Genomic DNA, 71,370 nt, shown 5'->3' on the forward strand with positions numbered 1-71,370 from the left:
ATTTACGCCACCATGGAAAACAACTAAACAACAAGTTGTGAGGTAAAGATTGAAGAACCCGTCTTGTGGCAGAAAAAGGAAGGGTTTTTTTTTTCAAATTCTTTTTCAAGTTGAAAAACTTTTCACTTGACATGGAGTTGGAGAGGGTGGGGGGTTAAAGTGGTCCACGGCGGTAGACACCAGCGATGAAAAAGAATAGGTATCGCGTAGAAGAAGAGAGAAAGGGCGTGGGAGGAAGTGAGGAGAAAGAAAGGGGAAAATGATTTATTTTATTTCGCAAATAGGGACCGTTGGATTATATTGTAATCAGACGGTAATGAAAGAGTAGGCAAAAGTAGGTAAAATGGGAGTAGACAGAATAACCTATTCATATATATATATATATATATATATATATATATATATATATGGGTTAGGATCATTTTACACCAGTGTAAGTTACACTCTTAATCTTGTCCGTTAATCCCACTTATATCTAAGAGCCCAAATTTTTTAGTAATGTGAGCCATTGGATACAAGTGGATCAATGGTCAAGATTGAGCGTAAGACTTCTAACTCTTACACCGGTGTAAGAATATTCTGCCCCATATATATATATATATATATATATATATATATATAGGGTCAAGATCATTTTACACCAGTGTAAGTTACACTTTCAATCTTGTCCGTTGATCTCACTTATATCTAAGGGCTCTAATCTTTTACAAATGTAAGCCATCAGATACAAGTGGATCAATGATCAAGATTGAGTGTAAGACTTCTAACTCTTACACTGGTATAAGAATATCCTATCCCATATATATATATATGCCTGGTTTGAAGGAATTTATTTCGTTGCGCTTTGAATATATAGCAATCTATTTGAGTCTGTTATGATATGCTTTTTTCTTAAGAATTTTGAATATTTGATATCAGTAAAGTTGAAAATAAAGCTAAGATACTAGTACACCTCTGATTCGATTCGAGACCTAGGTTATACTGCTCCCGTACGAGAGCTGGAGTACAACAACAAAAAGAAGAAGAAGAAGAAGAAGAATACCTCAATTTTTTTATAATTTTTCTTTAAAGGTTAATTATTATTTTTTTAACTTCTTCAAAAAAGCACTAAAACAAAAACAAAAAAATTCAATTTTTTGAAAAGATTACCGAATCAACATAAAAATTTCTACATCATTTTTTCATTAAAAAAGCGATTTTTCTCTAAAAAAAAAAACTTAAACAAACATGCTCTAGTTTAACCAATTCCTTTGGAACTGATTTTTTAATAATTCTTTCAATTAAAATTTATAACATTAAATTATCAATATTAAAGCAAACCAGGAGATCTTAGTAATACTTGAATATGAAATAATATGTTGTGTATTAATATGATACAAAGAGTTACAATATATAGAGACTCTAATGAGCTTAAGTGAGAAGCCCAGAACTAATCCAAAAGAATATTTACAGATAGGAAGTAATCTATTCAAATCTAATCATATATAATAATATTTATTCTAACACTCCCCCTCAAGCTGGTGCGTATATATTGTGAGCACCAAGCTTGCTACAAATGTATTCAACCCGAGGACATCTAAGAGCTTTAGTGAAGACATCTGCTAGTTGATCATTAGAGTTGACAAAAGTTGTATTGATTTCTCCTGACTGAATTCTTTCTCGAATGAAGTGACAATCAATCTCTATATGTTTGATTCTCTCATGAAATACAGGATTAGAGGATATATGTAGCGCAGCTAGATTATCACAAATGAGTGTCATGTGTTGTTTCTGTTCACAAAGATGAAGCTCTTGAATCACCTGCTTTAACCAGATTAACTCACATGTAGTAATTGTCATTGCATGATACTCAGCTTCTACACTAGATCGAGCAACAACGGGTTGTTTCTTGCTCTTCCAAGAAATTAAGTTTCCTCCAAAGAAGATACAATAGCCAGAAGTAGAGCGCCTGCCTCAGGGTGATCCTGCTCAATCAGCATCTGAATAACCACAAATTTCTGTATTTCTGTGATCCAAATACAACAAACCTTTTCCTGGTGCTCCTTTGATGTATCGGAGGATCCTCACAGCAGCATCCCAATGAGAATCACAAGGGGAATCAAGGAACTGACTAGTCGTACTAACAGCGAAAGAAATGTCTGGCCTAGTCACAGTAAGATAATTGAGCTTCCTAATTAGCCTCCGATAACTACCAGGATCAGATAATGCCTCCCCCTGTCCGGGCAATAACTTGACATTGGGATCCATGGGTGTATCAATTGGTTTACACCCCAACATACCAGTCTCTTCTAGGATATCCAAGGCATACTTCCTTTGACAGATAGAAATGCCCTGTCTAGATTGTGCTACCTCAATTCCCAAGACGTAACGTAGCTTCCCGAGGTCCTTAGTTTGAAATTGACTGAATAAATACTGTTTTAACTGACAGATTCCAGCTTGATCACTCCCGGTGAGAATGATGTCATCAACATAGACTAACAAGTAGATGCACTTATCAGGAGATATGATCCTATAAAATACATAATGGTCAACTTTACTGCGAATTAAGTCAAACTCCTGAACAGCAGAACTGAAGCGACTAAACCATGCCCGAGGAGATTGCTTGAGACCATATAAGGATTTGTGAAGACGACACACCTTCACAGACTCCCCCTGAGCAATAAAACCAGGTGGTTGCTCCATATAAACTTCTTCTTGTAAATCACCATGAAGAAAGGCATTTTTGATGTCAAGTTGAAGGAATGGCCAGTGATGAACAGCAGCAAGAGCAAGAAATAAGCGAACTGATGACATCTTAGCGACCGAAGAGAATGTATCGCTATAATCAAAGCCAAAGATTTGAGTAAAACCCTTTGCAACTAGGCTGCCTTGAGTCGATCAACATGGTCATAAGGTCCAACTTTCACAGTAAAAACCCAGCGACAACCAACTATAGACTTCTCTAGAGGAGCATAAACAAGGTCCCAAGTGCCATTGGAATGAAGTGCAGTCATCTCATCAAGCATCGCTTGGCGCCACCCTGGATGGGAAAGTGCTTCACCTGTGGTTTTAGGAATAGAAACAGAAGAAAGACTAGAAACAAAGGTGAAATAAGGTGGAGAAAGACGATCATAACTCAAAAAGGTATAAAGAGGATAAGGGTTACTATAACACCTCGTAATTCTAAATATGTAATTATATATGCTAATGTGAATTGAAAGAGAAGGATTAGTGAAAATCCTGAAATTAGGGCCAAAATATGTATAAAGGGAAAAATGGTAATTTACCAAACACGTGCCCCTAGGCATGAAAAATTGAGTAGAAGGTCTCAAATGATAAAAATAAGGCTGGAAATGGATTCAGAACGAAAAATTGAGTGAATAGGCAAGTTTCGGAAATTTTGGTGAATGGTGATTTTCCGGTGTAAAATATTGCGGTATAATTGTACCTATAAGCGTAAAATCATGATCAGTATTTTTAGGAAACAAAAATATGACGTGAACGAGAAAAATACGTAGGTTATGAATTTATGGTTTAAATTAGGTGATTTATTAAAATTAATTCGCATATGAGACCCACCTATGGTCTTAAATGACTTAAGTGACTTAAATTTCGTAATTCCATCACATTCTCCCTCTCCCGTGAGTTCTTCATCATTGTTAGGGCTTTGGAGCTTTTGATTTCTAACTCCATTTTCTAGCCACTTTTAGCAAAAACTTCCGACTACAAAATCATTCCCCTCACTCTTGTGAGTAACTTACATGTAGAGTGCATCTTGTGGGGAGCATTGTGGAGAGAGAAAAAGCCTTGGAACAGCCATGAAATTTGGGGGGTTTTAGGAAATTTTGGTGGCTTTTAGGTTGATTCATTGCTTGGAGATCATCCCCTTAGACCCTAGGAAGCTATTGGTGGTAAGATTTCTCACTCACAATGAGTTTTTGTGTAGATCATAAAATGGATGAGTGTTTGATTATGTGTTGGTTGATTGATGTGGTTAGGGACTTTTAATGATGTTGCTCCTTTGGAATTAAATGCTTAGAATGATAAATGATGATGATTGATGCAATAAAAATTTATGGTGATTTGTAAAGTTGTAACTTAGTGAAATTTGGAGTTGAATTCCAATACTTGTGAAATGGCATGATGATATGATTGGGTAATTGAGTTGTGGAGTAATTGTATGAGTGAATTATAAGATTGTATGATGTGTAGAGGTGTCGGAATGGATTGAAAACCTTGAAGCATGATTTCATGTAGAATTTGACCTATAGGTTGGTTTAAGGAAAAATGAGGTGATGAATGTTGTGTAATAAATGGTTAATACCTTGGTGCATAAAGGGTGAGTTAGTTTGTTGATGTAAATGATTGAGGTAGTTGAAGAAATGAAAAATATCCTTTGGGACTTAGTGATTATGATTAGTTTTAACTATTGTGAAATTGATGGATTGTTTGCAATTGATTGATGGTCATGGTTGTTGATCATATAGGTTGCCTCTCACGGACGCACTAGTGGAGGATTGAACTTGGAGCTTACGTGTGGAGCATTGCTCTCGAATGAGAGGTAAACCTTTGGAACTTGGGTTTTAATCCCTTGTGTGCTCCACCACACCTAGTGGAAGGTTGTGGTTGGATTTTGTGCCTTTGGACATTGTGTGAATATGTATGTTCATGCATTATTGCTTGATTGTGTGACATGTTTGGAGCATATTGTGTGTGAATTGTTTGATCTCTGGCCAGTAGATGTGTGTTGGTTTGGACATCCGTTGGAGATATCCTTTGGGGATTCCGGTCGGGTTTTGCCGTGGGGCCGACTCTGGGAGCGGTACCAGGATGATCCAAACGGGGAACTTCCGCTGGATAGGGCTCATGAGGAGTTCCAGTTGGGTTTTGCCATGGGGTCGTCTCATCCATGGAAAAGGCACCAGGAAGATTTCCGAGAGTTATATGATGGGGTCCTTGAACGGAATCCTTATGTGAATTTTCTTGAATTTGTGCCCAGTTGTTTGTGATTTTGTATGTTATGCATTTTTACGTGATGTTAATTGTTGCATATTGAGTGAGCCATAGGGTGGTGTGATCCTCTATTACCCTTGGTTTACTGAGATATATTTGTATATCTCACCCCGCGTTTGGGGACATCATTTCAGGCTATAGCGAGCATGGAGGAGTTGGATCATGATGTGCATATGGAGAGCATAGCATTTGGAGGATTACATAGGATGCACACACTAGCATTTATTTGTATCTTGGACTTAGAGTATGAACATTGGATTGCATGAGATTATAGTTTCCATGCTTTGGTTGTTCCTATGTGGTTCTAAGTCATTTGATCATGGTGTTGTATTTTAGTATATGAAATTGTATATGTCTCATGTTGTTACATTTTGGAAATGGGTGAGCATAGGGGATATCCATGCCACTTGGATTATGCTTAACAATTTAGTTGTTGTAAAGAATATTGATGGAAGGACCAATGATATAATGAATGTGTTGAGTTGGTAATTAATTAGGTACATAGTTGGAGAATTGGTAATTGTTGAAAATATAAATAGAGTGTTACCCAATTTTCACCTCCTATATGATGAAATTGGACCCCTTGGCCGTCTTGGAAGTTATAGATTTTTCTTTTAGCTTTCCGATGAGACTAAGATTGTGTAAATCGGATTAGTATAACTCAAGTTATGGGTAAAATACAAAGGTAGGTCAAATTGTCCTGTTTTGGGGCTTGCTCCAGAATTGCGGCACTATTGGCGTCAAGTAGACGCTATTAGCGCCAACCATCAGAGGGAGACTGTAGCATTGGCTCTATGGGCGCCAATCTGGCGCTATGGGCGCCATCCTCTCTGCCTCCTGGGGCATTTTGACGCTGTCAGCGTGGGACTGGCGCTATCAGCGTGGGAATCCTGAGAATTTCAGCATCCATTTTCTTAGAAAATTCATAAATTGGGCTACAGTGCTCCAAATTAAACGCGGTTTGAACCCACGCGTAGCTGATGAAGAAACCTATAATATATTAATGATTGAGAAGTATTTGAGAGGCATAAAAATTGTTAGAGTAAATAAAAAGTCGAAGAAAGTTAGTGTTAAACATGAATAAGATAAGTTTTAAGCTTTGTTGGTTTATGGGAACCACTTAGCCACCTTCAAACGTAAACTGTATGGTATTAAGCTAATATATTCGTATTTCCACTATAAGTTTTGAGTTGTGATCACAGTTAGTATATTTTCTTATACGATTATTTAAAAGTGTAAACATTATTAAAAAGAAAAAGTTTTTTCGTAAATTCAAATAACTGTTGTGATTGTAATTGCGCTTAATATCATATTTGATGATAACACACCGGTCCGGTAATGGGGTGTTACAGTTACGAGTAGTACGTGTACCTTTTCTTTGAGCAATGGAAAGAGCCTCTGGTGAAGGAGCCGGAAGTGAAGAATCAATAGCAGTGGGCGATGAGTCAGCTAGAGTCGAGTCGACAGGAGGCGCAGTTTTGCGACGCTGATAGGTGAGAAGTGGACGGTCCTCAGGTATGGAAGCAATAAGTTGCTCATCTGGAATAGAAGAACCTGCAACTGGCAAAGACAAGTCAAGAAAAGGAACAGGAAGAACATGATCAATCTGTGACAATTGAGATGTGATAGAATTAAAGGGTTGTTGATCAAGAAAAGTGACATCAGCGAAAACAAAGTAACGTTTAAGATCGGGAGAATAACGACGATAACCCTTTTGAAGACGAGAATAACCAAGAAAAATACATTTAAAGGCTTTGGATGTTAACTTGTCCTTACCAGGAGTGAGATCATGAACAAAACAGGTACAACCAAAGACATGTGGAGATAGAGGATAGAGAGGAACATCTGGAAGCAATAAGTTATAAGGAATGTCATTATTAAGCACAGATGAAGGACTGCATCGGCCCAGAAGTGAAGAGGAACATGCATGTGAATAAGAAGAGTCCATGCAGTCTCAATGAGATGTCTATTTTTACGTTTAGCTACTCCATTTTGTTGTGGAGTGTGAGGACAAGTAGTTTGGTGTAAAGTACCCTGTGTGGCTAAGAAATTAGAAAAGTCAACAGAAACATATTCCTTAGCATTATCACTACGTAAAATACAAATAGAAGTACCAAATTGAGTATGAATTTCAGCAGAAAATTTTTGATAAATAGAAAATAACTCAAAACGGTTTTTCATTAAATAAATCCAAGTACAACATGAAAAATCATCAATAAAGGTAACAAAATACCGAAAACTTAAAACAGACACACTACGACTAGGACCCCAAATATCTGAATGAATAATTGAAAAAGGAGCATCAGCTCGTTTATTGACTCGATTAGAAAAGGAGGAGCGTATGTGCTTCCCTTGCTGACATGACTAACAATCTAAAGTCTGAAGACCGGCTAAAAGAGGAACCATCTTCTGCAATTTTGAAAGACTAGGATGCCCAAGGCAACTGTGGATGAGTTGTGGAGATTCTATGAGAGAACAAACAACTAAAGGACTTGGCACAACCAGGTAGAACAAACCCTGTGACTCACGGCCCACTCCAATCGTCTTCCCCGTACCCGGATCCTGCACAGAAACAGAATGGTTTGAGAAGATGACAATACAGTTAAGAAAGTTGATCAATTTACTAACAGATATTAAATTATAAGGGATGTCAGGAATGTAATAGACAGATGTCAAGGTCAATGAGGAGGTTGGACAGATTTGTCCAATCCCATGAACAGGGGCCTTAGTGCCATCAGCAAGAGTAAAAGAGGGTAAATTATCAGAATATGTAAGGGATGAAAAGAGTTCCTTATTACCACAGAGGTGATCAGTAGCACCTGAGTCAAATATCCAAGGACCAAGAGATGCAGAATGAGAAACACAAGCAACGAGATTACCAGTTTCTGAAGCAGAGACCTGAGACTGAGGAGATGCCTTCCTAAGAAGGGTCTGGAGTGCTGCATAGTCTTCAGAGCATAGAGAGACTGTACCATTTGAAGCAGTATCTGATTAAGCTATATTAGCAGCATGAGAAGGTCGCATGTGAGGATACTTTGTGTAGCAACGTTCCTCATAATGACCAAGTTGCTGACAATAATGACAACGAGGTCGCTGACCACGTCCTCCTGGGTCACGTCCTCCCTGGCCTCTACCACGACCACGTCCACCTCCAATATTCCCGCGAAAGTCAGTACGGGAAACTAAAGCAGTGGAATCAACAACAGCAAACGATGCAGGAGCATATTTCTTATTAAGATTCAGAAGACGCTGATACGTTATTGATAGATCAGGATCCCCACTAGTCAAGATAGTATCCCGGACATTATCATATTCTTCAAGGAGACCAGAAAGTGTGGCAACCATAAAGAGACGTTCCACCTGTTTTCGATATGCAGAAGCATCAGTAGGGTAGGGCAACATATCCAAATATGCCTGTATCAAAGATTGACTTTTGCCAACATATGTCTCCATCTGAGTGTCAGATGATTTGCGCAGATCCATAAACTGAGACATGATGGAATAGAGCTGTTGAACATCATTAGTGTAGAGGTGTTTTGCTTCCTCCCACACTTCAGTGCAAGTTTGAAAAGAATAGAAGATGTCCAAGACGACTGGATCAATAGACTGCCAAAGGATACTCGGAAGTTGGTTGTCAATCCTTTCCCAATCAGATTTTTCCTCCTTAGGAATATCAGTAGATTTAGTCGTGAGATAGTTCTCATGTCCCTGTCGAAAGAACCAAACTCGAACAGAGGTGGCCCAGTTCTTGTAATTCACAGAACCTTTCAACTTTGAAGAGGTAATGGGCCCAACATTGGTGGAGAAGATATTAGAAGAACTTTTGACAGGACGAGAGGGAGAATTGACCTCCAAATGAACAGGAGAAGTTGCTGTCATTATATTAAATCACAAGGGTATAAACCGAGTAAATAGGAAGGAACCTGATCACAAATCAAGAAGAGGCGCGCACAAAAAGTGAGACCCACAAAGATCCAATCACAGATCTGGAAAGGGGGGGAGAGGACGAGCTTTTCTGTCCAAGAACTGCAAGAAAATTCCACCGGAACAATGCACACACGCCGACAGAAGGTGGCGCGTGAGCACCACGCGCAGAGGAGACAGGCAACGCGTGACGGCTACGATGGTGGTCGGACTTCCACAGACTTGGTCGCCGGGAAGAGACGGTCCTGATCGCGTGTGGTCTGGGCTGAAAACTCGCCAGAAAACTTCTCTGGCGGCCTGAACAGTGACGAACGGTGGTTCCGGTGGCCGTCGGAGGTGCTGACACGTTCAAAAATTACTCAAAAGGGGCTTACAACCCTAGATGGCTTGCCAGAAGGACGCACGGCAAAGAAAAGAGGACTCCTAAGCAGTGGACTTAGGTTTTAAAGCGATAACAAGGTTTTAAGCGGAAGCGAGGGTCCCCAGAACAAAAGAGCTCTGGTACCAACTTGAATATGAAATAATATGTTGTGTATTAATCTGATACAAAGAGTTACAATATATAGAGACCCTAATGAACTTAAGTGGAAAGCCCAGAACTAATCCAGAAGAATATTTACAGATAGGAAGTAATCTATTCAAATCTAATCATATCTAATCATATCTATTCTAAGAGTTATTTCCGTAAGAGTTTCATCCTTACACTCAATACTTTAGAATACATTTCAATGTTATTTTAAGGTGCAAAGTTTAATTTGCACGAAAGCACTAAATCTGCCGAATAAATAATGGTATTGCACACTAATAAAATCATCGCCAACCATACTATCGTCAGTCTGTAATATTCCCATAAATATCTACATATGTATGATACATTTGGGAAAATAGTAATAAAAATAAAATGTCAATAATCCTGTAAAAGATAGGAATATTGTTCATGTAATGGAAAGAATAGGATGGAAGGCCCCGTTTGATTACCAGCACCAAGAAAATAAATAAATAAAACATTGTACATCAACTCAGTTTCCTTTGCATCTTGTCTGTCCAGCTCCAAGAACTGTGCCTTGTCCAAACGATGAATCTGATGTAAAAATTCCAAAATTAAAAAAAAAAAAAAAAATTAAAAAATACGGAAGACCAGTTATCTTTTAATACTGATTCTAAACTAACTCTTCTGCGTGATTATACCTACTCAAAGCATGAGGCAGCTACTTTCTTGGATGGTGTCATGAGAGCAGCTTCAATCTCCGAAAGCCAATTGTCCATATTAGGGCTTCAAATGATCATTGTTACATTTTCTGAACCTCTTCATAAATGGAATGGAAGAGGGCAGTGGAAATATACCTCTCACCAAAACTAGGAAAAATAACCTTCAATCACCAAAACTAGGAATAATCAACATTAGGAAGCATTATTAACATGAGAATAGTTTCTCATGGAATTTAGTAAAATAGAAAATCTAAATGCATGCATTCTGCATTCTGTATACATTTCTGTTCTCCAAATGTCCACCCTTGTTAATTCGGGGACAACATCACTACCAAGTTTTCCTAGGCCCTTGTTTGTCACTCTTTTACTTCGCCATTAATTGCCACTTCTGTTAAGGGAAGCACAGAAATCCAACTTAATCTAAAACTACAAGATATTTAATTTGCTTCTAGCCACTTATCTTGTAGTTTCATAAATCAAATGAAAATAGAAGCATCATGACCCTAGAGAGATCTTGCTTAGAAGAGGTTAATTTTGCAAGGAGTCATAATGATTTAATTACAAAGGAGATAAGAATACCAAAAGTAAGCATGTTTAATTAACAACATAACCTGGACCCAAAGATGATGTAGAGAGCAAAATGAACTAATGAGTTCAACATTCTATAACTCACGCTAAATATAAGCACTTAAGTACATAGAGAAATATATCTCTAGGCACAACACCAATAGTTGTAAGAAAAATTCAAAAAGCTTCTTTTTATTATATCAATATCAATGTTAAAATAATGAAGTGCTTTTATATATATATATATATATATATATATATATATATATATATATATATATAAATTTAATGCGTAGGGTGCATCCAATGAAAACAGAATAAAAGAACGTCACAGTATTTTAAAAAGAAATAAACTCACTACAATAAGTTTTCCAGAATTCTCAGGCCGTCTTGCTAAACTTATGGCAGCAGCTGCTGCAGCTCCTGAAGAAATCCCAACCTAGATAGAAATTTGAATAATTATGATAAAAACATATTCTAAAAATTAAAAACCAAACTGCTTTTTAACTGACATTGACAATGCAATGTCTAGCAACATACGAAGAAGGACAAACTGATAACTAGACAGAATTTTGCATCTAGAATACACGCACGAACTAAAAATACCTAAAGAAAGTTCAATGCAGATCGCCTAATTAAGTTTATATGCAAAACAGTGCTAGTACCTGTTTTGGCAGAAACTTAACAGGACTAAACTCATAATGCCAAAACATTAGGCTAAACTTGTTTGGCAACAGCCAAGGGAAGCCCAATTAGGGAAGACTATCATCCACACATCAAATGGGCCTATGCAACAAACCTATAACAAAGGGTTCCAACACTAAGTCTCAACCCAAAACCTTAAAGCATTGGATTTACGGGTCCTTTCATTTTTATATGTTGTGCTTAGCCCATTCCTTTCCAATGTGGGACTTTCATCACTCACGCTTGAATTCCCAACAATCTCTCCCTCGAGTGTGAGTCCTACAACTACAATTGTCAACTCCCCTTCAAGCAGCAGCTTCTTCGAGTATTAATGAGATTACCAACCGAGAGTAGGTCAATCTCTTGGTCCACAACATGGATTTGAGCAGCCTACAAACCCGAACACCAACCACCATCTCCAAATACTCGATACACCCAGGCCAATCAACCATTGGCTCTGATACCACTGTTAAGAAGCGGCTAGAGGGAGCCCAATTAAGGGAGACTACCATTCACACATCAAATGGGCCTAAGCGACAAACCCACAACAGGGGTTCTGACACTATATCTCAACCCAAAACCTTAAGTTTATGGGTCATTTCACTTATATGTGTTATGCTTAACCCATTCCTTTCTAATGTGGGACTTTTATCACTCACTTGAATTCCCAACAAAACTTTGCTGATAAATGACATTAAAATAAGAAACACAGAAACAAATTATATATTTAAATATACTTTAAATATAACTTACCAGCAAACCTTCTTCCAATGCTAATCTCCTTGCCATTTCAACAGCTTCAACATTGGTAACCTGTACACTCGTGTCCAGTTAATTTGTTATTCAAAATAATCTATACAAGCAAATTATGAAGATAAAAGCACTGCATAATTAAAAATAAAATGCCACCAAAGAAACAACTAAAAGTGTTCAGTGGATGACACTCCAGGTAAAACAATTAAATCACTTAGATATCCTACTCCAGAATTGAACTCTCTATCACCTAAAATCATGATAAGCATACAGCTTGTTTTTAGTATAGAAATTGCAAAGCCAAAGTGAATAACCCAAGCAGGTTACTGTGACCAGAATTAAAAACGCAAGTATACAACAGAGGAGGAATAAATTTTTTACTTACCTTGACAACCTCATCAAGCAGTTTGATATCCAAAATGCTTGGCATGAAACCTGCAAAATACTCTCTGATACATTAAAAGCTGACAAGAAAATCCACTTTAAGTGGATATTGAGCTTGAAACTAACGACAAGAAGAAAAACAAGAAAAAAAAAATAAAGATGATTCATAAACTTTCAAAAAGTTTACCTGGATTGTCTCCCGAAATTACACTTCTGTCTGCAGGTTCCACCCCAACCACCTATGCAGGACATAATATGGTATGGCAAACTTCAATGCAAGATGAGACAATAGAACAGATAAAGCATGACTTGCATTTTAAATATAAGAAGCACATATCAATAATTGTCTATCAGATGCCCAATACACTCATGTATGTTGCACAATTTAAGTCTTGCTAGAAAACGCGATGGCCTCAGTTTATGGTTTAATCAAATGTATGCTAGAATACTCATACTAATGTTATATTCCTTCCTTCTAGATCCTTTTTCCTTCCTTTATTTTCTCTTTCACCCCCCTCCCAACACAGAAACACTAAAACAAAAATGCTAATCAAAGGAATAATCAAACCTTAATTTTTTTGTTCATCATTTTCAGATAACCTCCAGTGCCTGTAACAGTACCACCAGTTCCAATCCCAGCAACCAATACATCAACATTACCCAAGGTATCCTCCCATATCTCTGGCCCTGTAGTTTCGAAGTGGATCTGTAATTTGTGAATATAAATCTTAATAAAATGTAACAATTTATGCTGTAATATCTATTTTCACTGATGCACCATGTAATTCAAAACACAGCAATTAATAAGGTGAAGGTCTTATAGGCTTAACCTTTGTATTAGTCATGTTATCAAACTGGCGAAACATGTAAGCATTGGGTGTGCACCCAACAATTTCTTCAGCTTTGTCAACTGCCCCTTTCAACCCCTTCTCTGCATCAGTCAAAACAACCTCTGCACCAAATGCACATAAAAGGATTCTCCTCTCAATATTAACAGAAGCAGGCATTGTGACTATAAGTTTATACCCCTTTGTTGCTGCAACAAAAGCAATGCCAAGCCCAGTATTTCCGGTCGTTGGTTCAACTAAAATAGTCTGCACAAATAGAGAATCAGGGATTTATAGAAAACTCAAGATTCTAATCCTCAGCTTTGAACAAACCATTATTACATCATAGTGCAAAAAGTTCAAAGATAGCTGGAGTGGAAAAGATCACATTGATCTATACACCAAAAAACTTCACAACTTACCTTCCCTGGAGAAATCGTTCCAACCTCTTCTGCATCAGATAACATACTATAGCCAATTCTGACATTTTGAACAATAACAAATGTCAACACATGATGCATAACCTCAAAAGGTACATTGCAAAGTGAAAATCATGAAATGTTGTAAAGTATGTAAAGAATCAATTCAACTCAAAAGCTTAAGCTGGTGGGTGAGGGCTTTTTAATGGTTTATACTATTCTCTAATACGTCCCTGCAAAGAAACCCCAGTGGGCTTGAAGGGTGGACAATGTACAAGCCCACCTACCTGTGCTAATAAAATTCCACAATAGAAAGTGGGGGCGGTGAAGCTACGTTAATGGTTTTGTATATCTCTACCAGAGTAAATAGCACCCTTCAATTTGATGAAAAAGAAAACAAATTGATTAATTAATAGTCCTACTCAAATGTGCAATTATCTAACACATAACAGTACCAATCCAAAACAGAACTAAAGCATATCATAAAAAAATATTAAAAAAAAAAAAAAAAAAACCTTTTTGAAACATAACTATTTACCTGTCCTTGACACTTCGGCAAGGCTCCATAGACTCAAGTTTTGCAGCAATGTTTGCCACACAGCCTTCTGTAACTTTATTGAGGTATACCATTGGTGTATTTCCAATCAACTACATTAATTAGCAACAGCAATCATTCAAAATAAAATAAAAAATGAATTATTTATTATTATTATTATTATTATTATTATTATTATAAAAAGTAGCACAGACATAATTCAACTATAACTTACTGAGATTTATCATAGGAATTTAATCTAACGGTAGTACCTGGGTGACATCTTCGGCAATGTTGACAGCGTCAAGCCCTTCTCTGCTTGAGTGCACTAACGGAGTAGAAGCTCTAACGGAGACAGCGGTGTCAAGACTGTGTTTAGAGCAAGTATAGGGTTTGAGACTAACAATACGGTGCCGTTGGAGCTGAGAAATTAAGGGACGAGGAAGAGGAAGTGGTGTCAGAGAAAAACATGAAGGTTGGGATAACGCCATTCTCATTCTTGAAGGAATTAACATGTTTTGAGATTTAACATGGGTTTTACAATTTGTTCTATAGTGGTCTGTGTTGTAGTGAGACGGGCTTTGGGCCACAACGTTGGGCTCGCTTTTGAACCTGCTCATTGCTAAACAATAATATTTACATAAAAAGTTTATAAAATGGACATTATTTTGAGTAAATATATAATGAATTCGTTTTTTCTGCAGTTACTGCAGATAAGTTACCTGCAGTAAGCCCAATACGACGTGTGAAAATTATGGTATTTTTTTAATTTTAATTTATTTCAGGGTTATAATAGTCTTTATATTTATAATTTTTTAAAATTTTAATACCAAAACAACATCGTTTTGGAAATAAATGCAAATAACCTGCAGAAATATTTTTTCCATATATAATTGAGTCCTTACAGAATATTATTTGTGCTGTTTTAGTTTTTAAAAATTCCTTTTATACAGTTTTTTTTCAAAGGAATAAATTTAATTAGTTGAAATTTCATTGATCAATTTGTATAGACAGAAAATTTTGAAAATCAAAGCAACATCCTAGTTAGTGTCATGGAATTAGGGGTGTGCACTGAAAAACTAACCTAAAAAGTGATTAAGTTAAGCTACTCGAGTTGGTCTAATAGTAAGGAGTTTGGATAGTTTGTATTAGATTATGTGTTCAATTCTCATTTGTATCCAAAAGAAGTGATTAGTTATGACAAATCAAATCGATTTTAAGAGATAGTTTGGTTCTTCAATCAGTTCGGAAAAAATAATTCTGTTTTTAAAACTAATTTAAAAATATATGGTGCAGTTTAATTTGATTTGCAGTTCAATTTATTTGATTGTTTCACAGTTCAGTTCATTTCATTTTTTAGTCCAAATTAAACCAAATTGGTAATGTAACTCGATTCAAAAACCGAAACAATTTTTGAAAAAATATTTGGTTGTTGAACTATTTCAAAGAAAATGATTGAATTTTTAAACTGGTTAAAAAAAATGATTCTTTTAATGTGATTAGGATAATTCAAAGTCAATTCGTTGATTTAAATTTTGAAAAAATTATTTGATTATTGAACTATTTCGAAGAAAATAATTGAATTCTTAAACCGGTTAAAAAAAAGTAATTCTTTTAATGTGATTTGGATTATTCACAGTTAATCGGTTGATTTTAAAAAAAATTCACATTCAACATGGAATATCACTAATTGAAACGGGTTGATCGAATGAAGAACAAAAAAATTTTCATTATATACCCGCAAGTCCAACCACAAGTTGAACTAGATTGCCTAAATCCTCTTTCTTATCATAGTCTTAAGGTATGAACGTTACATTATCAGCATCAAAATCATAACTGATATGTATATAGTATTCTTACATTGGGCAAAAGCTATGATGTATGAGATGCATATAGCTCCAAAGAAATTTTTTTTTTTTTTTTTTCTTTCTTTCTCACCAAAAGTTAGCTGGTGCAGGTATTGATTTGAGTCCCTTCTCTTTACCATGAAGAGACCTGAAAAACCTCCTAGACCTGTTTGTTTTCAATTTCATCAAAGGAACTTTACGTGCAATAGCCTGCCAAATCATTTGGACAGCATCACCCTCCTTAGATGGGAACTGAAACTCATAGAAACTTTGAACCTCTTTCAACTTGTTCCGCATTCTTGTCCACTCATCTTTGCCTATACTCCTAATGAAGTTTATTAGATACTTCTTTTTTATAGCATCCCTTGTACGAACAAATATGCAGAACTCAGAGTAGTCAATGACATCCTCATATGGAAGCTCAATTTGATCACTGATAATAACAGGAACACAGTGACTCGCTATTGCATCAAACAAGCGGTTTGATGAAGGTGTGTCACCAGCTATGTTGAGGCAGAATTTGGAAGAACGCATGCCTTCTGTAGCCTTCTTGACTCCACCTTTCTGAACACTTCCAAATGAAAAATGCACATCCTTTTCTTCTTTTAAAAGATAGAATAGTTCTTGCCGAGCATAACCTCCCTGAGCATGAGAAAAAACTCTACTTGAGAATAACATATTTTAATGAGCAAAATATAAGTTACATAGAAAATTTCAAAAGCTTAACAAGCAAAAAGGAATAAAACAAGATGGTAAAATGGTAATAAGCTAAAAAAAAACTGAGTATAATAAAAAGGTGACTTCACAGGACAAATGTTTAAGAGAAACAAGATAATTGTTGGGCAAACTCTTCACTTAATGAACTCTGTGATAGATGTCTAAAATCATTAATGTAGTCTCACCCAACAGCTTAAATTTTTAGATTGAATTGGTTCTTTATATGATATCAGAGCCTCGGTGTTTCGGGTTCGATCCTAGCCGCACCCCATTTTCTTTATGGATTTTCTTAGCACAGGTAGAGTCTGATGTATCATCCACCTCTCAAACCCAATGAGCTATACTGTGAGGGAACGTGTTAGAAATATATAAAATCATTAATGTAGTCTCACCCAATAACTTAAGTTTTTGAATTGAATTGGTTCTTTACAAACTCAAAAAAGAAAGACACATAAAAGAACTTCAAAGATGCTGCTAAGAAAACCAACACCTTGTTATTGTTAAATATATGCATTTCAGTCAAAAACAAAATCCAGATGGGGCCTCATTCACTTCGCTAACCATGAAAACTACCTTCTTCCAAAACATGAGCTCGCTCCATTACTTTCCTCATACAGTTATGAGAAATTGATTTTTATGGAAAACACAAATAAAGTTAAGATTCAGAACACTTTAGCCCTGTGTATATGATGCAACCTGAGGAAGCATTCGAGAACAGAAATTCATAAGAGTACTGAGCATGGAGGTGATTTACAAGACAAGCTACTTGATTTTCTAGTCTTATTAATACAAGCACAACTCTAACCTCTTAATTCTATCTTAAAGTTGACTATTTCACGAAGGAGTAGCTTTACGGCTGCTCCAAGCTCACCCTCTTTTGTGTACATGTAACTAAGATGACCAAAGAATTATTTTTCCAAACAAAGAGGCAGTGCTGGATATTGGCATTGCATAAAATCAAAATGAACATAAACAAAATTCAAAGACTATGTTACCAAAGAAATAATTCCAAGCAATCCATCTTGGTGTACTAAACTTAATTAAGCAAAATACGGAATTCATAACACCTAGGGGTGCAGGAACTCATGGGTTTGAATCTCATCAAATGTTAGAAACAATGGACCAAGGGATCCAATGGCTTCCTTTATTATACTTTCTTACTACGACTGAATAGCCTTGAGGGAGCAACAGCAGACATATAGCATACACTCAAGGAAGGAGCCCAATTTGCGAAACATAACTAAGACTCCTCTATCCAGTGGCTCCTTAAGAGCAGGGGATTCAGCAGTCATAGAAAGCACTTTTCGATCATCTAATTGTAAAGTAAAATTTAAGATTAAGAACTACAGTGTTATCTAACTTAAGAATTCAGGATGTAAAGACTTAATTCTCTCAACAGCTAAAGAAAAAACAAAACCAAGATATCAAAGAGAAAGTGGAACATACATCTTTTCTGTATATTGCTCCTTGGAAGTACAGCAATGTTGGACGACTATCAAAGCTGGAATCATCATTGACATAGGACCCAATTACATGTTTATAAGGTGCAATCACATCTTTTTCAACATTGGCTACATTTGGAGGATACCTCCCAAAATCTGAGAGTATGAATGTAGCAGGCCACAACTTCATTCTTGCATCCAACATACTATTTGGATGATGAGCCAAGATCAAATGGTCCCTTCCCCCTGACCTCTTCCATTCCTCTTGAGCTGTCAGATACTTCACCAATTTCTCTTGCAGAACCTTGTTCCTGCTCTTCTTTTCCCGTGGACTAGTCTTGGAGTATCGGTTATAGCTCAGAGAAGAAAAGAATGGCACAAATATAACATCAGCTTCACTAGAGTTTCTAACTCTAATTGCAGTTCTAGAATTGGAGGGTTCAGATAATTCTGAAGCAAGAATATCCAAAGTAAGCCAATACTCTATACTATGTTGCAAATTCAAACCTCCAGGGTAACCGGGTATGTTAGTTTTGATATCAGGCCAAACACTCTTTCCTTCATCTTTCCAATCCAAGAGTCCAAAATGGAACTCAGAAGGTAAATCATACATGAAAACTTTTAGAACAACTTTATCACCATGCGTGCTGCTACATTTCCCACTCTCTCTGGTTATTGCTTCAACATTCTCATCACTATTCACAAGTATTGCTCGGTTGCCAAACGAGGACTCCACAGTCTGGTTCTGCTTCTCAGAATCAGAGTCATCAGAGGTAGAGAAAAGCTTTGAATTGGGTAACAGATTTTGGGCTATGGAATTTGAACTACCCTCAGAACGCGTGGAACGCAAAACAAACAACCAAGACATAAGAAACAAGAACGTTGTCATAGTGAAGAAAAAACACAAGGACTTCCTAGAAACAACCTTAACGGCAGACACATTTCTCTCAGCCATTGTAATTGGATTCAATGTTTGAAACGACCTTGCACTTCACTATTTGAAATAACCATGACTATGGTAGGCATATAAAAAAAAAAATAAACAAAAAGGGATGGTTGCATGAAGAAAATGAGGTTCCAAAAATGGTTGTTGCCTTAGTAACTGTGGGTGGTGAAAGAAGAGAAAACTTTGCATGTGGTTTTCTCTTTGTTTGTTGTGTGTATGAGTGATGTGTCATATGAAGCAAGCGTGGGAATAGGGTCTAACTGTGGAAGCGTTCTTCCTAAGCTTTGAGGTCACGATTTTTGGGTCTCCATTTTCAGCATAAGACATTTTGTGATTTGAAAAATGATTTTTTAACATTGAATTATGTGATAATATTGGTTCACCGCTTTAACTAGAACGTCCTATGTGAGGACAACATCATCTAGGGAAGGTAACAGTTTTTATGCCTTTCGGGTTACATCAACGGTTTCGAATTCAAATTGAATTCTTATCTTCTTTCTACCTTTTTATCTTTTTATCTTCCACATTCTTTTCGGAAAATTGAATTGGCTTTTAAAGTGTTTCTTATTTTTCATTTTAGTAAAGATAACTTTGGGCTATGTTTATTTTATTTTTTGGGAATTAAAGAGGGCCTAGCCCAGTGGGCTATGTTTTTTCGTTTACATAGGTTAAAGATATGCTTCCCATCATTATATTATCTAATAGTTTTTTTTTTTTTTTTATCTAATAGCATTTTTTATATCGAGAAGTCAAAGCTTAGAGTAGCTTGGCTAATTTTGATTTGCTCTATTACGTAATGAAATTTTTGGTACTCCAGGATCCGTGCGGTCTTTTTATTCACCGGATGATATTTGGATAAAAAAATAAATTTCATTTTTTTCTGCTTAATAATTATCAGATTTTAATTCATCCGAACCTTTAAATCAATTATGGCATGGGACCACCAAAATTCTTCTTCTGATTCAAAACTTTGCGTGACAACTAATGTGGGGTCATTTTTGACATACGACACCTTAAAAATTTCGGTCTATGCCAATAATGAGTAGAACTAATGAAATCAACTTACAGCATTGGCACAGTGCAATCAGGAGAGTGGGTCTTTTTGACCTTAGTAGGTTGATTTTTATAAGGTTTTACCGGAATAATTTCTTGATCAAAAGTATTACCTATATAATGCATAACGACGCGGTACCATGGGAATCACGTTAGGACGTGACACTTTAGCAACCGCGTTCTTTGCATTTGTTCCTGACGACTGGAACGTGATACCCTGGCAATCACGTCCTATTCCCAAGACTACTGGAACGTGATACCCTGGCAATCACGTCCTATTCCCAAGACGCGGTACACTCTCAGCCGCGTGTCAGTGCGTCCCATCCCAAAAAAAATTCAATAGAAAGCGGTAGTGTATATGCTGCGTTCCAAGTTACAAGTCAAGTCGGAGTCAAGCACATATATATGTTTCACTTAAAATGTAGGCATATTGATATATTCATTGTAAAAGAGTTCATAAAATCCAATAAATCAAATAGTACCCAATCTTATACCCCTGTTTTGTGTTTGGTCTGCTTTCCCAATTTCCAATATGTGAAAGAAACAATTTAATCCAAAATTTTAACGTGATGAGTGAGAGTTTTTTTTAATGATTTATATTAAGGTAAACAAAAAAAATAGAATCTATGCAAAATTCATACTTCAAACCCAAAGGGCTTTCGTATGAGTGAGTGTGTAAGTGAATAACTTGTTGCTTTTATTGGATTTTTGGAACTCTTTTACCGTGAATATATCAATATATCTAAATTTTAGGTGAAATATATATATATATATATATATATATATATATATATATATATATATATATATATATATGTTTGACTCTGACTTGACTTGTAACTTGGAACGCGACTTATACACTACCGCTTCCTGTAGAATTCTTTTTGGGATGGGACACACTGACACGCGGCTGAGAGTGTACCGCGTCTTGGGAATAGGACGTGATTGCCAAGGTATCACGTTCCAGTAGTCTTGGGAATAGGACGTGATTGCCAGGGTATCACGTTCCAGTCGTCAGGAACAAATGCAAAGGACGCGGTTGCTAAAGTGTCACGTCTTAACGTGATTCCCATGATACCACGTCGTTATGCATTATATAGGTAATACTTTTGATCAAGAAATTATTCGGGTAAAACCTTATCAAAATCAAACTACTAAGGTCAAAAAGCCGGAGAGTGGCATAGTACAACCATGTTTTCATCGGGCCAGAGTTGCCAGTATGCATTTGTTTGTTTTTTTTATACTCATTCTAATTAATTCTTTGAAGTGAGTTTGTTTTTGAGTATTTTTATAAGAGGCAGGATCATCTTACACCGGTGTAAGAATAATAAATCTTACACCAAATCTTAATCATTGATTTTCTACATCTAACGGTTAAGATTTATTAGGTCTCACTCATTAATTAATTTTTAATTCCCAATAAATCTCAACCATTGGATGCACGGAAATCAATGGTTAAGATTTGGTGTAAGATTTATTATTCTTACACCGGTGTAAGATGATCTTGTCTCTTTTTATAAACTTTAATTTTTTGAGTTAGTTATGAAATTAATTTGAAATTAGAGCTTAGTTAAAGACTTAAAGTTTTGTCCTTTCCCAAAAATATATTAAGTAAGAATCAAATTCAAATTCTTTCTCCGGATATTCACCTTGTGTTGGCAATTGAATGCATGTATGCATTTAAATTTTAAGGATATTGTCCCCTAAAAAATAAGAAAGGGAGAACATGACAAATGACGATTGCTCCAAACAGCTAAAAGTGGTAAAATGTTATTTTGACTTGGAATTTAAGAGGGAGCTACTTGCTCTTGACTTGGAAAAGAGATATACTCCCTACGGGTCCTGGTAAGTAACCATTGAATGTGTGTATTAATGAGTATCAAAATTGTTACCCTCATATTATGGGTGTAGATACTCCAGTACCATTGGCATTAGAGGTGAAAATGGGTTGGGCTGGGCCGAATTTTGTCCCGATAAGTTTAAGTTTATGTCAAAAAATTTCAATTTGGTCTGGCCCAAGCCTAGTGCAAGTCTAACTGTTAATCTGACTTGGCCCATTTAAAAAAAAAACAAATGGTCTGGCTTGGCTCGTTAGCCTGTTAATTTTTAACTTCTAAGCAAAATTATGAATCAACTTCACAAAATACTCAAATTATATTGCTAAAACAAAAATCACAATTTCAATATCCAAACAGAACCATAAATCACAACAAAAATCATCATAATCTGTACTTAAGTCACTTTCAAAAGTAAAATGCTCAAACTAAATAACATATATTTCATCAAATCCAACAAACAAATCTATACTATGTAAATTAAAATAATTACATAAATCCAACAAACACCATTATGATGCTTGTAGTAGCCAAAAATTTATCTTCTTCTTCACTCTCCTTCAAATACAATTCCAAGATTACATAAGTTGGCAAACAATTTGCAAATGTAGAAAACAAAAAACAAGAATAAAGAATAGAAACAAAAAAATAAGATTAAGAAACAAAAAATCTTTTAATAGATTCATATAAGCAATCTCATATACTGAGATGTTGGTTCCTCCTATATAAAAAATATATCCAAATTTCTATTAAAATTTAATCAAATATAATTAAATTGTAGAATAATTTCAATTGATTAAATTTATACCTTTTATGTTAATTAACGCTTGGATAGTATCTTTAGCCAAGATAGAACTATAGGCATCAATAATGTTGATTTTTATGGTACTATAGAGATTGGTACAGATTTTATGCAACTCTCAAAGATAGTATTGGTGAGGAAACGAACCTAGGTCCTTCCACCACCTACTTAGCTCACATGCACCAATTGAATTATCACCATTTTGTACTACTATGAATAATATTATTTTATTTAAAATAAATAATATTATTTTATTTTTTTTAAAATAAATAATATGATATAGATCGGCCTGTAGACTTATAGGTCCGGCATGTAAAAAAAAGCCTATCACCTACTTTCTAAATAGACTTCTTTAAAAGTTCGAGTCTGTTCTATTTGACTATATGTAATAAGCCAAACTCAGTCTGATAAAAGTTAGGCCGTAGACCCCTGTAAGCCGGCCCGACCCACTTTCACCCCTAATTACGATCCTTAGTACTTGAACCACCCTTCCTAAAGAAGGTGAGGCTTAATCCATATTAGAACATTCGTGCCAAGTGTGGACTAAACACTTATTTTCATTGGCAAAAACTAACTTAGCTTTTTAAAAGTGACAAACTGTTCCTTATACGCTGAATACATTAACCTTTTCTTTAAATGAAGAGCTATTGAGCCAAATATTATTTACGTAGAAGGTTACTTCAAAATTTGCAAATCAGAAAGTATTACGAATTTCTCAGGTAAATGATCGTACGACATCAAAACAAATGAAACGCAATCCTCTTCTCATTAATTTTTACGGTGGAAAATTATTATGAAATTTTTTAATTGGATTTGTCCGTGGCACCAAGAATTGGAAATGTTAGAAAGGGAAAAGTTATCCTTAAAAAGTTCTTCGATGACGTTTTATAAATAATATATAAATAAATTTTTGGCCGTGTTATTAAAATTATATTCAGTATATTTTAGACTACAATTAAGTAACACTTCGAGTTAGCTCAACTTGAACGAATATTACATAATATTTCAAAATTATATTTTTTGAAAAAAAAAAATATTAAGCTTCTTAACTCAAATTAATACTTTATGGATAACACGATAATATTGTTACATTATTTATTTAAAAATACAGTTGTAAAACATCTACTAATTTTCATACGATTGAATAATTAAATTCAAATTGATGAAAATTACATTATCATTACAATTAAATTCATGTCTCCACACCAAAAAAAAAAAAAAAAAAATCATGTCTCCAAATGGGACCATTACATAGCTAAAGTTAACATTATATAAAAAGTTTTTTTTTTTTAATACAACTGTATCTGCATACAATGTTGATGCATCATTGTTAAACATTTTATATACTAGGAGTGCTTGCAACACATTCTCTATTAGTAAGTATATTTCATGTAATTCACACTAAATTAAGAGTGAGCTCAGATTATTTAGTGAGACCACTAAATAATCTAAAGTGTGTTGCTAACATTTCTCTCTCTATATATAGGGACCACATCAAGCAAGAGTGTGAGAGCATGAAAAAATCTAATACTAATCATTTAATCTTATGGGAATAGTCAAAATATTTTTTAGTAAAATTAACCATCCATATATGATTATATAGCTCTTCTAACTTATGCATGATTTTTTTATCCCAAAATTTAGCACAATCAAAATATGATATTGAGATCAAGTTAATACAGTATAACAATCTAGTAAGTTTAATTATTTTGCACTTCTAGCACATGGTCACTGTAGCAATCTCATTATCAAATGAGAAACAATTATTCCACACTGTTGTGAAACTAAATGCACTTTGATCCAAGGCTTCACAGATTCATAGCCAGGAGAGAAAATTGCTACATATTTGTTAACAGCCAAGGCCATGAAATGCCAAGTTAAGCACTCCAATGAAGACAATCAGAACTGGAACTGCATCTCAGAAGCATATCCAAGGGTATCAAGGTGAGCAGCCATAGCCTTGTTCATTGGTGGTGGGCCACATCTCAATATCTGAAAATCCTCGAGGAAAATGTCTAATCATTTATCTTCCTTTTACATGACAATAAGCAAAAGAAAACATGATAACATCATTTTGGAGGAATATGTAAAATAATGAAAACAATTACCTTGACATCATGTGCTGGAGCAGGGCAATGGGTTTGAATCATCTCCTTTGATACAAAACCAACACCACCATCCCATACTTCAGGAGGCTAGAGAGATTGCATGATTCAAGGGAGTAACATAAAATAGAATGATTATTAGTTATACTGTCAAGAATTATAGATTTAGAAAAAGAGAGAAAGATTGCTCAAGGTAATAAACTGAAAATATTATTGATAGATGTAATGTAAGTATGTAACACAATACCTTAACCTAATACTCTTATTTATTAGGCACTAAGGCACAACCCCAAGCCCACTAACAATAAGACTACTAACAGGAAATGTAACAATCATCAAACAACTCCTAAATTGTTTCCTCCATTAGATAACTAATTGATTCCACATCATATTTTAAAGATATTGTAAGAAAATCTAAAGATATCCCAAATATTATCTAACAATAACAAACAAAATTGAGCAACCTGAAAGGTGAAATGTTTCCAGAAAGCATCATAATGTTAGCCATGACAATGTTCAAGTTAGAACGCAGATAGCCCAATGCCCTGATGAGAGTGGATGCATAGACCTAGCTCTGTTGCAATATTCTTATTAATTGTGAAGCTTTTGACAATTAAGATACCATGAACTTATAACTCACTTCATCAATACCAATACCAACAAACAGCGATGCGTTCAGCAGTTGGGAAACTTATAAAGACAAATATCTACTGTTTGGCTGTTAAGTGGATCAGGAAACTCAAAAGATCATGGCCAAATTCTATTAATTTCTTCCATTAAGTCCAATGAAGTTTTGTCCTTCTTATAATGACCATAAATTTTCTACATGAATTTGTGAACAAAATATTGAATTGTTGCTTATATTTTTTAATCAATATTTGTTGGCACCTTATTATTTGATGTTATCAAGACAGTTTTTGCATGACTACTCTAGAAACGAAGCAAAAGCATCAAATTTAATCCAGAAGAAAATTGTTAGTTTTGCATCCCATAGCAACTAACCTGATTTAGCACGTAGTATATTTTGAACCGATCCTGATAGTTAGTAGCAAGCCCATCAAGTTCCTCCTGAACATACATAAAAGTGGATTTCCATAAATGACAAGTTTCAAAATGCAGGCATATGCCAGTGAGAGGAACTCATGATGCAAACTTGTTATTCTATGAAAGCATTGACCAAAGGAAAAGAACTGAGGATAATAAATATGATTTAGTATAGTATACCATACATAGCTTCTACCGGAAAATAGTTGTTCAATTCTTTTACACTACAAAATTCTTAAAAAATAGATTTCTATAACTGTTAGGCACTTACAATGCCCCCTCCATGAGTGTAATGTTTGCTCCACACTCTGGAAAAATAATGAATAGAAGAATAATATTTTCTTGTGGCAATATAGGAAGTAGCTAAACCAGTTAGTAAACCATCCCATAGAGGCAAGTGTGTAGGAGGGAGAGACACAATCTCACTGCTTTCCAGTGGATATATGCATATATCCCCCTTTTTTGACATATCCTATCTATGACTACTAAAAATAACTTCAAAACTTAAGAAAATTGACTTGGGCATTTGAGAAAGCTATCACATACTCTCAAACTGCGGAATTAATTCTACTGTCACAAAAAGATCATCAACTGAATAATTAGTGGGTTTGTCATGTAATTAACAAAAAAATTGCATCATAATGCATTTTCAATCTCTCAGTTTGCCAAACAGTGACCACAAGATCATAGAACTTAAAGCTGGCATGAAGCTAGGGATAATCTGAATTGAGTGTCAAGTTCGGACATTCTTAAATTAAAGGAAGAATATCATATATCAATTGAAAAGATAAATACTAGTTACCTTCAAAAGAATGTCCTCATATGTAACATTGGCATAGATAAGATGCACCTTGGTCCTGTCATTTGGGTTTTCTAGTATAGCTCTAGCAACCTTGAACGGCAACAAGCAAACAAATTAATAACACAGAGAACTCAATGACACAGAATTTTCCTCTTAATGATGAACTAAGGAAGAGCATGTGTCTTAATGATATACCTGGAACATTGGAGTGATTCCAGACCCTCCAGCAAGCATCCCAAATGCTCTAACATCGCCTGGTTGGTACTTGAAACGTCCCTGGAAGCAATTATGTCTTAAAGCCCGACTATCCAAATAAAAAATCTTTGATAGGGTATAAAACATTATAAATTTGAAAATGCATTTAACTGCATTACACAATGAAACAAAAAGAGGGAAACAAAAACATGACATTCATAAGGATAAAATGATTAAAAAAAAGTCCTCACTAAGTCAAAGAAGGAAAACTAAGCCAAGTGGACATAAGTGTCTATGTAGAGCCTACAATTCATATGGATCGGAATAAAGAGAATTAGAGAGTATGCTGGAATTGTGCATCACAAGTGAGTATTAATTGCAAGTTTGCAGCAATAATTACAGGAACAGTGATCTCCTAAAATTGGTCCAAACATTGCTACTTAATTGGGGCAATATTGGCATTAGATATACACATTAACTACCAGGATATATCTAACAAAGAGCAATGGCTTCTAAAATATTCACAAGCTTTCCTAAAAGGAAAATTCCCAACATATTATTTAATTAACTAATAGAAAAATAATGTTCAGAAAAATGTAACAAAATATGTTACTCAAACGGCTCTGCTCCTTGGGCTTAGACATTTAACATGATTTTGACTTGTTGCTGTAAGATCTCCACCATCTCATCAAAATATAAAATCAAATCAAATATACTTAAAAAATATTAGAAATTTCTACAACAACCATACAGGGCACAAGACTTATATGTGAACAAGAATAAAGCATCAAATTTACAACAAAAAATTAAGAAAATGGAAAGCCTAGAAAACTTTGTATAGAAAAAAAAATTACCTTGGGTCCTTTCACAGCAAGATAGTCACCAACACGCATCTCACGGAAATGGTGTGACATCCTTCCTTGTGGATACATCTAATAAAGGCATATTTTAGACAGACAACCAAATAATTAAGGGACAAAGCATAAGGACAAAACCAGTCAACTCTGAATATACCTTAATAACTAGCTCAAAATATCCAACATCAGAATCCAAAGTAGTAGGGGTATATGGTTTGATAACCTCTTCACCTTGACTGTCCTTACCCCTGTTTGAAAATAGCTTGTTCACAATATGACAACAAAATATTGATAAAGAAACTAAAAAAGGGAATAATTCCTATTACTAGTTATTACAATAATTGAGCATTTGCAATAGTTATTCTCAGTCAATATTAAGAGAACATAGTGAGTAGATACTAGATTAAACACAAATATATGCAGAACTGATTACAATGACAAGGAAAACAGACACAAGATACAAGATCAGGCAACAGAACCTGCAACTTATGTGTTGCCCAATTGGAAGGCCCAAAACAGAAGTAGGTGTTGGTAGTCCAAATTTGAACTTTGCAACATTATGGCTCAGCTGTGCACGGTTGACAAGTTTAAACTCCCTGAAATTCTCGGGGTCCAAGGAACCTGTAAGCATGTTGATGACATGAATGAACACTTTAACTAGATACAATAACAATCAAAATTAACAAGATAACAAAAGAGATAAGTGCAAGAAATATAATCACCAAAGATTGAGTGCCTTAAGTTTTAATAATCTCGGGCAGCCATCAAGCTTCAATTTAGTTTCGCAATCAAACATGTAATTTAGGTCTTTCACATTCAATTGTATAAAAAAGATTCCAAGTAGTGAGAAAATCTATTCTCACTACAAAGAACAGAAATATAGAATCAAGAGCAACCATTATGTAATCAACCTGAACACCGAGGCAGAGCAGGGTTGTCTAGTAACAAGAAAGAAACTGAATTCCAGATGGTTCCAAAATGTTAATATCCAAAGATTTCTAGTTAGAGAAAACAATAAAATAAAAAAATAATTACAAACCCGAAGGTCATCACACATACTTTTAACATTAAACCTCAGCCTGCATCATAGTGACAAACATTTCTGGATGCAAAGTCCCACCAAATTATATGGACGAGCTACTAATTAATCAGCAACACAAACAGCCAAGAGTAGAGATATCATGCAACAAGAGAATACATATAGAAACTGAAGCTTAGGGATAGTTTATGTCATGATCCATTCCACTGACAATCAAATTAAAATTACTACACAAATATAACGAGAATTCTCCATGTAGCAATACACACACCGGAGTAATGTTAGTAGGCACACTATTGGCCTTTCTTAAGATATAAGGATTGTTCTTCATAGCATTAACAATGTTAAACAAGTTAAAGGACTTATATAACAAGCCATAAAACAAAATAATAAGCTCTATGAACAAAAGTGAGAATCAAGACATCTTTGAAAAAATCAAACTCCCACGTTTAATTCATATTCTAACATAGAATCAACAGAACTATGTTGGGTCTTCTCTTACTTGTAGAACTAAGACAGAGAAGACCCAAACACTAAATTCCCAGAAAATGACAACACATTGGGAGTATCGCCCCTTGTTCATGAATCGAAGCAGAAGGGGGTAGAATTAGAATTTCAAATGGGAAAAACATGAAGTTGAAAAAGATCAAACCTTTGGTCTTCTTAGATGAATAGAGATAAATAGCACCAACCCCAACGGCTACAAGAGCCACGGCCACACCCACAAGTATCTGATTTTCTGGTGTTTGCAAAAAATCCATGATTTGAATGAATAATGGGTGTGAGTAGATGGAGGAGAGAAACTAGTAAGTGAAGAAACAAATGGGAAATATAAGAAAGAGAAAGGGTATTGGTAGGTGAAAAGAGTGAGCTAATGGATTTTGGAGGAAGGATTCTGACCGTAAGGGAACTGGTGCAACTACCCACTTCTGTCTTCAAGAGGACAAATCAGGTATCAAATCATTTTCATATATTGTTCAGTTATTTATTATAAAATTTTGGCCAGTCAGTCCTTATAAATTCTGGGGAGTACATCTTTTTTTTCCCCATGTCAATGTTCTCGAAGAAAGAAAAATAAAAAATATTATAATTATGAGGGGGTGATTGAATAAAACTGTATAGCAGTCACATGACCAACAATATATATATGATCAACTATATCTGTGTAAAAATAATAAGTCTTACATCAAATTTTGACTATTGATTTTCGTGAATTTAATACTTATAATTTATAGAATCACTTTTATTAATTAATTATTTATTTCTAATAAGTTATAAATTATAATCTTCATATTTGCATAAATCAAAGGTTAACTTTTTTTAATATATATATATATATATATATATATATATAGGGTTCACTTTTTCTGCAGTTACTGCAGATAAGTTATCTGCAGTAAACCCAATACGACGTCGTTTTGGAACAGAAATCATGGTATTTTTGTAATTTTAATTTATTTCAGGGTTATGATATTCTTTATATTTATATTTTTTTATGATTTCAATACCAAAACGATGTCATTCTGGGAATAAATGCAGATAACTTATCTGCATTAACTGCAGAAACATTTTTTCCACATATATATATATGGGCTTATCGTTTCTCAAGCTGCTTGAGATAATGTTATCTCTGGCTACTAAATCATAACCATACAAAGATGGATCAACGGTGATAAAGGAAGAGAGAGAAAAAGTGAATCATAACCATTCAAAGGTAAATCAATTAATATAAGAAAATAAATAAACAAAACGACGTAGTTTTGGGGTGGCTGGAAATAAACTTATCTCAAGCAGCTTGAGAAATATTTTTCCTATATATATATATGTGTGTGTGTGTGTGTGGCTTATCGTTTCTCAAGTTGTTTGAGATAATTTTATCTCCGGCTACTAAATCATAACCGTACAAAGATGGACCAATGGTGATGAAGGAAGAGAGAGAAAAAGGGAATTATAACCATTCAAAGTTGAATCAATTAATATAAGGAAATTAATAAACAAAACGACGTAGTTTTGAAGTAGCCGGAGATAAATTTATCTCAAGCTACTTGAGAAATATTTTTTTCCATATATATATGTGTGTGTGTGTGTGTGTGTGTGGCTTTAACGTTTCTAAAGTAAATGTAGATAAGTTATCTACATTCGTTTCCGAAATGACGTCGTTTTGAATTGAAAAATTAAAAAATTATAATGAAAAAGACTATTATAACCCTAAAATATATTATAATTACAAAAATACCTTGATTTCCACCTCAAAACGACGTCGTTTTAGGCTCAATGTAGATAAGTTATCTACATTGACTGTAGAAAAAGCAAACCCTATATATATAGGGGTAAACATTTCTACAACCACTTTAGATAAGGTTATCTACAGCTACCCAAAAAATATGTCGTTTTGATTAATGAATGGTGTTTCTGTAATTTTAGGTGAATTAATGAAGGGTGTTTTCATAATTTTATTTATTTTTTTATTATATGCATTTACTGAAACACCCTCCATTATTTCATCTAAAATTACAGAAACACCCTTCCTTAATCAAAATGACGTAGTTTTTAGGGTAGCTATAGATAATCAAATCTAAAGTAACTGTAGAAATATTTTTCCATATATATATATATATGGGAAAAATATTTCTCTGACAACTTGAGATAAGGTTATTTCTGGCCTCCCCAAAACTACGTCGTTTTGTTTATTTATTTCCTTATAATAATCGATTCATCTTTGAATGGTTATGATTCCTTTTTTCTCTCTTTTCCTTTATCACCGTTGATCCATCTTTGTACGGTTATGATTTAGTAGCCGAAAATAAAATTATCTCAAGCAGCTTGAGAAATGATTAGCCCTATATATATATTGGCAGGATATAATGGGGCAGTATATATTTACCACAAAAAAAGTTTACAACCTTTATAACCAACCTAATTACCGTTGATTTCTGTCAATCTAACGGTTCTAATTTATTGAGAATAATAATTAATTAATAAATGAGACCCAATAATTTCCAATAAATTAGAACCGTTGATTGACGGAAATCAACGGTGATTACGTTGGTTGTAAAGGTTGTAAACTTTTTTTGTGGTAAGTATATCCTTCCCCGGATAATTACTATTACTTTTTCTTACCACTTCTTATTATCAATTTTATTATTATTGGAACAAAATTAAATCAACAGTTATAAAATAATATCAAATGAGAGTCATTGATTTGAGTTTGATCCAACGATAACAAGATGATAAAAAGTTTTAAGAAAAAATAATAGTAAATATAATCTACAGAAAAATATTTCTACAGTTACTGTAGATAAGTTATCTGCATTTATTTCCAAAACGACATCGTTTTGGGATTGAAAGATTAGAAAATTATAACTATAAAAACTATAAAACCCTGTAATAAATTAAAATTATAAAAACACCATGATTTCCGTCTCAAAATGACATCGTATTGAACTTACTGCAGATAACTTATCTGCAGTAATCGCAGAAAAAACAAACCCTATAATTTATCCACATATATATGCTAAATTAATATATGAGTCAAATTTAAAACGAGTCTCGTGTATAAGAATAGAAAAATATATTTTAACAATATGTTTTTTCAAGTGGCCAATTTTTTTTTCTTCTCAATTTTGATGTTTGACCTTGAATTGAATTGGTATTTTGAAAAGGGATGAGGAATAAGCTTGTGTTGTTTTCAAAGGAATGGCATCAACTTATGTGATGGGTCGCATTTTAAATGTTTTTGAGAAAAAAACATTAAATTTTTTAAATAACTGTGATTTGTTTTTCTCTTTGTTTAATTTTGCATTGAGCTTTCTTTCATTTTTGGTGAAATCGAAGTGATTTTGAGATACAAATATTTGTCCCGAAGAAAGATATTATATATCAACAATTTTGGTATATTTACTTCAGAATTTGTACATTATTTTTGCGATGGTTAGTAATGACTTAATTATTCATTACTCATGTGAATAATCTAATATAAAATAATCATTTCGATAAGCTAAAATGCAGTTTAAAAATATTAAAATTAAATCATCTTTTAAAAAGTATTATTTAACAAATGTCACAATACACTATCAAATTATCTTAAAATGATATATTATATTAATTTATTGTCAAATTATAGATGATTACCAAAAAAACGATACAAATATGACACAATATTAGTATATCTAACAAAAATCATCATAGTTATTCATATGTATATAAAAAAATTAACGATAAAAATATTATAAAACATTCAGCTGATTTGTAAAAATATAATGTTCTATATTCTAAATGTGTCTATGTTTTATAAGTAGATTAATGTGTCGACATAGAAACATTAAAAATTATTAAAAATTAAATATGTAAAGGAAATTAAATTAAGTATTTTTCAATTTCAAATAATATTAATTTTAAAATAAATAAAGTAGGCAGGCACGTGGTTTTGTTTTCAAGGCTTTCAGTTTGGTACCCAATAGGCCAATACCCATAGGCCATACGGTAGGCGCAAATGGGTTTGGCCTTTAATCCGCTTTTCCACGTCAACGGTCGCTCCACCACACCAACCAACCACTAGGAGAATTATTTCGGTGTTTTCTTTTCAAGGGAATGAATATCTTAAAAGGAAAAAATATGTATTATTTTAAAGATGTAAAATTATGTCATTTTAAGTGAAATGAAAAAGACAGATAAAGAAAGAAAGAGTGGATAAAAAATATAAAGGTATAAGTCCTATCTATTTGTGAGAGCGAAAGGATATAAATTATATCATTTAAAAGAATAAACATTTTTATTATCTTAAAAATAATACAGCAGCCACAAAGTGGTTTAGATAGATAGGGAGGGGTTTTGAAAGACCACTATCCCTCGATTTTGTACATACCTTTATCTTGGGCTCATTTAAAAAATAATAAATTTACCTTCTCCTCCAAGTTTAATATTTCAATTTTATTCATATTATTCTTTGTGTGTGTATATAGAAAATTTATTGACCCAATGGGTGCAGCTCAGTTGGTAACTTGGCGCTGAGTTAACGGGGTTGGATATGTGTTCGATTCTCGCTGAATGCATTCTTGGGAAGGGGGCTGAATCTTTAGCCATCACTGTTCCTCCGCACTCCGGATTAGTCTCATAGCCGGCTCAAAGAGTCGAAGCTCGTGGGGATACCGGAGGGAGCCAACTCGTCTCAAAGAGATAATTAGAATTGAGTAACTCCAAAAAAAAAAAAAAAATTATCAAGAATTTTTAATCTAATTGTGTATTAACCCTTCGCTCTTCTCAGAAAATTTTGTAACTGACAGCAACTCTACCTTATAACGTGTTGAGTACAAACAGGGAGCTAGTGACTACAAAAGTGACTAATTCGTGACTAATTCTTAGACAACTATATTAAGAAGTTTCTTTCCCCTATTTAACATTGTGCCCATTTTTATCAAAATAAATACTTCTTTGCCCATGTTTCAAAGTATATCACCAACTTGCCCTTATTTGACCGTTGAGCAACTCATATATTCAAGTATATTTCGTATTCTCGGATTTTTTGAACATTTATTCGAGTATAGGATCTAGATACTTGAGTATTTGTTGTTCCACGCAATATACCCGAATATATAAGTCTTGTACTCGAGTAAACGTTCAAAAAAAATTCTCCTGGTAACTCTCGAGAAGTTATGTGGAATAAAAAAAAATCTGTTTTGAACACCCGAGTCAAAAATTATGATCTTTCGAAGTTTTATTCTAAAATTTCTAAAATTTTGTAATGCCAATAGGTTTTGTGATACCACAGAGCTCCCCTTAGGTTACTCAATTCAAGGCCACAATATTATGAGTTTATGACTATAGAAACTTGTTTGATCCAAAAAATCTCATGGAAAAAATTTTAACGGTAAAACTTCAGAAGATCGTATTTTTTGAATCAAACAAGTTTTTATAAACATATACTCATAATATTGTGGACTTGACTCGGGTAACCTGAGGGAGAGCTTATCAAAAAACCTATTGGCCTTACAAAATTTTGGGAATTTTAAAATAAAACTTTGAAAGGCCATAATTTTTGACTCGTGTGTTCGAATTGGGTGCTCTTTTTATTCCATATAACTTTTCGAGAGTTACGCATTGTAAAATTTTTGAAGAAATTTTTTTGAACATTTACTCGAGTACATGACCCATATACTCCAGTATATTGCATGGAACAATAAATACTCAAGTATCTGGGTCCTATACTCGAGTAAATGTCAAAATAAAAAATCCAGAATACAAAATATACTCGAGTATAAGGTCATGTACTCGAGTATATGTGTTAATCAACGGTTAAATAAGGACAGATCAATGAAAGGTTATGGAACAAGGACAAAATGGTACTTATTTTAGTAAAGAAGGGCACAATGGTCAAATAGCCAGATTCTTTCCATGTGCATTACTCATTTAAGATAGGTTAATGTAATTTTTCACTTTAAATATATTTTTAATACTAATATAAATAGGTTAATACATATCTCTTTTATTGGAATAATTTTTCTCTTGTGACCCCAAAATAATAATGTTTTATAGTTGGAAGAAATGTATTTTTATAATTTAATATATTTTAAAGTTAGTTAATTTTTGTCACTATATTTCTTTTTTTCTCCCAACCCAAAACAACATTAAAATATGACCAGGTAAATACAAAGGGTAAAAGATTTTTTCAATCAATGGATATAAGTTACTTCCGATAAGTCCAAAACGATATCGTTTTGGGGCGGAAATTAAGGTGTTTTGTAATTATAATATATTGTCGGGTTATATTAGTTTTTATCATTATAATTTTTTAATCGTATAACCCTAAAATGACGTCATTTTGAGTTCCCTGGAGATAACTTTATCTCCGGTGACTGGAGAAATACTTTTTCCAAATATTAATCCTATATAAAAAGGCTTTAATGTTTCTAAAGTGGATGTAGATAAGTTATCTACATTTGCTCCCAAAATGACGTTATTTTGGGTTAAAAAAATAAAAAATTATAATGAAAAAGACGATTATAACCCTGAAATAAATTCTAATTACAAAAATACCTTGATTTCTGCCTCAAAACGACATCGTTTTGGGCTCAATGTAGATAAGTTATCTACATTAACTGTAGAAAAAGCGAACCCATATATATAATAATAATGGCTCACGTAACTGTGATGATGTTAATTACATATACAGATTTTTTTATTGCTTTAAAAATACTAGTAGTTTCTTCAAAACGAAATGCAGCCCTTGCCATGATCACTGGATTTCAAAAACACATCATATTAAATTCCATTAATAGATTTACAGACTCATGGCAGTCGCTACCTGTCAACCGCCTCGACTCCGACAACTCAAGGCGCGACGCCTTTGCACCCCCGGGCGGTACCAAAGTGGAGTCCCCTCCCCTCTTTAACCCCGAACTTTCAAGCCCAGGAGACCCAGATCCAAAAGTGAACTCGCTTGTCGACGAGCCTCCCGCCGAGTTTGGCGTGTCTTTGATTATAGGGCCAGCCGCCCTTTTCTCCATCTCGCCAGCAGGAACATCTGCCGCAGACCGAATCTTTTTCTTACGGGAATGAACTTCTTTCTCTTTGCCTTTGTCGGTATTCTTGCTCTTCGCAGGATTTCTAGGCACAACCGAAGGAACCCCGCCACTGGCGGCCTTCATATCTTGGCAGCTGCAGCACGCGCGATTCTTAACGCCTCCATTGGCAAGCTCTCAACTGCAAGATAGAAAAAACACAAGAGTTAGTAAAGACAGTTAATGAGAACAGCTTAGTCATAAATGGTACTGGTCACCGCCACACCTCCATAACACAGTATTTTCTTCGTAGGCCACTGATCAAAGCCTCCCTTAACTTCTACAAACCAATTTATTACCAATGCTTCTTCTGGAGACAAGGCCTCATACCCAAAGGAATACTGACTGGTGGGAACCTCATAATGGGCTTTAGTCCAATACAGCTCAATTCGACTTTCCCCACTCTCATGGTCAAGGAAAAAAGGTAATTCCCCCTCCTCAAGGATAGGTTGAATCCAGAAAAAGGTCCCCCTCCAGTTTTTATACGAATTAGCGTACTGGGCGAATATCGCCCCCAGTCCAGGCCCCCCTTCAACGAAACCCAACCAAGCTTTTTCGGTGAAGGCGACACCTGGAAACAATAGAAGAATAACCGTACGAAGCACACCCATTTGAAGTATCGATATATCTTCTCGAATACCCGAACGAACGCCCAAGCGTTAGGGTGCAGTTGAGAAAGAGCAACCTGCAGGTGTGCCAACACTCCCATCTCAAACTCAGAAATAGGAAATCTCACTTTCTGATCAGTGAAGTGAGTCTTATACACCATAAACCGCCATTGGGCGACTGCCTCGCGACGTGGCTTGTCACAAACTCTATCAGTCTCTTTAGCCACGATGCTTTGCCATCTCATCTCGTCTGCGGCGTTCTCAGTAAAGTCAAAATTTCCTTCAGACATGTAAGCTTCCCGCAAAATATGGATTTGGGTGTAACAGGACTTAGAAGTCACCACAAGGTCGTCCGCCCAGTTCCTCGCCAAAAAGCGCTCATGAGTTTCCACAACCGCCATGATGGTTACGCACTTACCCACAAATCAAACCTAGGAGCGACAAACACACAGTCAATTGTCAAAAACTTCAACCAGCGCCAAGAAGATCAGCAAAGAGTCAAACTCTGAACCCCCACAACACCCAACTCCTACTCCCCAGACCACCGACATCCTATTACCGATAACCCAATCAAAAAACAACTCAAACACAAGAAACTTACCATAAGAGTCAGAAGTTTCTGAAGAGCTCGACGTGTAAAAATCTGAATAGCTTAAAGATGAAGGCCACCATACAGGTGGTATCTTATAAAGCCCCAGGTCTTCATAAATGGCATCCCACACGCCATACCTTATAAGTCGACCATCCTCTGGGTGGTATCTACCCAATCGGTTGTCAGTGGATTCGTCATATTTACGGCGATGGAAGGACTGGGAGATGCCGGGAATTTGGCCACGAGATGTACACAAGGAGACCTGAGATTGGCGAGGCTTGTAATAATACTCTAATGGACGGTTTTGCGGTTGGCAGTTAATAGAGGATACATGCCGAATAAGTCGCCCTGCTCCAAAAACTGAGCGCCGCGAAACACGGCGACGCGGATCGGTCCCCTGATCACAAGAACGACCAGAAGACCTAGAATGACTCCTCCATGAAGGACGAGGCCCAACCCTTTCACCAGATCCCCCAGACCGTCGCCTTCTAAATCCTCCAGACTGGAACCTACCAGATCTAGAAGCATTCTCTCCAGTCGCCACCTGGCGCCCACCCTGAAGAGGGGAAACCAGACGCCGCACCAGAATATGGAACCACAGGTCCCAAAGCCCTATCTGGTAAGAGATTTTGAATCTCCTCTTCACTGAAACCCAGAAGCTCAGGTACTCTACCATGGGGTAACGACTCGACCCCAAGAATTAAAGAGCGGTGCGGGGGAACGCTACTGCCTTCCCCACCACGACTAGCAAGGTATTCCTGCATAGACGGCCCCACTGCATAGCCATCTAGCGAGTCGTAAGCTTCATCAAACTCTTCCTCCTTAACATCCACCTCCAACTCAGGCAAGAACAAACCAGGCATGGGTTCCGTAAACTTGACCATCATAAGAAGAACGAGAAGGGAAGCAAAGCCAAAGAAATTTAAAGAAATATGAAAGCTACAAGCTAGAAACACTGTACGTGAGATAATGCAGAGAATGAAGAAAGAAAGACCGGCACGAGCACACTCACACAGAGAGAAAACGAGTAAGGCAAGAACAATGAGGAGTCTAAGATTCTTGAAGAAGGTCCTCAAGGAGGTCCTTCTCTCCTTTAAATAGGGAGAGAAGGAGCAAGATGGCATAACACGTTTAGTGCCCTACTTTTTTTACCGTAGGATGACACAACTGTCAGGTAACAGGCGGTTGTGATGAGGGGCCTAATGGTAATTACAGGGGGACAAGACACCCCTCACGTCGCATTAATGCGCCGTGCTTCGTGACGCTTGAGTGCCTGCAGTTAATTGTAATGATGGAGGCACCTATCATTACTGCTCCTCAAAAATCGAAAAGCCACCTTGTCTGTCAGAATGACTGACTTTTCCCAAAAAGCCCCCTACAAACCGCGCAGCCCGCCAAAGATACAAACGGTGCGAACCCCCACCCGGAACCGCCAAGTCATCAAGAGATCCCTATCCACGCCTATACCAACCACTCAGATCGCCAGCAAGGCGTCGCCCAAGCCCATTTACCTTGGCACCAACCTACGGTTGCTACCAAGCTGGAGGGCTCCTGTTCCAGATGGCCCAGCAACACAGCGGCCCAAAGGTCCAAGCCCAACCTCAACCCCACCAGCTGTCAAGACCCCCCAACTCCCAACGCGACGACTCTTCCTAGGGGAAACACCAAAATGTCCCGTCTTAGGACCCCAACCCCCAAAGGTGACCGCCCAAGATGCCATAAGGGGAAACTGCCCTTTATCCCACGTTGACACCACCAGGCACAGGGGGTGCAGCGCTGCTATCATAGCAGCGCCGGCCACGCCCAGCACTGCCACCCTTAACAGATCCCAAGGAGGGTTGACCCTCTCCTCACCAACCCACACAAGATGCACATCACCTTCCTCTATAAATAGCCCCCTGGGCACCAAGATCTTATCTTATGTATCGTTATTTTGCCCATTTACATTGAGTCACACACACACACACACACTTAACTCCATTGTTGATTGCTTGCTTCATACTTGAAACAGTGCCTCTTAGCTTGGTCTTTACCTGTGCTAAGGGCATCATCCATACAGTGACTCCATCCCCAAAGGGAACATAATGGGCTTATAGATCCCAACGCTACAATGCACTTCAGTTTATTTTGTATGTTGGGTGCCTAATTTGACCATAATATCAGTTTATTTGGTTAAAGAAAAAGGCTAATCAATAACAAATATTTAGAATCCTTTAATATTTCATCTTAACTACTAACTACTTAAAAAAATTAAATGATTTTTAAAAAAATTAATATATTAAATACTTTTATTTAGATGTTAGATATTTTTTGTTCAAATTTTAATCAAAATATGGTAACTCTTGAATGTATGAATATTTTACTCCTAGCCTTAGACTCATTCAACAATTATACTTCAATCTTAATAATTTATAATCAAGTTTTATAATTTCTTTGTCAATTGCATTTCTCTTTGAAAAATTGTTCATTATGTCTAGACCTATGCAGTGGCGGACCCACTTGCGGGCAAATGCCCGCAAGTGCGGTCATAAAAAATTTTATTTCAATTTTTTTTTTGCAGATCCTTATTTGTCTCTTAGTTCAATATATATATTAGGAGTAAATACATTTTTAAGTCTCTAGCAAAAATATGATCCCCATTTTAATCCCTTACAAAAAAAAATTAGTCTCGATGTCCCTAAAAAATTTAAAGTGAATCAATTTAGTTAAAATCGTGGTCCCTCACAAATTCAAAAAAGACCTACATTAGTCCCTCAAAAGACCAAAATTGGTCCACTTTGAATTTCATAGGGATCAGGTGACTAATTTTTTTTATAATGAACTAAAGTAGGGACCAAATTTTTTGTTAGGGATTAAAAAAGATATTTATTCTTATATTAGTTAGCAACGTACGGAGATGATTAAAACAACGTAGGAGCGCAAATTGATTAGAGAGAAAACTTATTCTTCCTCCACTGTCACGTACCCATTCTCATGCTCTCTTCATCCTTTGTTTCCTTTTTCATTTTTACAAAAAGAGAGGATTGATTGCAGGTCTGACATTCTCAAATAAGTTAATATCTAGAGACGAAGCCTTCACTGTGATTTTGCTTGCCTTATGTACTAGTAGTGTTGACTTTTTTATTCACCACTATAAAATAGAATGATGATGTATGGTAAGATTTAGGGGAGAATAATTGATCAAATTATTGCCTGCAGCTTGTTATGAAAGCAACTAGATTATGAGCGGGTTTAAGCGTTGATTTAAACTTTCTTTACAAAAAAAAAAATTCTGGGACGCTGCCCCCGAACTCCGACCACTAAATATGCGGACATAAATTTTTTTTTTCTGGACCTATAACCACCTATCAAATCCATTAAATATCTTAAATATTTGAATATACAGCTGATTTCTTTTTATAAATTATCAATTTACGGTTTGACCCTCTCATTAATTGTTTTCTTCGATAAATACTATTTCCTCCTTATCATTCAACCTCATTGATTTTAAAATTGATAAAATAATGTTTTTATAATAATGAGAAAAAAAATCAACGAAAAAAATTATTAATATGTTATTGTTAATTTTTTTATCTATTATAAAAAAAATTATCAAATAAAAGACTATTTATTTTTGTTATGTTATAAAGTGCATTAATTGCATGATATAATAAAAATAATGCCTACTATTGCTAAATGAAAAAAGAATTACACTTCTGAAGATAGTAAAGACACCATACTAAACATGAAAAAATTTAAATGTGATGTCTACACAACTTATGCAGTTACGCTCAAATATATACTATTGACGCAAATTTAATATTATTTGGATATTGAATATTTATGTGGAATCTCACTGGAAATGTTAGGGATTCGGGGTTTTAGGGAAAAAGAAAAAATGGGTTCATTTTTTCTTCGGTCAATGTAGAAAAGTTATTTACGTTAGTCCAAAACAACATTATTTTGGGACGAAAATCAAAGTATTATTATAATTATAATTTATTTTAAAATTATAATAGTCTTTCTCGTTATAATTTTTTAATTTTTTAACTCAAAGTAATATCATTTCGAAAATGAATGCTTTTTTTTTTTTGGAGGTTACAAGGAATTGAACACAACACCCTACACTACACACACTCCTGACACCCCCACACCACTAGGCTAACCCTAGTGGTTCGAAAATGAATGCTACATTCACTACAGAAACGTTAAAAATAAAAATTATGCGAACAAATTACATGAGGTTTAATAGCGCCAACGTGCTGCCTCTCATCATGTTCACCGCTTAATATGGGATTCTGCATTGTCAAATGAATAAAGAAATAAAGTTATGTCTTCATTAATAATTATAATTTTTTATTTAGAGAAAAATATTTATCCTTTCAAATGATACAATTTATGTCATTTTATTCTCATAAAGAAGTCGCATCTTTATTCTTTTTGTTCACTCTCTCTATTCATGATTTATCTCTTTCTATCACTTAAAATAACACAATTTTATATCCTTTAAAATCATACACATTTTTTACCTTTTACCTAATGATAAAAGCATTTAATCCTAACACTTCAGTTGAGTGGCCTGCTTGAGTCTGTTATTATTTTACCTTTTTATCCTTTAATCTAGTACAAATATTTTCCTCTATGTAGATTATGTTGTAATCTTTCTTCTATTTCATTTCTCATTCAACATTTATTGTGAATGATTCCAATCCATTACACATAACTCTAATCCATTCTACACAACTTCTACACATATCCCTAACTCAAAAGGACTAAAGTTACATGACTCACCAATAACCCAAGAAATTCCCATGTTTCACCATTGAAATTTACTTCTATCAACAGCAAGATGTCCATGTATGCTCTAGACTATGTGCAAATTCCTTCTCTCTGCCAAAGATTACAGTGCTGTGATCAGCATTTGGAATGATGTTAATTTCAGCATTTGGAGCCTTCAACTTGAAGTTACTACAACACTCCATTGGGACAACTTGATCTTTATCACCTTGAGTAACATTTATTCTAACTCCACCTTTGGTCAAAATTATCAAGTAACTATCCATAAATTTGGCTCCCCCACATATCACATTATGCATGGAACTCCAAGCCGATTGATGTGTGTGCCTAGTCAAGTCTATGGTCAAAAAATGAAGATCCCTGAAAAAATTAAAGAAAGACATGCTTATCATCTCTTGTGTGTCCTTAGCAATATAAGGAAGAAACTAGAAATATGTGGTGTCTTCTATTTTATTACCTCTTGCGAGTAATGAGTTTTAGAATCCTCTCCCATATCCTGTGGTTTCTGCAAAAGACAAAGCAAACAGTTCGACCCAAGTGCTCATACCATGACATAAATGATGAACCAAATGATAATGCGGGCCACAATTTTTTTCCTGCAAGCATTGCAAGTGCATTTAAACAAGCATTGTTTCCCTCAGAAGAAGTGTATGGCTGCCACCAAAACCATAAGGACAATGGAGAAATTAGGAGATATTATTAGGCAAAGATTAAAAAATAAAACACTTATTCTGACTGCAGAATGCAAATGGCATTGATTCCAAGGTTAATTGTGAATTAATATAAAAACCAGTTAAACCCTGTTAGGGATGGTAGAGGTGAGAGCAATCTTTATACACAGTCTTAGTCTTATTTGTGTATATTTGCAAAGAGACTGTTTTACAGATTTTAACCTGTGACCTTTTAGTCACAAAAGAACAGTTTTAACACTCGCTCTCTTTCTCAATAAATATGTTGCACAAAATATTATCAATTTGGCTCTGAGCAGTTCAATTCTTAAGACTTAAAAGCATTATCCAGTTTGGATGTAAGGTACTTACAGGTGCAACAAGGGTGATTGATTTTACACTCTTGGGGTACTTTGCAGCCAAGGCCAATGCAATTATGCAACCCATAGAGTGTGCAACCAAATGGAAATTACTTAATTGCAATGGTTGAATAACAGATTTCTCAATCATTTCCACATGATCCTTCAAAGTGTACAAGCAATCTCTTGGCTTTGGGCTCTTGCCAAATCCCAGCAGGTCTAGTGCAATCAAACGGTAGTTATGATTTACTTTCTCAGAAAAATGTGGAAACACTGTCTGTGACCAAAATGAGGAAGAACAAAGAAATCCATGCAAGAATATAACATTCTCAGAAGGGTATCCCCTGCAATTCTCACCAGTTTCTGTCAAACATAAATTGGTAACAATATCAGCTACACAGAAGAATGCATAGAAACATAAAAATGATTACCAAACAATAAGAACAATCAAACTAGTAGAATTACCCTACCAATTAAGCGCTCCCTCATAACAAAATGAAGTTTATAATCACCATCATTCACCCATGAAAGGCAAGACTCACACCCACAATCAGACCAACGGTTCACTGACCTTCCAAAACCTTTACTACATTTTCTATTGGAATTTTCCCTTTTTCTCCCAAGTAGTAGGAAACCCAATTCTCTGAAAATGCTCTTCCTTTCATACAGGCTATCTGATAGACCATCATCTTCATCATTTGTCACATAAATCTTCTTCTTATTTTGCCTTTTGCTGTTAGAGCAGCAACAAGGGGAGGCCTCCCCTTCAATGCGTTCATCAAGGTATCTATAGATAACGCAGAAAACAGCATCAAGAAGGTCAAATATGAGGAAAACAACGAAACATATGATTGAGTAGAGTACTCGAGCACAATTGCTTAGCCATTTTGGTGAGGAAACTGCTGGAGACATGGTCTTGTATTGAAACCAAAATCTTGTTTTCATTGATAAACAACATATTCTTGTACAAAAGACACATAGCGTAAACTTGATTTTGGCCATGCTTTGACAGCTAATTCACGTGCTTATGTCAAAAGTACGTGCTTTCTTAAATTAAAAAAAAAATAGATTATATTTATAAAGAGAAAATATTTTCTCATTTGTTGCATGAGAATTCAATTCTTCATGTTGTGACCCTTCGATTTGCATGCAAAGCTTTTCTTTTCTTTCTTTTTTTAATAAATGTGAGGCCCACCACTAGTTGAGTCATAACATGAAAATTCAATTCTCATGTCAAACTCCATTTATAAATTCTTATAAACTACACTGCATATTCTGGGAACTACACGAAAATATATTTTCCGAAATACATAATATAATTTATAAGAGTTTATAAACAAAAAAATTTGTAAATATAACATTTCTTTCAAAAATACATAAACAAAACTTTCTTAGGTTTCTAGAGTGTAGAAAATTGAACAAACGTATTGGAGAATATATGAAATGGTGATTGAGGTTCGGCCACGTAGTATAGGATATTGTGCTACATTCACGGTCACCAATCATGACGTTTTAACACTATCCAGGAAATAGCCAACGGCCGTTGTCTGTTTCTTTCTTTGTTTTGTTGCTTGCTGTATAAATGTTGGGGCTCACCTGTCTTTTCCATTTGTTTTTCTTCCTCATAATAACATGCCAATTGTCAGCTATTTGGTTTATTGGAAAAGAATAGCAAGAAATTTTGGGATCTGATTTTGATCAATTTTGAGTGTAACTTAGTTGTAACATACATATTTAATTTCCGTGTCCCGTGTAACATACATATTCAATTTTGATTGTATTAGTATATTATCTTAAAATTACACAAGAATTTTTCCTATATATTGCCTTTGTCTGAAAATATTTGTCCTCGTAAGAAGGAAAAATTTATTTTACCGCGACAACAATTGCACAAACTTAATTTGTTCTGGCCTCTTTCCAATTATCATGCACTCCACGAATGTTTGTTCTGTTTTATCCAGACTGCACCAAGCTACAGATCCTCGAACTCCATAACAATTCTTAAAAAGTATTATTTCGTTTCAATTTATGTATAAACTTCTAAAATCAACAGAGTACTTTTTTTTTTAATTATACCCTTATCATTTAGTACCTCATAAGAGAAGTATTGATAAAATAATAATAATTCAAAGATTTAATAAAGAATAATTTAGTTACTGCACTTACAATGTTTTTATAATTGAGGCTAATTAATACCTTACCTAGTTACCTTATACAACATATATTAAAAAAAGAAGCAAACTTTTCATTATATAGCAAGTGAAAGGAATAACTTATAATGAAAATAAAATAAGCAAATATTAATACATAATTAAAAATCACACTTGTCTATAATCCTAAAACTTGTATTTTGAATCTATTTCCCCATTCCAGATAGAAAAACTGACTACAAAACTAGGTTTTAATACATCACTGATTTCTGAAATTTGACAAGCTAGTCCCCCACATGATATAAAGCAAGTCACCTCAACAGAGATAAATAACTCATGTCAAAATTCTCTTACAGATGATTGAAATAGTAGTATTTTCCATCATCTTCCTTATACTTTTTTTATGTTTGCCAGTAAAATTTTAACATAACATGGAAAATTGAAACAAATGTTACTATTCTTCAGCTACCTTCATTTTCTTTTTTAACCGGATCTGAGCTCACAATAGGAAGATTTCTTCTGTACTGCTGAGATGTCAATCTCCTTTCCAATGGTGTTTTCCTCTTGCTCACAACAAATCTGTTCACCCCTTTGCGCATGGGCATTATTGAAGGAAAATCTTCATCTGGAATCTGACTGAGCTCAGAGATATCCTTAATCTGTGCAGCACGACGGAACCACCTCTCTGCCTTTGCCTCCTCTGACATGTCCAAAGGATCCGGTTCCCTCACTGCTGAACCCTCCAAACTCTTGCCTGTCCATTGTGCTCTAACACTCTGGTTCTCAGATGTTGGGGATGAATTCTCTGTCAAAGATGAACTCCCTGTCGAATTTGGCACATGATCTTCTTTCCTGTTCCGCCCAGAATCCTCTTGATTAAAACTCTGGCTTGAGTTTCCACTGGTTGTTGTCTCATAAATAGAACCAACATGAATGTTATTTGAGCTCTGTTCAGAAGGTTTTGGACTCAGTCCAGGTCCAGCTCTAGCATCATCTGACATCTCTGGAGGCTTATCTGGCACCACCTCAGATACTATAGATGATTCGACATTGGATCTGTCCGCTGAATCTGCCTGTTGCTTGTCATTTTTGGCAAAGTAATCTGGGGGGAAGGGGACAAAGGGAACAAAGTTGGTATTGCCAGATTGCTCCATGGCCATACGTCTCTTATATGCTGGTGTAGTCAAAGAGCGATCTTTTTTCTTGCTAACAACAAATCGATTTTCTCCTTTACGCATGGGCATTATTTCAGGGAAATCCTCATCAGATATTGCACTTGTTAAATCTCCAACACCATTCAGCTCAGCAACCTTTCTAAACCACCTCTCAGATTTTTCAGCTTGCTCTTTGTCCTCATCCCTGATGACATTTTGGCTTGTAGAATTATTCGAAAGCTGTGAACTGTAACCCGGACTAGTATGTTCAACATCAGTGTTTAATACCACCTCTTTGCTCTCCTCTGCTAGCAAGTTCTCAGACTTTTGGGCAAGCATATCTGCAGACAATTGAACTGGAGGAACAGTACTATAGTTGCTCCCTGAAGGCCGGCTGTCACTACTGATATTTTGTTCAACAACAATGTTCTTATCGTCAGATTGAGGAAAGCTAGCTGAATGACCTAGAATGTCATCCAGGGTATCACGGGGCTTGGTTGACTCCCCAGCTATAAAATCCTCAACCCCAGGAACGCCATTATTGCCCAAGTTTCTCTTGTATTCAGCATTGGCCAACCTCCTCTCCAATGGAGTTTTCCTTGTGCTCACAACAAATCTATTTACTCCTTTCCTTAATGGCATTATTTCAGGAAAATCTTCATCTGCGATCACACTGTTAATGTCAGCACTGCTGTCTAGTTGAGAAACCTTGCTAAACCAACGCTGTGCCTTCTCTTCATTAGCAGCTAACCTAGCCTCAACATCTGAAGTATTAGAATTGTCTGTATTTCCATAACCCGTATGTGACATGGTATTGGTGGCATCCAAAGATATTTGTCCAGGCCGCTTGCAATCACATCTTAAGCAAGTCATATTCCTCCCATAATTATGGAAATCACACCTTGAAAATGAAAATCCTGTTATTTGGATGTCTATATCAAAGGTTAGGGGAGGGGGGGGGGGGGGGGGGAACATTTCAAAGGGAAGAAAATACTTACTGAGGACATTCCCATTCTCCTCCAGCCAGTTGTCTTTTTGGCCTTGCTTCCTCACACTCAAGACATTTAACATTTCTTGCAAAATTCATGAAATTACACCTGCTCAATATTAGAAAAAGGGTATGACGGCTTATCAGAATCTTGTATAATAATGGAGGAAACAAAATTAACTATGACAATCTGATGGACCTATAACAAATAATCCAAGCCCATTAGTATCTTAGAATTAGTATATATAGAAGTTTAGGGTGAGGTTTATGTTATGCATGTATTCAGAATTGGTTAGTGGGAAAATGGGAGACCTCTAGGGAACTCTTGAGCCTAGGTATTTGGTTTGAGGGGGAGTTGAGGCTTTCTGGGTTTATTTTTTGCATTTTATATTGTGTTAGTGTATGTAAAAAAAGGCTATGCCTCCATTGTTCATGAATTCAGTATTGTATTTTTCTGGGTTTCATCAATTTGGTATCAGAGCATTTCCGATCTAAGGGTGTTTCTGTTCCAGATTTGAAAATAAAATAAAATAATGGAAAACAAAGTGAACAGAATGGAGAGGAGCTTGGATCGATTGGAAGCAAGCATGGATCGAGTGGAAGAAGGAATGGATCGAGTTGAAGATGCTTTTCATCAACTTCAGAAAACAATTTGGACGTTAATAGAGCGCATCGATCCTTGTTTTGCAGAAGAAAAAAAAGCGAGAATCAAAGAAACAAAAGTCCAAAAAAAAAAACGAAACAGAAAAAAGAATTGGAGAAGAAAAAGAAGATCAAGAAAAGAAAGTAGAAAAAAAAAACAAATCGAAGAAGCAATCAGAGAAGAAAAAAAAAGAAGCAGCAAAAAGGCAAGACAACGAAGAAGATCAAGGGAGGAAGAAAGAGGGTTCTCGCGATTTGTCGAAGGAATCTGATAGGAATATAGTCATGTAAGTATATGTAGATATATGTAAGTTGGGTAGTAGGGGATTATTGGAGTATTACAAGTTTGTTAGTTAATATATTCTAGAAGAATTGCTGAGGTGGCAAGGTTGTTAGAAGGAATAAAAGGGGTGGAGTGGTGTGGAGAAGGATTCAGATTGGAACTTGAGACTTGGGCTGGGAAACCAGATTGGGAGAGAACCAGAGCACTCTCTAATTTCTCTGGAAACCATTTAGCTTTTCTTATATTTTTCTTTTATTTCATTATTGTCTCATATTGTAGTTGTATTTTCCTTTCTGAAATATAATAGAAAATCCAGTTCTTCTGGGCCATTTCTCTAGTGTTAGTTGCGTTTTACTCTGATATTTTGACAGATCCTAACAAAATAAAAAAAAAATTCCACAATTTCCTTTATCAACTGGTGTGACTCAAGACCAAAAGCCATTAAATCAAAGGAGAACCTTCACCTCATGGATGATTTGGAAGAGATAATGGTGTTAGCACAATGCATGGAGGAGAGGGAGAGCTTCCAATGTCAGGTTGGAACAACTACGATTTGGACGGGTTATGGGTTAGAAATTGGGTTTGGATGGTATTCAACTTTGGGTAATAGGAAAAAATGGGTTGGGCTCAATTCCACCAAATCTCATAATAGAAATGGGCCTAATCCTGTGGCCCAACATGGAACCCAACAAACTGAGGGTCCAAGTCAATCTTCTGTTCTTGGGAACCCACAACTCTATGTGATGTTGCTAGAATATGGAAGCAAAGGCGAGACTGGTGGAGATGAAATGGGGATGCACACGAATGGAAGGAGCACCAGTAGAACGGTCGGCGGCGACTGAAGGAGCTCACAGTTCCGGCGACTTTCTCCAGAAGAAATGGCAGAGGACTTAGTCGCTTTCAAGAATGGTGGTACTGCTGGTTTCAAACCACAAGGAATACTTCCAGTGATGCTGGATGTTGATACCAACAATCAAAAGTTATTAGAAGACCGCCTTCACTTAGGATTTCGACAACCAAGGTTGGAAGGTGAAGAATATATATCAGTTGTGGATGAATTTTTGGAAGTTGTTCATGCTCGCTGGCCTAAAGCTATTGTACAGTTTGAGGATTTCCAATTGATGTGGGCTTTTGAAACTCTAGAACGATATCAGGTTTGTGCATATGTTTCAGGTGCCCCATTTGCTAAAAATCCAAGAGACATGTTTCAGGTGTGGGGCTTTTTTTCTTGGGCATGTTCTGATTATGGGTGCCGACCCCAATTAATTTGGGATAAAGGTGTTGTTGATGTTGATGTTGATGTTCTGATTATGGGTAAGAGAGGGTTAAGCCCAATGGGCTTAACCGTGGGGCTATTGAACCAAACATCTTTGGGCTCCAAAGGAAATGCTAGACGCTAGTGGTCCAAATACTCTTTTTTTCGGAGGCCCGCAAATAGGGCAGAAAACTGAGCTTACAAGGAGTGGAAATACCCCCAGTTTCTTGGTCAAAGAGGTTGCAGGAAATTGGGCACAAGTGCAGTTTGAAAGCAAGGTGGCAATGGGATCAGACAGTTGCAATTTTCTAACTTAAAGCATCACTTGTTCTGTATGCTTCAAACAATGGGATCCTGGTGGAAGCTCTTTCGGGTTACCTATCCTCTTTCTTCACCTTGAGAACAAGGTGAATTTTGAAGGGGGAGTATTGATGGGCCTATAACAAATAATCCAAGCCTATTAGTATCTTAGAATTAGTATATATAGAAGTTTAGGGTGATGTTTCTGTTTTGCATGTATTCAGAATTGGTTAGCGGGGAAATGGGAGACCTCTAGGGAACTCTTGAGCCTAGGTATTTGGTTTGAGGGGGAGTTGAGGTTTTCTGGATTTATTTTCTGCAATTTATATTGTGTTAGTGTATGTAAAAAAAGGCTATGCCTCCATTGTTAATGAATTCAGTATTATATTTTTCTGGGTTCCATCACAAATTCACAATCGCTCCACAGTCACCTTGGTGTTCCAGTATTACACAAGTAATTTAGTTTGTTGAGACTCAAAAGTAAAAATTTAAAATAATTAAAAAACAAATTACCTTGGGCAAATCCAATCACCCCTTTTCATTTCAATATTTTGTCTAGGAGGCATTTTCTGTCCAAATCTACCAGGCATTTGACTTTGCATTGAAGAAGAGTTAGGTCCAGGTGCATTATAACTCAGCTTGAAAAGTTCACCAAACAGATTTCTCACAGATGATTCAACAAGATCTCTGTTATTTAGACTGTTCCTTTCCGAAGAGACCAATGGGTTAATTGCATAACTCAGCATAAACTTCATTAGATCAACCATATTTGCTCTATCAGTGTCCAACACCTATGAAAAACATATCAAGCACAACTAGATCAGCAACAGCTTTAATGCAATTGTCAAAATTTGATATTAAAGAAGGTATGTTCCATATATTATGCATATGCTTTCTCAAATATTTCGGAATGAATTGAAAAGATGAGCCTAGGCAGAAGTTCATGATTCCAGGTAATCTCTTCTTTTCTACGTTTCTTTTGAACCACAAGAGATATGCATTTCAGAAAAGGTTACATAGTCAAAAAGTCCAACCACCACATGTTTTTTAAATTGCTTTCGAGTTTCTGGTAGTACGCACCACAATGCTACTTACATAATTACGGATCTTATGGTGTTAAATAAATGATAACAGTAATAGGATATTAAAAAGGACCAGTAACTACACTTGAATAAAAGTAATAGAGGTAAGGTAAATCTATCTTCTTCTTCTTCTTTTTTTTGGAGATTATCCCCCCGGTAATCCGGAGTTCGGGAGGGTCCAAGATTAAGGATCTAAACCCCTCTCAAAGATGATACTGAGGAGAATCGAACACATGCTCTCACCCTCACCTGTCAGCTCCCATGTGTTAACTGAGCTACAATTATTAGGTGGTAAACCTATCTTTTCAAACACAAATAACCCATTTATATTAGAAAAAAGTCAACGAAGCCTGAAAGAGCATAACATAAAAGAGAATTTATCATCATTAAGGCCAAGTGCAATGCAGGAAATTTGAGAGGAAAGAAAAGTGAAGAAATTGATGTACGTAACATGTAGTCTCCCCCAACCCCAAAGAAAGTGTTTCATACCAAATATTGCATAAGATCTCTCTATGAACTAAGGCATAGAGAAATAAAAAATGCTGCATATAATACTTCGAACATAAGATATAGAAAATGTAATATTAGCAACATTGAGAGAATGAAATAGTTGGCAATGCAAAATAGAATAACTTAGCACTAACACTGGCATCAATGTTTGACACAAAAGACTTCATCCTCCTAACAGAATCCTCAGCTTCTCGAAACAGAAAGGGAGAGCCATGTTCAACCACCACCGCAATGTCTCTCATTGAAAGCAACCTACAATCATTCAATTCAGTTATATTCAATTCAATAATCAGTGAATTCAGTACCAAAATTCAACAAACTCGGAACAGAGAATCGGAATTTCGAAAAAAAAAAAAAAAACAAACCTTAGAAGGTTGGGTCGGTCGCGAGCGAAGGCCAAGCAGGCAGTCGCTTGGCGCAGGACAAGCTGCGACAACTCTACGGCAGCGCCGGCGGCGAAGGCGTCGTCGGGAGCAGTTGCGACGTAGCCGGTGGAGGAGATGTGGGAGAGAAAAGTGGACCACTCGGGCCAGGGTTCGGTCCTGAGAGAGGAGGGAGATTGGGTGTGAATGTGTTGTTGTTGTTGTTGTTGTTGGTGTTGGGAGGCTTTCAGTTTCAGTTTAAGAGGAGAGGGTAAGGAAGAGGTAGAAGAAGAAAAAGAAGAAGAGAGAGAGTGGAAATGGTAGGAGAAGGAAGGAGAGAGGAAGAGTAGCTTACGGTGGTGGTGGTGGTGGTGGCGGAGAAGAGGTAAGGGAGTGGTGAGCAGAAAAAGGAACCTTGGGGCGGCGCCACCCATTTCTTCTTGAGATGAGGCTGTAAGACAATGCCCCCAAGTAATTTGCTACTAAAAGATGAGATTTTTTTATCTTAAAAAAAAAAAAAAATGAGATTTTTGTATACATACCAAATGAACTCGGTTAAGCTAAACTTTGTCTTATATAGGTCAAACTTGTGTAAAAGTATTGGGTATGACCCTATTAGCTTGTGTAGATCCCAAATTACAAGTTTGACCTGACCTATTTAAAAATTAAAGGGTTGGCCTAGACCTCTTAGCCTGTTTAAGCCTATTAATCATTCAATAATTAAAGGAATAACTAAAATAAAATTATTTTATTATTCAAAATTATTAAAATAAAATTATATTTATTATATTTTAAATAAATAATATGATATAGGCTGGCCTATAAATTTATAGACCAGACATGTACAAAAAAGTCTATGACTTCTTTTCTAAATAGGTATTTTTAAAAACTTAGACCTTTTTTATTTTATTATTTATAATAGGTCAAATCTGACCTAATATAGGCTAGGTCGTAGGCCCCTGTAGTGTAGCCGACCTAACCCATTTACATCCTTACATAAGAGAGAGAATATAAAATGTGTTTTTTTTTTACTGCAATTTATTTTTCAGTGTACTTATCTTTTTTTCTAAATTTTTCATTAATTTTTTAATATTAAAAGTTCATTTTTCTAAACTCGAAGCTGTATTTGGGCTTGCTAATTGAATTGTTTATGCACTCAAAATTCAAATTTAGCTCTCAATTGTTATGATCTTAATCTTAGAGGGCCTAATTAGTGTTTAATCGGGAAGCCTCTCAGCGGGTTCAAACCTTTTAGTAAGGGTGTTCGTGGTCTAGATTGGACTGATTTTAGAAGTAAAAATCATCTGATCCAATTCATTCGGTTTAATTATGTAATCATCTATTTGGTTTGAATTTTTTTTTCAAATTCGATCCGATCCAATCCAATCCAATTTTATTCGGTTTGGATTGGATCGGTTTTTGATTTTTTGAAAATTCTAAGATTTGTATGATGATTATTTGGCAAATAACATATCTTTTATATGTATCGGCTTTGTAAAGTTTGTATGATGATTATTTTGCAATCTAGAAGCATTGTACAACAAAAGTTAAATTATCATCTTTTACTTTCAACGAAAAATTTATAATATGGTTGTCTGAGATATGAAGTAACCCAAATTTTCATCTTATAGAGAAGCTGTTGTACAACAATAACCTATGTAATAAAAATATATTATGTATCTTACCAAAAAAAAAAAAAAAAGCATAGATCAAACACAACTCATTTTCTCTAACATGATGGGTTAATGAATTTTGGATTTAGAATTTTGTTATATGATTTTTGCGTTATGATTGGAAAAAGGTACAAGTAGGTAGATGGTAATGTATGAAAATAATTGGATCGATTTTTACCAACCCATCCAAAAACTGATTAAATTTTGAGGGTTTTTTTCGATTTTCGATTTTTCGATTTTCGGTTAATTCGATTTTCGATTTTTCAGTTCAGTTATCACGATTTGAATCAGTTTTGATCAGTTGATGAACACCCCTACCTCTTGGCCCTCGGTGGTGGTGCATTGAATGTAATTGTGTACCAAATAATGGATTGGATAAAAATTTAATCATACTTGTTATAATCAAATCTTATATTATCAGATCTTATACAAGTAGAAGTTATCTTATCCTATATATCAAACATATTCTTAATAGGATTGATTAGTTTACGGTACGATACAAAAACAATGTTAGTTACCTTTATATCTCATAAAAGAATTAACCTAATCAAGAGGAACACACGTTCAGTGCAGTGGTATGCAATGAAGTTGTGTATGGAATAGAAGCATATGAGTAAGGCTAAAATGCCACTCCTTACATTTACAGAAAGAAACAGTATAAGCTACATAGTTTTTTGTACGCATTATAATAAAACAATAAAAAATAATGGTGAGAAAACAAGCAGTTTGTAGAGTGGTTTGAGATTTGAGATGGAGTTTAATCTAAAATAGTTCTGGATGGAGAAGGCTGAGATGTTGATTCCTGCATTTTTATATATAAACACTATCATTAATATAAATTGTTAGGATTCAGTATAAAAGGACAGATCCCAAGTAGGGGAAAGAAAGTTGATTTGCCACATATATATCCAATATAACAATTAGTGTTAACCGATGAAATGCACGTTTAAAGACTTCAAATGTAATTCTCATTTTTTAAGAACTAATATAACGGACGGTGTATCTTTCAAAGACTAATTGAATCGTAATAATAAAAAAAGACTAATTGAATCATTTACTCTTTTTAATGCATTCTAAATAGAAAAAAAAATAGCATTTGCTGTTTTAATATTCATGCTGATATATTTTCCCACTAATAATCCCGTAATTTAATAATTTAATCCTAGAAGATGACGAGAGAATAGGTTTTGACCAGTTGGCATTAAAGAGAGAAGTGATAAAGAAAAGGTGTAGGACGATATATTAGTTCTACTCAATCTGGATTTTTTTTTTCTATAAATTTAAACATATTTAATGCATTCAACATAAGAATAAAAAAGTTATTTTTCTCATAATGCAACTAAATATTAAAATCTGAACTAATTTATAATACACTCTTTTATTTCACAAAAATTAGTCCCGTATAACATACGTATTCTAAAAGAAATAAAAAAAGATAACAAATAAGTTTTCTGTAAACAATTTACTTGCAAAGTAAATCGTACAACATAATAAACATCACTATGTGAACCAATTTCTTCATAACAAATAGAGCAATATTACAAAACTTAATAATATCTTGCTATAATTATTCAGAAATAATGACAATATTGTTAAGCTTGGTTCAGCATATCATTAGTCACGAGATAGAAGAAAAGGTTAAGGAGGGCCAAAAGTTGTTTCCTCATGAATAATTCTGTTAGTTGATTATTTAGAAGATACAATCATTTCATGACTGAAAAAGAAGAGATATATCTGATACAGTAAGATAAAAGGTTGCAAAGGAATGACAAAAAAAATACAAATGCTTAAAATACATGTTCCAAAAGCCCCATCAATAATTATTTGTCTTCTAAACAAAAATCAAAATTAGAGGGCACCTTCTCATCAGCTTAGGAAAGAACAATAGGTTGATCACACAACTGCTCCAACTCAACTTCTAAAATTTTATACAATTTTGTTTTGTTCCGCCTATAAATCCAAGTTTTAGTATCCTGATCCCAATCAAATCTTGAAGGACCACTGCATAAGAGATGGAGTCTTTTAGACAGGTCTAAGAGATCTTAGAAAATGTACAGAGAGGTAGATAATATTAAATATATATGCAATCTTGATTATTATACCTATTTTGGCCTATGTTCGATATCAAAGGCCATCTAGTTTAAGTACAGGCTATACAGCAGATTAAGAAGACAAACAGAAGAGATAGCAGAACATTATTCCATCAAAAGATGCATGTCCAAATTTTCTTCCACTTCAATAAACAGATCTACACTTAAAGCCTTGGAATCACACAAAGGCTTCCAAAATGACAAGACATTTGAAATAGTTACGATCAATCATAATGTCACTTACGGCTGAATATATAAATAGTTGCTTCTTTGTTGAGGTGATGATCAAAATAGCAGTGAGGGGAGATACAATGACTTTATGATACCATCTCTTATAAGTTATGGTAATGACTGACTAGATTGGTCTGAATATATTTTGGATACATAATATTATAGCATCTCTACATGCAAAGGGCTAAACCTATATCTTAATAGAATAGTAAAATATAAACAAAGATACCCATCATTGATCTCAGACTCAGTTTATGTAAGAGGTTGTGAGTACTTTCTTCCTAAAGGAAAAAAAAAACATGTGTGAATGAAACCTGGCATAAAATGTTGCATATATCCCCACACTATCCCAGAGAACAATTTAGACAAAGAAATTAAACCAATGACAGATTTCATGTGAAGTCCACCAACCCTTGCTTTTTTCTTCTCCACCAATATGATAAGACAAGTTAATATGCAAAAGGATTATATTAATTACAGAGTTTCCTTATTCACTTTTCTCCGGTTCATCATACATAAAGATATCCAAAGAAATATTTGCATCTGATTGTGATAAAACTACTCAGTATTCAGTAATTAGCATATAAAGAAAGCAAAGCTAGCACAGTTTTATATGAAGTATTCACATGCAATATAATATATGGACACTGATGGCCAGCGATTAAAAAAAAGATTTCTTAGCTAAGAAGCAAACCATACATAGACAGATAACCCATAAACACACTTAATCTAATACCTCACTGGAGAAGAGAGCCAAAGTTGTCTATTTGGTGTTTGTTTGTTCAATACATAGGTGCCCAGATCACCAAGTTTTACAGTCAAGACATCATTCTGAAAAGGAAAACCATGTTGAAACAATTAATACACCTCCTACACAAGGGAGCCACTTCTTAAATCTAACAGGAAGAAGTAAACTAAAATCTTAAAAGGAAAAAAACTAAAACAGCAATTTATTTTTCGGAAGACCAAATAACTACGCCGAGATTCATTTAAAAAAAAGATGGTTATAAATGTGATTATTCGAAATAATCACTTACAACAAGATAAATTCATGTTTGTCTTCTAAAATAGATAAAGTTTTAGGATACTTTTTTTATATCAATATTTTATAACTAATTCACCCAAAAAAAAGCATTCTCACCGCATAGTCTATGTCAAATCCGTCAATTTCAACAGAGTCTCCATAGTCCTGCCAAGCAACAAGCAAAAGAAAATAAAATCCAACACAGTTTAAATAATACGAAATGAATACATTGTGACAGTGAAGTTTCCATCATAGCAAAGACTATTCTCCAATCAAAACAAATTGTTTTTAAGCATAATTTTATCACGATTGCATATTTGTCAAACAAGGGAAAGATTTGTAGAGGATGTCAGGAACCGTGATTGGCATATAATAAAAATTTAAGTTGGTGCAAAACACAAAGCAATGCTAAAGATACCTCCAATTTCTCTTGTAGGCTATGTATTGTGGAATCAGCCAGTCTGTGGAATTCATCCTCCTGCAGTAGAGAACTGCATTCACATTAATTATTAGCAAATTCATTTCCATCCATATAAAAATAAATAAATAAACAAAGCAACTATTTCAATAAGATTAAAATTTACAACCTTTTAAGCATTAGCAAGTAAGTGTGACTGACATTTGGATTCTCAAAATTATTCTTCCAACACTCACAAACCCCAATGTCAAGCCTTCCCCTTGAATGCTTTGAATTTCGAAGTTAAAATTTTTATAAACAAACCAATAATCGAAATTCGAAAGCTCAATTTTTTTTTTTTTTTGTTAAATAAACAACAACTAAAAATGATAAATTTGAAAAGTTTTAAGGTTTCGAGGAATCAAATAAGAACATATAAACGAAAAACACAAAAGGGTATGTCATACCGGTAATCAATAGTCGTGGGGGCTTGAGATTCATCAAGAAGATTCGAACTGCGAGAGCAGAAGCTTCTAGAAGAAGTTGAGAGAGGAGGAAGATGGGCATTCTCCTTGAAAAGACCCACGATTTCTGATGCTTTTACAGAAAGGAATCGTGCTCCATGAATCGAAGAAGAAGAAGAAGAAGAAGAAGAGAGTAAGGAGGGTTTTGACAGTTGCAAGAGCCTTCTTCGCAAAAGCAGCTTGGAGGCCATAGCTTTTGTTACCTCAGCGGTGAATGTTATTAGATCATGAAAAATAAAACTTTTAGTCCCAATCTCAACAATTCAAAAGGCCCAAATTTTCAAGTTCTAAAGTTGGAAAGAATCTATATAATCAATATATTTACATTACATAATCCATATCAGTCAATACTATCATATCAATACCATTTCAAATATAATCTATATATAATTAGTCAATTAATTAGTGCCGAATAAAAAAAAAAAAAACAATAGAGTAAAATTTTGCTTGGAGACAACTTTGTGACTCTAATACCTTATAAAAATTTTAATATAGGAAAATACTATTCTCATTTTATATGAAGTAGTTATCTCTTTTTCTCTTACTTCAAAAATTGTGCTTTTTTTTTTTTTTACTTTTAAATAGTAGGACCTACTTGGATTCTGTCTGTAACATGAGAGAACTACTCTCATGTTACATGAGAGTAATATTACCCTTTAATGTATCATAATTTTTTTAACATGCGTTATGCATTATAAATTGTTGAAGAAATTGAAATCTTATTTTCAAATGCTATCCTGTTATAAAACATTTAAATCTTCGTTTCCGTCCTATACCCTATCTTAATATAAAGATGTCCTAAGTTATAATTTCAGTATTTTACAATTTTTTTTAATATATCGATCATAATTATTTCTTTAAGATGAATTGATCTCTCAAATATTTCAACAAATTTTAATTTTTTGAATTAATTATTAGACTAATCCTGAGTTGACATCTTATTTGACTATTTAGACTCATTGAGTTTCAACCCTCTGAGTTACTTATCCCTCCCAAATATATATTTGGACATTTTTTTTTGTCTAAAGTACATGATTAGTTTGATGGAGCTAAATCCCTTAATATGCCATGGTCCTCCCCAAAGCGTAGCACTTGGGCTTGGCTTTTCGCGGAGCGTTTGGTACCGTAGATATTTTTTTTATTGAGAAAATTTAATTAATAGAAAAATGATAAAAAAGTGAGTTTAATGGAAAAGTTTAAAAAAAGATGTTTGATTCCTCCAAATATTACAGCGGAAATTTATGTAAATTTGCAAAGCCTATATTTGATTGAAGGTAAAATAGTGATGAGAAAATAGGTTGAGTCGACCAAAATACTCCTGTTGTAACAACTAAAGTCTCTCACTTTACACGCATGCAGGGTCATTTCGGTCCTGAAGTTGATACCCCTTTTTTTACTTCCTCACTTATCCTAAAATACACAGTAGTATTTTAGAATAGTTAATTTCATTCAAAAAAACAACTATGAAATCATTGCCGAAACTTCCTATTTGCATTGTTTCTTTTTCTAAAACTTAAATCAAACATAGTCAAATTCAATTGCCACCCACACTTCCCCAAAACTTAGGAGACGTTTGGTTCAGGAAATTTTTTTGGAATAGTAGAGAAATGAGATAGATAGAGAAATGATTGGAAAGATAGATAAAGTGAGATAGGTAGAAAAATGTAAAAAAAAGTTGTTTGGTGGGAAAAAACTTTACTGGGAAAATTAGGTAACTTTATGAAATCAACAGTGCATTAAAAGCCAGATAACCGATTTTCCGAAAAATCCCACCTTCAAATTGGGTTTCTAAACAATGCGGATATCTATGTTTCTCATAAATCCAGACAAATTGGATAGATGGGTTTTTGGTGAAAAACATTGAAACAAACATGGTGTTTCTAAAAGCCTCACTTGAGAAAGATAGATATCCGCTGAAAAGCTCCCAACCAAACACCACCTTATAGTATTGTGAAAAACTGGGCAGCTCTCTGTTTTGTAAGTGGCAATTTTATTTTTTAATTAAATTTAAATGGGACCAAAGAAAGAAAATGAAATACAAGAGAAGAATTTTAAAATTATAACTGGAAGAAAAACAGAGAAAAATGTTTACAGAATTATTTTTTTCCAATTTTTTCAACCAGTGTTCAAATCTTGCTGTTGGGAATAACACAACCAAGATTTAGTCAAGTTAGTTCAAGGTTTACCCGGTAACAAGTTTAACAGCCAAACAGATTTTTGAGCAGGCCATCAGATCAATTTTTTATTTTATTATTTATTCTTTTTTTTTTTTAACTGCACAGTGCAAAACCTTAACTGGTCGTAGCTAAATCAGACCAGACAAATGAGCAACTGTTTGCAAGAATGTAACAATTACGTAATCAGTCACTCAACAGTCAACACCCACAATGAATTAGTAAAGCACAAAACCAGAATGTGAACACTAATATGTACGAAATTGAAATACCTCAACCATAAATGCACAACTATGGATTTGTCACTAACAGGAAACTTAACAACACAGATTTGTCAAAAGTAACGACCTTATATCAAGTGTTATAAAGTTCAAGCATGGAATTACTGAGATAAGAGGAGTGCCACATCAGGTATCAAATTTTATAATGTTAGCTTCCTTCACATGATACAAGGGTCATTATGTGGTAGGTACTAATTTAAATGAGTATCGATTACTGTAATTAAAGGAAGCAAATACAATTTCTACGGCAATTTGAGGTTGCCGGCAACTCCAGAAATGAGATGAAGAAGAAAAGAAAGCAATTACGCTTATGCAACGTTCATACCCCTCTCAGCTATCCCTTCCCTAACTATAAAGACAGCACAACAATAAAGCAAAGTGGGCTATTCCCATTACTGGCCCAAATCTACTACAAGGACATTTACTTATTGAATTGGGCTTATACAACTATTGGCCCAAGACACCCAGCTGACCCACTCAGACCATAGTCAACCTGGTTGCCACGTTTAACTCTTAGCTAGCTCTTAGACATAGTCTTCCATCCATCCTGGTCGGTTCCTTTTTCTCTCTCCCCTTCGTCTCTCTACATCTTCCTCTCCTTGTGCCTCATGCTCAGCCTCCGTTACTGCATGGATGAGGTGCGCATCATTTTCCTCCCCCGTTAAAGAAGCGATCTTGCCCTCAAGATCGAAGTTGGGAAAGGCTTGGGTGAAATTGGAAACGGAGATCCACGAAGCATCCTCGAGCGATGTGTCAGACAACTGGACCAGCACTTGCAAGTCAGAAGCTTTCCCTTTGGAGATGGATCGAGTGCGCAGCACTGCGACGGGCTGGACCACTGAGTGGTTGTCAAGTTCCTCCGGCGGCAGAGATTGAGGGTGAAAAAAAGGGCTTTGGTGGAACGGTTTAAACAGAGAGACGTGAAAGACGGGATGGATTCGCGAGTGAGAAGGCAGCTCCAAGCGGTAGGCCACCGGTCCGATGCATGCCACTATCAGGAAGGGTCCATAGTAGCGACGGCGAAGCTTGGAGTAGCTGTGACTGCGAACTGACATCTGGCGGTATGGTTGAAGCTTGACCAACACACGATCGCCGACTGAAAGCGAACATCACGACGGTGTTTGTCAGCCGGGGTTTTCATCCTCTGTTTGACACGATGTAACTGTTCACGCAACTGTCTAACTATGGAATCCCTCTGTGAGAGCAGAGTATCGACAGCTTCGATGGGTGAAGTGGAATGCTCATATGGGGGAATGGTTGGGGGCAGGTGCCCATACACAATCTGGAATTGAGTGGACCCGATTGAAGAGTGAAAGGACGAAATTGTAGGAAAATTCAACCCAAGGTAGAAATTGACTCCAAATCTTGGGATTTTTCATGGTGTAGCAACGAAGGTACTGCTCTAGGCCTCTGTTAGTGACTTCCGTTTGGCCATCGCTCTCTGGATGGTTCACCGTACTGAAATGAAGGCTGGTGCCACTTAGTCGTGAGAGCTCAGTCCAAAACTTGCTGAGAAAAATCCGATCACGATCAGAGACTATCGTTTTGGGGAGGCCATGGTGCCGGCAGATATCCGAAATGAAGACAGAAGCAACCTTAGTAGCGTTGAAATTGCCAGTCAGAGCTGAAAAATGGGCATATTTTAATAGGCGATCAACGACCACCATAATTGTCGTTTTACCATCGGAATTAGGAAGGCCCACAATGAAATCCATCGACAACTCTTCCCAGATAACTCGTGGAGTGGGCAAAGGCTGTAGTAGCCCAGCTAGAGACAACGGCTGGTATTTTGTCACTTGGCACACAGGGCACGTTCGGACAAACTCTTGAACATCAACCTTCATGTTGGTCCAGTGGAAGTGAATGGAAACTTGGTGCAAAGTTTTGCGTACTCCCCCATGCCTACCGACAACTGTGGAATGGAAGTCATGGAGAACAGTGGTTCTGATGTCCGAGTCACAAGCCAACACCAGTCGCCCTTTGAAATAAATCAACCCTTCACGCAACAAGTAATGTTCTGTTCCATCTTTTTTTGCCTGAATTGTTGTTGCTAATCGCACTAATTCTGGTTTCTTTTGTACTTCCTCCCTTATAAGGTCAAGCAAGGGGTTTACAAGACTACTAAAAGCCATAAGTACAGCTGTATCTGGTGGAGCGTCCTTGTCTCCTTCATGAACTCGGGAGAGCGCATCAGCAACTTTGTTAACAGCCCTTGGGTAGTACTCGATAGTGTAATCATACCCCAATAATTTTACCAAGAAACGCTGCTGCTCTAGCGTCTGAATCACCTGTGCCATCAACTCCATGATGCTCTTTTGATCAGTCCTTATGGTGAAGCGATTCCCCAGTAAATACTGTCAAAACTTTGCTACACTTTTGGTGATAGCAAATAGCTCCCTAACATATGTTGAAGATTGCTGCATCTTGGGAGACATCTTCCTACTGAAATATGCAATGGGTTGATCGTGTTGACTGAGGACTGCACCAACTCCAGTCCCTGAAGCATCAGTGGTCAGAATAAAGGGCTCTGCAAAATTTGGAAGGGCCAAAACAGGAGCATGTGACAAGGCTTCCTGCAGTTTAGCCATAGCTCAAGCAGCATCCTCATGCCAAGTAAAAGCATCCTTTTGTAATAGGCTCGTGATGGGTGACGCAATCTGTGAAAACCCTTTGACAAACCTGCGATAGTACCCCGCCAACCCCAAAAAACCCCTCAACTGTTTGATGGTCTGAGGTGTCTTCCAATCCTGGATTTCTTGTATTTTTCCTCCATCTGGCCGTACTCCTTCAGCACTCACCACATGCCCCAGATACTTCACCTCTCGCTGAGCAAATGCACACTTAGCCATTTTGGCATACAGCTGGTTATCCTGTAAACAGATCAACACTGACCTCAAATGGCCTAAGTGCTCCTCCAAGGTTCGGCTATAAACCAAGATGTCGTCAAAAAACACAATAACAAATCGCCGAAGGAATTCTTTGAGCACTGAATTCATTATGCCTTGAAAGGTGGCAGGTGCGTTGGAGAGACCGAAGGGCATAACTACAAATTCGTAGTGCCCCTCATGAGTGCGAAAAACCGTTTTATAAATGTCCTGGGCAGCCATTCGGATCTGGTGGTATCCAGATCTCAAGTCCATCTTGGAGTATACAATAGCCCCTGACAACTCGTCCAACATCTCATCCACAGTTGGAATAGGAAACCGATTGGGGATAATGACATGATTCAAGGCTCTATAGTCAACACAGAATCTCCAGGTCCCGTCTTTTTTTTTAACAAGCAAAGTAGGTGATGAAAAAGGACTCAAACTGGGACGAATTAAGCCATGGGTCAGCATCTCCTTAACCATCTTTTCAATCTCAGTTTTCTGAAAATGGGGATACCAATACAGCCTCACATTCACAGCCTTACTCCCTGGATTCAGATGTATCTGGTGGTCCTCAACACGTGGAGGGGGTAACCCCGTGGGAATAGCAAACACTGAGTGGAAGTCTTGTAAAAGAGCTTGAACCCGAGGATCCAATGCATCAGCCTTTTGCAAAGGGTTTGTACTGTCCTGTGCCACTGCATGCATTTGGTAGCAATAGGCAATGGAGTCAGAGGCAGTGAGCCTTCTCAACAGGTTCAACTGAATGGCTTCTACTGAGATGTTAGGTTCTCCTTTAATCACCACTAATTTGTTCCCCATACTGAACTTCATAGTCAGATCCTTATAGTTAATGGTGATATCACCCCATTCGGACAGCCACTGCACCCCAAGAACTACCTCCACACCCTGAATTGGTAAGACATACAAGTCTGGGGAAAATTTATACCGTTGTACTTTGATGGTTACCTGCTGACACACTCCCATGCAGTCCAAGGTAGCCCCATTTCCTACTAACACCTGAAATTTAGGTGCAGGACGAATGGCTAAGCCCAAGAACTTCACAAGTCGATCCTGTATGAAATTATGAGTAGAACCACCATCTACTAAAATTTGGACAGCAACATGGTTGATCTTCCCCTTCATTCGAAGAGTGCTAGTAGAGGGTTATCCAGCAAGAGCATGGTAGCTAATGCCTGGAGTTAAGGTACTCTTCTCTTCCAAGTTCTCAATGTTGTTCTCTGGTTCCATTTGAGGTATCTCTACAAGGGCTTCATCAGTCTGTTCCTCTTGTACCAGCATTAAGAACATCTTTCCCTTACAAACATGATTCCTATGAAATTTTTCATCACAATAATAACATAACCCCTTTTCTCTTCTATCCAACATTTCAGCAGGTGTAATTTTCTTCACTGACAATGTTGCCTTAGTAGTCTCTGAATTAACCATAGGTGTCCTTGCAGGTGTGGGTAACAGCCCAACAGAATTAGTATTGCTATAAGTTGTACTGGGTCTGGTGTAATAAGATTTTGTATATGATCTATCATGCACCTTATCTTCCACCAATTTGGCCAGGTCTATGGCTTGTTCCAACGTCTCAGGAAGGTGCATCCTCAATTCCTTACGGATTTCAGGTTTCAACCCAGACTCAAAGTTGCTCTGCAATGTGACATCATCAATGCCAATAACCTGATTGGCTATCTGTTCAAATTGCGTTTGATATGCAGCTACTGTGGAAGTTTGGGTCAAACGCGATAGTTCGCCTTGCAGATCCCGATACTTGGAAGGTCCGAATCTGGCGCGAAGTGCAACCAGAAACCCCGCCCAGGTCTGTAGCCTCCTATTTCTGTCCATCCAGTGAAACCATTCCTCAGCTGTGCTGTCCATGTGAAACGAGGTCAGCGTGAACTTGTCTGGGTCACTTAGCTGGTGGAAACTGTAAAACTGTTGTATCTTGTGAATCCAAGGTTCAGGGTTGCCTCCTGAAAACTGAGGTACAGTGAGTTTGACTGAATTGAAGGGATTGATGCCCAAAAAATTTTCAACGCCTTGATGAACAGATCCTTCTACTTTTCCTTTCTGTCGTGCGTCAATTTTCCCTTCCATCAAGGTTAATTTCAAATTCATCTCCTTAAGTAAGTTTCCCAATGAATTAAACTGTTCTTCATGCCTGGACAACCGATTCATGCATTCATCCATCTTTGTCAAGCTACGTGTTCCCTCCGCCATGATTGAAAGAGCGAAAGTTGCCTCTCAATGAAAGCACCAAAATGGTAGGTACTAATTCAAATGAGTATCGTTTACTGTAATTAAAGAAAGCAAATACAATTTCTTCGGCAATTTGAGATTGCCGGCAACTCCAGAAATGAGATGAAGAAGAGAAGAAAGCAATTACGCTTATAAAACGTTCATACCCCTCTCAGTTATCCCTTCCCTAACTATAAAGACAACACAACAATAAAGCAAAGTGGGTTATTCCCATTACTGGCCCAAATCTACTACAAGGACATTTACTTATTGAATTGGGCTTATACAACTATTGGCCCAAGACACCCAGCTGACCCACTCGGACCATAGTCAACCTGGTTGCCACGTTTAACTCTTAGCTAGCTCTTAGACATAGTCTTCCATCCATCCTGGTCGGTTCCTTCTTCTCTCTCCCCTTCGTTTCTCTACATCTTCCTCTCCTTGTGCCTCATGCTCAGCCTCTGTTACTGCATGGCTGAGGTGCGCATCATTATGCTCAAATTTTTAGTCAATTAGAATTCATCATGAAAATAGTCCAAATGTACCAAGGAACAAAGTACCAGACAAAATGCAATCAGGAACAAGCCAAAGTGTCTAAATAAGAATTTGCACAAATTACACAATTCCTTCACCTAATTTAGTCTGATTTAAACCATGATCCGATACACATCATAAAAAGTGGTAAGTTGATCAGGCTCACTATTAAGTAATCAGTTATAATGTATCATGTTATTTGTAGAAGTGTAACACCTTGTGTGTATCTGGTATGTTATTCCTTATGATTTTGGGTGATATTGTTATTGGCTTCCGGTGAACATTCTAGATGAAATAAGAAGTTACCCTCCACCTATTCCTATAGATTGTGAAGACCATTGTAAATGGAAATTACCAGGTACGACAGGGGTAACCATACAAAATCTCTATAAAGCTTTTCTCGAGACTGATGCAAGTAGCTCTGCTGCAGACCCGATCTGGAGCTTGGTCTGGTCTTGGCAAGGGTGGCAGTGAATAAAACTTCACGTGTGGAAGGTTATACATTGTTACCTATCAGAAATACAAGAGGCATATGACTGTAATCCCTGTGTCAACTACACGAAGGAGACTTCTTTTATATATTAAACTAAATAACAAATATACACACATATACACAATGTGGGACTTCTATATTATGTACAACAACACTCCCTCTCAAGCTGGAGCATATAGATCGTATGCACCAAGCTTGTTACATGTCTGGTCTATCCTAGGTCCTCTCAAAGACTTAGTAAATACATTAGCTAATTGATCATTTGAGTTGACAAAACGAGTGACTATATCTCCTGAGAGAACCTTTTCCCTAAGGAAATGACAATCTATCTCAATGTGCTTAATCCTTTCACGAAACACTAGATTTGAAGCAATATACAAAGCAACTTGATTATCACAAATGAGAGATGTTGGGCCAGTGTCTCCAAACTTGAGTTCCTTCAGTAGCTGTTTTAACCAGATGAGTTCACAGGTAGCTGTGGCCATGGAGCGATATTCTGCTTCAGCACTTGATCTAGCAACTACACTTTGCTTCTTACTTCTCCTAGAAATAAAGTTATCTCCAACGAATACACAATACCCAGAAGTGGATCTTCTATCAATAGGAGAACCTGCCCAATCAGCATCTGAGTATCCTACAACTCTGGTATGACCTTTGTTTTCATAGAGAAGACCTTTGCCAGGAGCAGTCTTGATATACTTGAGGATACAGATTACTGCATTCCAGTGATCTTCACAGGGAGAATTCAAGAACTGACTTACTACACTGACTGCAAAGGAAATGTCTGGTCGAGTAACTGTGAGATAGTTCAGTTTCCCAACCAATCTTCTATACCTTTCTGGATTAGAAAATAGCTCCCCCTGATTTGGTAAAATCTTGACGTTTGGATCCATAGGAGTATCGACGGGCTTAGCATTCAACAATGTTGTTTCCTCAAGAATATCCATAGCATATTTTCTCTGTGATAGTACAATGCCATCTTTGGATTGGGCCACTTCTATCCCTAAGAAATATCGGAGTCTTCCAAGGTCCTTTGTTTGAAAATGATGGCACAAATGTTGTTTTATCTGAGTTATGCCATGAGTATTATTACCTGTAATGACGATATCATCAACATATACTACCAAATAAATAGAACCTGAATCAGAGTGTCTGTAAAAGACTGAGTGATCAGCCTCACTTCGAGTCATGCCAAACTGCTGTACAACAGTGCTAAACCTTTCAAACCAAGCCCGGGGAGACTGCTTGAGACCATACAAGGATTTTCGGAGACGACAAACTAGGTTAGACTCCCCCTGAACAACAAACCCAGGAGGTTGCTCCATATAAACCTCTTCCCGCAGATCACCATGGAGGAAAACATTCTTTATGTCCAGCTGATACATAGGCCAGTGATGAATGACTGCCATAGTAATCAAGAGGCGAACAGAAGTCATTTTCGCCACGGAAGAAAATGTGTCACCATAGTCAAGGCCAAATATCTGAGTACAACCTTTAGCCACCAAACGGGCCTTGAGACGGTCCACCTGACCATCCGGACCAACTTTGACCGTGTATATCCATCGACAGCCAACAACAGAGTTCCCAGAGGGAAGGGGAACCAGATCCCAGGTACCACTACTCTGAAGTGCACTCATCTCATCAATCATGGCCTGTCGCCAACCAGAATGTGATAACGCCTCACCTGTAGTCTTAGGAATAGATACAGAAGAAAGAGAAGAGAGGCAAGCAAAATGAAATGGTGAAAGACGATGATAACTCAAATTTATTAAATACCTGGGAGTGGGACAAGAATCACGAGTACCTTTTCGGAGTGCAATGGGCACATCAATGTCAGACGGAAGGATCGGAGCTGTCGGGGGAGATGATGACGGAAGTGAGTCCACAGGAGCCTCAGTAACAACAGGGGCAGACTCGGGGGAGGGGGGAGGGTCTTGGGGAACAGGGGGACGTTGCCGACAATGATAGACCTGGAGAGGGGAACAGGGGCGGGAACAGGGACGGGGACATCTAAAGAAGGAGATGGTGAAGGTATATAGTGAACTGAAACAGGTGGTAAAGGTAGTTGAGTAGCAACAGAATCACTGGGATGGGAGGAGGAGTCAAAGAATGGAATAGACTCAAAGAATGTAACATCTGTCGAGACAAAGTAACGACAAAGACTGGGAGAGTAACAACGATAACCCTTTTGTGAGCGAGGGTAACCCAGGAAAATACATTTATGTGACTTAGCAGATAACTTGTCAAGACCAGGACTGAAATTGTGGACAAAACAAGTAGAACCAAAGATGTGAGGAGTGAGTGGGTACAAAGGTTGATGGGGAAACAACACAGAATGTGGTACCTGGTTATTAAGTACGGAGGAAGGCATGCGATTAATGAGATAACAAGCTGTGAGGACAGCATCGCCCCAATACTGGAAGGGGATATGACCATGTAACAAAAGTGTCCGAGTGGTCTCAATTAGGTGACGGTTCTTGCGTTCAGCAATCCCATTTTGTTGAGGGGTGTGTGAACATGATGTCTGGTGAAGGATGCCGTGAGATGCAAAGAAGGTTTGAAACTGATGAGACAAATATTCACGAGCATTATCACTACGAAAAATGCGAATCGAAACACCAAATTGAGTAAGGATTTCATTAAAGAACTTGTTGAAAATAGAAAACAATTCCAACCGATTTTTCATTAAAAATAACCAAGTACATCGAGAATAATCATCAATGAAAGTTACAAAATTTTTGTACCCCATAGTGGAAACGGTACGACTAGGACCCCAAATATCTGAATGAACTAAAGCAAAAGGAGACGAAGACCGACGACTGACACGATCGGGAAACGAACTACGAGTGTGTTTCCCTAACTGACATGACTCGCAAGACAAACTAGATAAATTTGAGAAACGTGGGACCATCTTCTGGAGCTTAGCAAGACTTGGATGACCCAACTGAGCGTGGATAGTAAGCGGAGAATCCACAACAGAGCACACTGGGATAGAAGTAGAAAGATGATAAAGGCCATTGGACTCAGATCCGACGCCAAGTGTCCTCCTCGAGCTCTGATCCTGCAAAATGACAGACTCTTTAGTGAAAGAAATAATACAGTCAAGGGATTGAGTCACGCGACTAATGGAAATAAGGTTGAAAGGAGAATGAGGAATATAAAGCACATTCTTAATGGGAATAGAAGGAAAAAAGGAGAACAGTGTCAACCCCTTGGGACTGAACCAGTGACCCATTAGCCATAGTGATACTGGGCAGGGGACCAGACGTACAGAGAGAGGTAAATAAAGACTTATTACCAGAAATATGGTCAGATGCACCAGAATCGAGAATCCATGGACCAAGAGAGGGCGAGTGAGAAACACCAGCAAAGGAGTTACCCGTATGTGCACTAGAGACAATGGTACCAGGAGGACGCTTTCCTTCATACCATTGCAAGAAGTCAGTGAGAACAGACGGAGGTGGTTGTGGTCCAGCAATCAAAGCGGAGTCCGAGGCATGAGCAACACTCTGAGCAAAATGAACGGAGCGATGAGGACGACCGTGAAGATCCCAACAACGATCAATAGTATGGCCCAACTTGTTGCAATGAGTGCAGAGAAAGCGTCTCGTAGAAGGTTTGCGTCCACGTGCATAACCCTTAGAGACAAGGGCAGATGGGTCAATTGAAGAGGGAGAAGATGCTGCAGGCTCCATAGTAATCTTAGGTGGAATTCAAAGCAACGTAGACCAAACAGAGTCCAGCAATAGAACAGTAGGAGAGCCCAAGATCTGATCCCGGTTGAAAGAGTATTCCGGGGGCAAACCATAAAGAGCCATGAGCATGAAGAACGTGTTGCGTTGCTCAAGTTCTTTAGCAGGATCGGCAACAGGCGGCAACAGTTCATTGAAATCATGAAGGAGGCCCTGAACTTTTCCCAAGTAAGCAGACATAGAGACATCAAGTTGTTGAGCAGCAATAGTAGTGATCAAATTTTGACAAACACCATACAGTCGCTGAGTGTCATTGGTATAAAGTGACTTGGCCTGACGCCAAACAGACTCACAAGTGACGTGAGCACGAAAAATCTGCTTCAAGGACGGGTGGATGGTAGACTTGATGATGCTACATAACTCAGCATCAACCTTTTTCCAATGAGGGCGTGCATCTACCGAGATGGACTCAGCCTTAGTAATGAGATGGTCAGCATAATCCTGTCCATCAAGCCAAAGTCGGAGATCGAAAGCCCAAGAATCATAATTGGAGCCATCTAACTTGTCGACGTGCAGCGGAACATTAACATAATTTGAGAAAACAGGCGTGTCATTCTTTTGAGAACCCTTGGGTGCATCGTGGGGTGACAAATCAGCCATAGGTCACCTGAAACAAAAATAAACAGTAGCGGAAATCACAAAAAAGATCGCGTGAACAGTAACCAGCGAAGTAAAACGCTCTGTAGGAAGCTGTAACGAAGTCAAAAACACAAAACGAGGACAGATCTAGGTGCACAAGGTCAAGACAAGTTGGAAGGAGGTGGTCGAACATGAAGAAGCAGCCGCACACGCCGTTGCAAAAGATCTGGATGCAGCCCCT

The 71,370-nt window shown here is 36.3% G+C and overlaps 6 protein-coding genes across 7 annotated transcripts; all 6 read right to left on the reverse strand.

Annotated features, from left to right (window-relative positions):
- Positions 1-9,798: 9,798 nt before the first annotated feature.
- On the reverse strand, positions 9,799-14,673 carry LOC133314988 (S-sulfo-L-cysteine synthase (O-acetyl-L-serine-dependent), chloroplastic-like). Its single transcript, XM_061516543.1, has 12 exons — positions 14,567-14,673; positions 14,298-14,407; positions 13,763-13,820; positions 13,344-13,607; positions 13,174-13,219; positions 13,082-13,122; positions 12,686-12,752; positions 12,515-12,576; positions 12,130-12,189; positions 11,051-11,131; positions 10,105-10,286; positions 9,799-9,997 (listed from the first exon to the last, which is right to left on the reverse strand). The coding sequence occupies exons 2-11, from the start codon at positions 14,387-14,389 to the stop codon at positions 10,206-10,208; spliced, it is 852 nt and encodes a 283-aa protein (XP_061372527.1). The 5' UTR covers positions 14,390-14,407; positions 14,567-14,673; the 3' UTR covers positions 9,799-9,997; positions 10,105-10,205.
- Positions 14,674-16,037: 1,364 nt separating this feature from the next.
- On the reverse strand, positions 16,038-19,487 carry LOC133314985 (probable arabinosyltransferase ARAD1). The gene is made up of 2 exons (XM_061516540.1): positions 18,305-19,487; positions 16,038-16,783 (listed from the first exon to the last, which is right to left on the reverse strand). Exons 1-2 carry the CDS (start codon positions 19,253-19,255, stop codon positions 16,229-16,231), a joined length of 1,506 nt encoding a protein of 501 aa, XP_061372524.1. The 5' UTR covers positions 19,256-19,487; the 3' UTR covers positions 16,038-16,228.
- Positions 19,488-24,543: 5,056 nt separating this feature from the next.
- LOC133314983 (NADH--cytochrome b5 reductase 1) lies at positions 24,544-29,948 on the reverse strand. The gene is made up of 9 exons (XM_061516536.1): positions 29,631-29,948; positions 28,419-28,560; positions 28,097-28,187; positions 27,937-28,014; positions 27,083-27,163; positions 26,888-26,977; positions 26,044-26,109; positions 25,045-25,131; positions 24,544-24,928 (listed from the first exon to the last, which is right to left on the reverse strand). Exons 1-9 carry the CDS (start codon positions 29,737-29,739, stop codon positions 24,836-24,838), a joined length of 837 nt encoding a protein of 278 aa, XP_061372520.1. The 5' UTR covers positions 29,740-29,948; the 3' UTR covers positions 24,544-24,835.
- Positions 29,949-42,362: 12,414 nt separating this feature from the next.
- On the reverse strand, positions 42,363-44,526 carry LOC133314984 (probable lysophospholipase BODYGUARD 4). 2 transcript variants are annotated; one of them, XM_061516537.1, is made up of 4 exons: positions 44,008-44,526; positions 43,551-43,900; positions 42,968-43,164; positions 42,363-42,870 (listed from the first exon to the last, which is right to left on the reverse strand). In XM_061516537.1, the coding sequence occupies exons 1-4, from the start codon at positions 44,480-44,482 to the stop codon at positions 42,552-42,554; spliced, it is 1,341 nt and encodes a 446-aa protein (XP_061372521.1). In that variant the 5' UTR covers positions 44,483-44,526; the 3' UTR covers positions 42,363-42,551. The 2 variants fall into 2 exon arrangements, with proteins under 2 accessions (XP_061372521.1, XP_061372522.1); XM_061516538.1 differs by having other exon boundaries at positions 43,551-43,889; positions 44,003-44,526.
- A 1,345-nt stretch (positions 44,527-45,871) lies between these two features.
- LOC133314980 (zinc finger protein VAR3, chloroplastic) lies at positions 45,872-52,721 on the reverse strand. Its single transcript, XM_061516533.1, has 5 exons — positions 52,267-52,721; positions 52,036-52,153; positions 50,823-51,100; positions 47,840-47,938; positions 45,872-47,742 (listed from the first exon to the last, which is right to left on the reverse strand). The coding sequence occupies exons 1-5, from the start codon at positions 52,695-52,697 to the stop codon at positions 46,149-46,151; spliced, it is 2,520 nt and encodes an 839-aa protein (XP_061372517.1). The 5' UTR covers positions 52,698-52,721; the 3' UTR covers positions 45,872-46,148.
- A 2,867-nt stretch (positions 52,722-55,588) lies between these two features.
- Positions 55,589-58,474, reverse strand: LOC133314987 (frataxin, mitochondrial). Its single transcript, XM_061516542.1, has 5 exons — positions 58,146-58,474; positions 57,700-57,772; positions 57,399-57,446; positions 56,994-57,088; positions 55,589-55,937 (listed from the first exon to the last, which is right to left on the reverse strand). The coding sequence occupies exons 1-5, from the start codon at positions 58,391-58,393 to the stop codon at positions 55,808-55,810; spliced, it is 594 nt and encodes a 197-aa protein (XP_061372526.1). The 5' UTR covers positions 58,394-58,474; the 3' UTR covers positions 55,589-55,807.
- Between the last annotated feature and the right edge of the window lie 12,896 nt (positions 58,475-71,370).

Source organism: Gastrolobium bilobum, unplaced genomic scaffold, assembly GCF_033153095.1.
Source record: "Gastrolobium bilobum isolate Gb01-03AN ecotype WA unplaced genomic scaffold, APGP_CSIRO_Gbil_v1 utg1154, whole genome shotgun sequence".
Lineage (NCBI taxonomy): Eukaryota > Viridiplantae > Streptophyta > Magnoliopsida > Fabales > Fabaceae > Gastrolobium > Gastrolobium bilobum.

Bases quoted from the DNA above. Each gene is read 5' to 3' on its own strand.
- LOC133314980 (XM_061516533.1), bottom strand. From the start codon at position 52,697: ATGGGTGGCGCCGCCCCAAGGTTCCTTTTTCTGCTCACCACTCCCTTA. The intron at 51,101-52,035 runs GTTAGTGCTAAG...TGTTTTTCATAG, and splicing joins TGTCAAACATTGATGCCAGT to GTGTTGGACACTGATAGAGC. The intron at 47,939-50,822 runs GTAATTTGTTTT...AATATTGAGCAG, and splicing joins GGTGATTGGATTTGCCCAAG to GTGTAATTTCATGAATTTTG.
- LOC133314987 (XM_061516542.1), bottom strand. From the start codon at position 58,393: ATGGCCTCCAAGCTGCTTTTGCGAAGAAGGCTCTTGCAACTGTCAAAA. The intron at 57,773-58,145 runs GTATGACATACC...ATGTGAATGCAG, and splicing joins CCCACGACTATTGATTACCG to TTCTCTACTGCAGGAGGATG. The intron at 57,447-57,699 runs GTATCTTTAGCA...GTTGCTTGGCAG, and splicing joins GCCTACAAGAGAAATTGGAG to GACTATGGAGACTCTGTTGA.
- LOC133314988 (XM_061516543.1), bottom strand. From the start codon at position 14,389: ATGGTATACCTCAATAAAGTTACAGAAGGCTGTGTGGCAAACATTGCT. The intron at 12,577-12,685 runs GTTTATGAATCA...AATGTATCAGAG, and splicing joins TCCAGGTAAACTTTTTGAAA to AGTATTTTGCAGGTTTCATG. The intron at 10,287-11,050 runs GTGAGTTTATTT...TGGTGATTGAAG, and splicing joins ATTCTGGAAAACTTATTGTA to GTTATTTTTCCTAGTTTTGG.
- LOC133314985 (XM_061516540.1), bottom strand. From the start codon at position 19,255: ATGGCTGAGAGAAATGTGTCTGCCGTTAAGGTTGTTTCTAGGAAGTCC. The intron at 16,784-18,304 runs GTATGTTCCACT...TCTCATGCTCAG, and splicing joins GAGCAATATACAGAAAAGAT to GGAGGTTATGCTCGGCAAGA.
- LOC133314984 (XM_061516537.1), bottom strand. From the start codon at position 44,482: ATGAAAACAAGATTTTGGTTTCAATACAAGACCATGTCTCCAGCAGTT. The intron at 43,901-44,007 runs GTAGGGTAATTC...TATGTTTGACAG, and splicing joins TATGAGGGAGCGCTTAATTG to AAACTGGTGAGAATTGCAGG. The intron at 42,871-42,967 runs GTAATAAAATAG...TAATTTTTTCAG, and splicing joins AAACTCATTACTCGCAAGAG to GGATCTTCATTTTTTGACCA.
- LOC133314983 (XM_061516536.1), bottom strand. From the start codon at position 29,739: ATGGATTTTTTGCAAACACCAGAAAATCAGATACTTGTGGGTGTGGCC. The intron at 28,561-29,630 runs GTTTGATCTTTT...ACATGCTTACAG, and splicing joins TTCATCTAAGAAGACCAAAG to GTTCCTTGGACCCCGAGAAT. The intron at 28,188-28,418 runs GTTCTGTTGCCT...ATTTTCAAACAG, and splicing joins GGGCAACACATAAGTTGCAG to GGGTAAGGACAGTCAAGGTG.